Here is a 71,446-nt window from a genome sequence, read left to right as displayed (position 1 = left end):
CTCTAGTGGCAAAGAAGAGGACCCTGAACTTTTCTGGGTTTATCTTCTGAGGAAGATCTTCCTGGGGACAAGGAAGAGGAAGGAAGGGCCAAGCGAGGCATACCCCAAGGCCAATTCTAACTGTGAAGTTTTCCGTTTGCTAATGAAGAACTTCCTTTGACCTGTTCAGACCTGGGGATCTGTTGACTGCGACCCAGAGCCCCAACACGGAAATAGTCCCTACATAGTACAACAGGCTAAAACCCCCCGATATTCCACTGCTATCCAAACACCCTGCTGTGGCTTACCCACAGGGCAGCCTGCAGCTGGGTCCAAATTAGCATCATTTAGCGAAGCTCAATAGAAAATGTTTGATCTGGGCATCTGGGTGGCTCAGTTGGTTGAGCGACTGCCTTCGGCTCAGGTCATGATCCTGGCCTTCCGTGATCGAGTCCCGCATCGGGCTCCCAGCTCCTTGGGGAGTCTGCTTCTCTCTCTCACCTTCTCCTCTCTCATGCTCTCTCTCACTCATTCTCTCTCAATGAATAAAATCTTAAAAAAAAAAAAAAAGAAAATATTTGATCTAACAGCAAAAGTAATGCCTAGAATCTGCCAAGAACCACACATAGTTAGGATCTTGACTATTTGTTTCAAAGTTTGTTTCTGTAATAGCTAAGCTATATTGCTGAGTGGTGATAAAATAAATCCATTTGCATTTTCTTTTTCTTTTTCTCTTTTTTTTTTTTTTAAAGATTTTTATTTATTCATTTGACAGAAAGAAATCACAAGTAGATGGAGAGGCAGGCAGAGAGAGAGAGAGAGAGGGAAGCAGGCTCCCTGCTGAGCAGAGAGCCCGATGCGGGACTCGATCCCAAGACCCTGAGATCATGACCTGAGCCGAAGGCAGCGGCTTAACCCACTGAGCCACCCAGGCGCCCTCCATTTGCATTTTCTATACAAAGTTTATATCTTAGAATTTTATGGGAAAAAAGAGTCTGCTTCTTTTTGCAAATGCTATTCCGCCTCTTGTCATTTAAAACCTCTTTGACTAAATAGTATTTTAATGACTTTTTAATGATGAAGAGACACCATAGTCTAAACAATCTTAAAATTTGAGATCTCTAATTTCCCTTAATGCTGCCATAATATTTATATAATCATATTTTCTATACTGAATCTATACATGTGTTCTTTTCAGGGGTATCCCAAGGTGAGGAAATAGGAATTTTGTAACAAATTCAAAGTGTTTTATAATTAGCGTTCTTATCATTTAGAAAGTCTTTGTTAATTTTGTGGGGGAGATTAAAAAAAAAACTCTGCAAGTTTTCATTTTTAATTCATAAATTGTTTTCATAAGAAGGAAAAAATATTCTTAAATTTAGAAAATCTAGGCTTTGGGGGCTGTGAACACAGCCTTCAACAGGACCCTGGTGTCAGTCCCCTTCAAGGTCACCCAGCTGGAGAAGAACATTTGCGGGGGTAAACTCAAGTCTAAGTGCTCTCCATAATCTTTCACAGTTTCTATAAGATGCATAGCTTCTTTTGAAGGGCTAGCCGCCCTCAAACAGCTGTTTCTTATTGGTAATAGTCAACTATTTCCATACATGCATCCATTCCAATGTGAAATCAACGATCATGTCATGGCCAGAGGTCCAGGTCTCAGCGAAATAAAAATCTTCAGATGGTAAATGGGGCTGGTTAATGTTAAGAAAGGCAAAAGGTGCCAGGGATTTATGGGAAACAGGAGGTTTGAGCTCTACTTACAAAATATATAATCCTTTGACAGTTAAAACCAAGGAGAGCTGCTGTGGCTCCCCATGCCCCATGAGAAACCAGAACAGTCAAGGTTGCAGCAGGAAGGTCAGTTCACTAGTCTCTGCTGTGTGTGACCTCCAGGGTCATGTGCATGAGGCTCTCCCACACTCCAGAGTCACCACGTCTACACCGTCAAGGGGATGGCGAGCCTATGATTACCACTTGTAGACTGTCTATGTCCAGCTGGACAAGATGAACCTTATCACCTACCAGTGGTAGTGGCTGCATGTCTGAAAACCAACGTTCCTAGATGAATTAACATGCAATACAGCACAGACCCTACCGCTGGTCTATATACCAATGCCTTTCCCTCTCTGCTTTGAGAGTATTGAGAGAAGTTTACCAAACAGTCGGAGAAAGAGGGGATGGGGTGGGGGATGGGAAGAGAGAGACACACACAGACATACAGGCACAGAGAGATGGAGATGGCCCTGAAGTAGGCTTCCAGATAAAATACAGGATACCTTGGTAATTTTTAATTTTAGATAATACTTGGAATATTGCCATATTTGGGGCATACTTAGAGCAAAAACTTATCCCTTGTTTATCTGAAATTCAAATTTAACAAGGCATCTTTCATATGGATTTGCTAAACTCAACATCTCTACTGAAAAGGTTTTGGTTTTGTTGACCTGAAAAGGAAAAATTTAGGATAAGCTAGAATAGATATATTTTTTCAAATACTTTTTTTTCCTGCCACTTTTGGTCTGATGTGCAAATTAAAGGGGTAGCCAGGGAGGGTCCATGAGGGTCTTTGGCCAGGATGAGGGGGAGTCAGCCAGGATGTGAGTCACCCTGAATATGTTTGTGCACACCTGAAACTCTCTCTCCTCATCGGAATGGGAACTTTTCCATGGCAAGTACATATTATGGCCTAAAACCCTTTTGACCAGGGATTGTGCAGAGACCAGGAATGCGGGCGTGAAGAAAACACTTACTTTCTTGCTCATGGCTCACCCGCTGGTAACTTAGGCTCCCCGCGGCTGGCATCACCGGGAACTTCGTGGTGCCCCTGGGACTGGCTCTGTGCTCAGAGGGAAGGGACAGATGAGGACCATTCCAGACTGGTACATGGCAGCTTTATTACACAAGAGAATTTCTTTATTCTACACAAGAGAATTTACGTCTGAGGCTTCTCCTGGGCACCACAAGATGAGATCTCCACACCAATCCAGCAGGGTCTTAAAAGGTTATAGAGGGGCCTTAACTGGGTTTAGTCACCTCCACTGTCCAGAAGCTCTCCTCAACCCACTGCTTTCTCAAGTCTGCATCCTTAGAACTAGCAATTACTTCACAGTTGTGTGCCATCTTTTTTTATATGAAAAAATGCCTGAGAATAGCAAAATTAAATTTTCTCGGGAAGCTAAGTGAAAAAGGAGGCATATATATCTGCATGCTTTCTGTGCTAATGGGAAGTCTGCCGGAAGTGAATATGACAGAAGAGTAATGCAACAATTTCTGTGCACAGGGTTCTCTCTTCTTCTTCTTTTTTTGGAGAGAATTTTATTTTATTTTTTAAGATTTATCTTTTTTGCCCACTTATTTTTATTTAAATTCAATTGGCCAACACATACTACATCATTAGTTTGTGATGTACTATCCAATGATTCATGGGGTGCCTTTAACACCGTGTGCGTGTGCGTGTGCGTGTGCGTGTGTGTGTGTGTGTGTGTGTGTGTGTGTGTGTAGGATTCTGAACACTCAAATTTCCAGGAGGCGGCAGTCCTGAGAAGATGCAATGGCAGAGGCCTGCCACAGGAGGGCGCGCGGGCCTCTCTAATGGTTTTCAGGAGGCGGTTGCCGGTGAGGCAGAAAGCCTCGTGCGGTAAGGACAGTCCTAGTCGCTGGAAGGACCCTACTGAAATAAAAAGTTCCCTAAGTCCTCCTTTGTGCATTAGCTGGCCCCATGAGGGAAGGCGACCTGCTGGAACGAGGCTAGAACTGAGAAAAACAGTCTTAGGTCTGACCTGTGTGTGGCTCAGAGTCAGGCCACCCTCCTGCTCTTACTGGGTTGAGGGGGCCTTTTCCCTTGGCCCTTAGGCATCTCTGGGAACCCAGTGGAAAGGCCCAGTCCCCCAGCAGGGGCAAGTGCCCACCGCAAGCTCGGACGCGGGAAGCTCGGGAGCTATGGGAAGGACAGTACGTACAGGCGAGAGTGGCCACCTGCCTGAGCAGAGATCTCGCAGTGCTGGGCTGAGCCACCCGCACAGAGCGAGCAGGAAGAGCTCTGGAGACAGACGGCAGGCGGGGAGGAGCGTGGACAGCCACCCTTGGGTGTGGGGAGAAGGAGGAGTTCTCCACGGGCAGACTGGGTACCGTGGGGGCCCCCCCGAGGTGCGCAGGGTTGCCCTCTGTGACCGCCGGCTATGGGGAGGGGCTTCAGCTGCGAAAGGAAGGGGCTGGTGGTGGGGAGGGAGGAGGCAGCGATCGGGGCTGGAACCTCCTGTGTTAGTGGCGTGGGGGGAAGGAGACTGTCAGGTCCTCCGAGGTGGGCACAGCTCTCCAGCCACGTGGGACACTTGTCGCACAAGAGCACTGCTGGCCAGTTGGTGGGAACCAGAGGAGCTACGACCACTAACAGAGAACCACAGCAGTGGCCAATTCATCAAAAAGAAAGAAAAGACCCCAAATGACACCCTCTACCACACCCACAAAATGACTGTTTGGTCCCCCCCCCCCCCTCTTTCTTTCCTCCCTGTTGGCGTCTTGGTCCTGGAGAATGATCGACGTGGGGGAGGGGATGGGCTGGGAAACAAGTCACCCCTCTCCACTCCCAGGTGTACCTGACTCCAGGTCCCTTGTCCTGGGTCGATTTCATAGACTCTGGTTATTTTCTCTTATTAAGGCGAGCATGGCCAGTTTATGATGCCAGACTCATCGGAGAATCTCAGCCCTCCTCCTAAGCCGTGTGAGGCCACTGTCCTGCTCCACAGCCTTAGAGGGTGGAGCGAGCATGTTCTGCTTTCCTCCTCCTCCCCTTCTCCTCCTTCTGCTTCTCCTGCCTCCTCTAGTCTTCAGTCCAGCAGAGAGCTGGGGTGAGGAGGTGGGAAGGGGAAGGAAGTGTCCCTGAGTTGTAGCATCTGCCTGGTTCTGTGAGGTAAATGTCCCACCGTGGCTACTTCAAGCTGCCAGTGCGGTGTGGCTGGACGTGGCGTTGGGAAGCGGTTGTGAGCCCGTGCGAGGTGGCTGAATGAAGGATAAAGGCTAGTCCACCTGAGGGGGGCGGGGGCAGATACTGTCCTCTCTCTGCTGCTCTGGCTGCCATCAGTGGGCCCTGATGTCCTCTGTGGGCTAGGTTTTTAGGGGCCCCCGGGATCCCCACTGTTCAGTCCCTGCACACGGAAGACCTGACTCTTCCACTCCTCTTCAGTTCGTGCCACCAGGGCCTCTTGCTGGTGATCTCCCAGGGCAAACTGGGCAGCCCTCCCGTGGGGGACATCTGCAAGATGGTGCAAGCTGACCTGCGTTCCAGAGTGTCTGCCTGACGCACAGAGAAACCACAGACCCCGACACAACACATCAGTGGAATGCATGTGGTTTCATTCCTGTGTCCCCACGCTGAGCTCTGTATGAAGCGGTTCTCACTCTCATACCACTTCTGACATCAAATGTGTGGGTTTTCTCCTCCATGCAAGTCTCCAGTTCTCTGTGGACGCTAAGTAGGTATCCTATGAGTCCATTTAATTCTGACCCTAACTACCTGTCCTCCTTCTGCTGTGTGAGGGCACAGGGAGACGACAGCCATCTGTGAGCCAGGAAGCCAGCTCTCACCAGGCACCAAATCTGCCAGCACCTGGAGCTTCGACTTTCCAGCCTCCAGTGTTGTGAGAAATTAATTTCTGACCTATGCAGAGAATCTATAAGTGTACATTATTCAACATGGGTATTTTAGGGAAAGTTGGATTCCCTTGGGAAAGAGGAGAGGTCTTTAGCAATACAGCAGAATTCGTAGGAAGATAGGAACAGCTGTTGGAATCCCTGGTGCTCACGTAGGGAACCTGGACAGGTTCTAGGGCAGTGGTATTAGATGCTGACCATTCCCTAAGGCTATGGATTTGTGTGGTGATGTTGGGGGGCGGGCTAGGCAGGGGCCATGCACTGGTAGGAGATGGGTTGCTAGATTTAGCAAAACCCCCCAGAGGCAATTATACACACATGTATACATGCATGTGCATGTGTGTGTGTGTGTGGGGGGGGGGGGTAGCTATGGGCTGAAGATTTGTGATCGCCCAAAATTCATTGCCTCCACAGTGATAGCATTTGGAGATGAGTCCTTTGGGAAGGAGTTAGGTTTAGGTCAGGTCCTGAGAATGGAACACTCATGATGGATTAGTGTCTTTTAAGTGTTATACTTGGGGATGAGATCTCTCTGTCTCTCCAGAGCACACACTAAGGAAAGGCCGCGTATGCACAGAGAAAGAAGGTGGATTTATACAGATCAGGAAGAGAGTTCTCACTAGGAACTGAATCTGCTGGTACCTTGACCTTGGACTTGCCAGCCTCTAGAACTGTGAGAAATAAATGTCTGTTATTTAAGCCACCCATAATATATATATATATATATATATATATATAAGCCACCCATAATATATATATATATATATATATATATATATAATATATAACCTAACTGGGATATAGATATAGATATATATATATATATATCTATATATATATATATATCTATATCTATATCCCAGTTAGGTTATTTTTTAGTATAAATATGTCTTATGCAATATTTGGAAAATCTTCTGAAAGAAACATTCTGTCAGAAAGCAATGATATGGGGCACTTGGGTGGCTCAGTCCGTTAAGCATCTGCCTTCAAGTCAGGTCATGATCCTGGGGTTCTGGGATAGAGCCCTGTGTCAGGCTCCCAGCTCTGCGGAGCCTCTGCTTCTCCCTCTTCCTCTGCCCCTCCCCTGCTGTGCTCTCTTTCACTCAAATAAATAAATAAATAAAATCTTAAAAAAACAAGAAAACAATGATTAGAGGATGCATACTATAAAAAATCAATGATGGTATAGGTAAGTCTCAAAATTCCTATGTATTCCCATTCATATTAGAGTATAAAAATTAAAACATGTGTGAATTATTGGACACTAAATAAATGGATTAAAAATGTCCCCAGGTTTGGGACACCCTAGTCTGTTCGGCAGTGGATCATTGGTTTTCTGGGTTAGATTTTAGACCTGAGTATCACTAGATGAATTCATGATTGAGGAAGAAAAGAAAGGAACAGCCTTAATTTTTTTTTAGAATGATGATGATAATTTTTTTTTTCTTTCTCTTCGGTCTTTTCCAGAGTAGTAGCCCTGTTCTAGCAGCTTGGGGGAGAATGCTTGGGAATGTGAACTGTTTGATGGTGCTTGCATATTGTGTTTTATAAAGAAGGACATGGAGGGTCCTTTAGAAATGGTTCTCTGAGAGCTAGCCTGCCCCAAGGAGACAGAGCTGGCACTCCTGACGACTGTGGGTTCTCCAGCATCTAAGAAATAAACGGCAGACATTTGAGCTGGGAGTGAGCTCTGATCAGGAAAGGTTCCTTCCAACACTAAGCAAACCGGGTTCACCAACAGAGAGTACTAAATAAATCAGGAGTAGTTGTTCAGAGGAGCGTTTGGACAGTTTGAAAAGAATAAGCTAGGGATCTGGGTTTCTCACCAGTGGACAGTCTGCCTGGGAGCCTGAAGGGCTGCGATGGGGGCTTGGATCATCCCTCTGTGCTTGTTCCAAAGAGAGATGAATGGAGGCCTGTGAGAAGCCATCTGAACCCTAATGGAATGGCCAGACAAGGATTCTACATTAAGTTTTGCTGATCTTAATGAGCCTTTCAAATTATATACTGATATCTACTTCAAAGGCTTGGAGGTGGTGTTCTGTGAGGAGAAGATGAGGAAGAGCATTTGTGTATTAGTGAAATTTGCAGAGCTCATCTAAAGGCAAAGTCCAATGCCTTGTTTATGATGTGGAGCTTTCAGTAACGACATGGGTTGCTGGGTCCATAGCAAGGCTAAGTTGGGTGCTGTGGGACAGCCCTGGGCTCCAGCTCTAGTAATCATTGGTGTTAGCATTTATCAACAGCCTGGTGTAGGTGCAGAGTCTTAGGACGCCTGTCCTACCTGTCCTACCCTCAGACCATTGGCATTGCTTCCAGGGAGGGACTGGGGGCCATCTGCAATGGCAAAGGGACTGGTCTATCGAAAAAGGAGCCATCGCTGATGACCGGGCAGACATCAGTCACAGATGTGCCACTTAGACCTGCTCAAGATAGGGAAGAATAATGGTTGGAAAATTCCTCACTGAGAAGATTCCAAGATGTAGAATGGGGGGAGGGGGAGGGGCAGGAAACAGGCCTTTTTGGTGGTGGATATGATGGAGCTCCTGGCTGCTAGTAACTGAAATGAGACTGATAAATTTAATCAAAGAGTAATTTCCTGGGAGCTCACAGAGTTCATGAGAGTCCAGAAGATCACATTTGGGGATGAGCAGAATCAAGAACATTCTGGGTGGTTAAGAAGCTAACTTTGGAAATCCAATGACTATAGGAAGTAAATACTATCCTTCCATAAAACCCGAGCGCATAGAAGACTAAAAACCTAGGAAAATACTAGAATAGAAAAACAAATCCACCTTTTGATAAATGGAAGTGACAAGAAAGCTTGTCTGTTTCAATTTGGATTCTGGGCAGAATAATTTTTTTTCTACCTTCCCAACTAGGTTTGGGGTCTGTATTTATACTATCTTATGGTCCCCAGAACTCCCGTGCCATGCCATTAGCCTAAATGTGGTCTCCAATGATAATGCACCCAAGAAAATAAACACCTTTTGGTACAGCAAGCTTGAAACCAGGACTTACAGACATCTTGGATGAGTGGGTTGATGTGTTCATTAGGGTGAGTGTGCGGCTCCCTTACACTGTTGGAAGGAACCAGAATGGGAAGGCAAGAGTATCTGATAAGGGTCAGGGGACCTCGACCTGTGCTCTTCTCATGGCCTCACAAATATCAGGACAGGGACAGAGCTAAATCCGTGGGTTACTTTGCCAACGAGTGTTTGCTAATCAGTCAGTCTTTGGAGGTTATATTAGATTTGGCCAACTGGCTGATTGGTAAAAATTTCCCATTGGCTATGAGCTTTTCTTTTTTTAAAATTTTTAAAAAATTTTAAAAAAAGATTTTATTTATTTATTCGACAGAAAGAGAGATAGATAGAGAGAGAGATCACAAGTAGGAAGAGGCAGGCAGAGAGACAGGGGGAAGCAGGCTCCCTGCTGAGCAGAGAGCCCGATGTGGGACTCGATCCCAGGACCCCAAGATCATGACTGGAGCCGAAGGCAGAGGCTTAACCCACTGAGCCACCCAGGCGCCCTGACTATGAGCTTTTCAATGACAGGGACCACGGGTGCTTAATATATAGTAAGATAATGTTTTAAAATATTAATGGATATTAATATTGTGTTTCTCCCATCCACAGTTTTTATATACAATTGTCTCTCCATTTAGTTAGAGGTTAGGATTAAGATTATGGGGATGCAAAGAGGAGGAAATATCAGAGTTTGACTTTTGACTTGCAAAATAGGCTCTTGATGCTCATATCCCCATAGCTTTGAGCGAAAGGAATTAAATTATAGAAGCTCAAGAGCTAAGATTCTAGCAAACACAGTAAATGGGAAAGTGGATACGTGAAAACCAGTTTTCCTAGAGTTGATACAGCAAGTGAGAGACGGTGGGAAGGCCTTTGATCTGAGAGCTGGTGGAGGCCTTAAGGAGGGGAGGAAGAGGAAAAGTCTGGGCAAGTTTGGAAGAATCACAGAGCAAAGGATCCCAGTGTCCACATTTGAAGCCAAATAAAGAGATCTGCTCCCAGTATGGTGTCTGAGGCAGAGTAGTGTGCTGAGTAAGCTATTGGGGAATATGGGCCCAAGGGTACCTTACAGGGTGCCATACACACCACATGGTATAGGAAATGAGACCAGGAGTTCTCCATCCTGTAGAAATGCTGCAGATTGCGAAGGTGGGTGATGGCCCCAAAGCACTAGGGTCAAGTCCATGAGGGACACAGTGAACTCAAGAAGCCCAGCGAAAACTAGTAACACACGATGGGGTAGGATGAGTATCAAGTACTGGGCAGCCCAGCCCAGTGGAGGGTTGTAGTAATGCTTTACTTCACTTACCCTCATTGCTGGGGTGATGGTCACAGGCCTCTACAGATCTTACCTTTGACCTCAGAGAATAAGGGAAGGCAGCAGGTGGAGGGGAGGCTGATTTTACAGAATTTAATCCTATGAATCCCAGGATTTACCTGGAATTGCCAATATTGTTTTCTACTGTCATGTAGAAATTAGCTCTCAAGAGCTGTCAGAGATAGAGAAATAAAGAAAATTTTAAAAAATTGCACCTATAGATCTGTGTTCTTGAAATTCACATTCAATAATCCCAGTGCTTTGCACTGATCCAGATGTAATAGTCATGTTCTGAAAACCTTTGTTGACCAGGAGATTGAATGAATGACAACACAGGTCTTCTGATCACTGGGGAGAGCATACTAGGAAGCCATGCTGTCAGCCCTCTGGCCTACGGGGTCCTTCCTGTCATCATCTGGCAGGACTTGGAGACTCAGCCCTGGGATGGTTTACGTAGAATGAGAATGTTGTTCAACTAGATGCTCAAACCCTAATACTTTATTGTCAGAACAGAAGGGTACACTTTGAAGTTTATGTGGAATTTATATTGATGCTTCTCATTAGCCTGCTAGAAATTTATTTTGTTTATGAGGAATTCCTCTTTATATACAGAACAGGAGCATGGGTGCTATAAGCCAGAAAGAAAAGAAGAAGATAAATCACACTTATTACTCTCTCTTGCGCTTGGTGGGGCACCAAAGCCTCAATACAAACTTCTAAGTCGGTAGTATTATTACCACTGCTCTCCCCTCCCCCGCTTAATGACTAAATTGTAGCTGTGGTTAGTATACTCGACACTCAGTAGACCTTCAAATGTTGGTTGAAGGAATTAATAAGTGAAAATTGAGTCACATGCTCAAGGTGAAACAGTGGTAAGTTGTACATCCTGGATACAACTCTGAAACCTACATATTTCCATCACAGGGTGACATGCATTCTAGGACTATAATTCATTCCTTATGCAATATCTGGAAAATCTTCTGAAAGAAACATTCGCTCAAAAAGCAATGCTATGGGGCACCTGGGTGGCTCAGTCAGTCAAGCATTGGTCCTCAGGTCAGGTCATGATCCTGGGGTCCTGGGATCAAGCCTAGTGTTGGGCTCTTTGCTCAGCAGAGAGTCTGCTTCTCCCTGTCCCTCTGCCTCTCCCTTCACTTGTGCTCTATCTCCTTCAGTCTCTCTCTCAAATAAATAAATAAAATCTTTAAAAAAACACCTCTCTTTCCCTTTAGTCTTGCTTCTCTTGGGGACCTCAGAGTACATGGGTATAAGCGGCTTTCCTCAAAGCAGGAGTAAAAGAAAGTGTGTCAACCTCAGAGAGACTTTGATGTGGAGCAGATGGAAGGTGGGGGACCACACGTCCTGCAACCTCTATTGTCTCAGTAAGCAGATAGCCAGGTTACATGCTACGGATGAGAACTGGGGATTTGGTGGGGATGGAGACACTCCAGGGCTCAGAATGGAGACTTGGGTGGTGTTCTATGGGAAATGTGGACAAAATTGAAGTTGAGTAAGAAAGATTTGCTGAGCACAGAAAGAGATCCCCGAGTAGATATGTCACACATTTCTGAGGGTGGAAGTTTTTATCCCCAAGGTTCCACAGGTAGTAAGTGTTATTTGAGATCTGTGTCAACTCCTGTAATTCTCTGTGCATTTTTAGAGCTGGCTCTCCACATTTATCTCTCAGTTGATTATCTTCTAGAATGCTCACTTCTTGAAAGCAGAGATTGTTTCTTCATCTTCGCGTGTTCCAAAGTCCTTAACACAATGTGCAGCTCTGAGCAGCCTCTCTAAGGACCAGGATCCGAGTTGGAGGTTGAGGGCTAGGAGACGTCAACATATACAAGCAGGGGTTGAGTCAGCAGATAAGCTTGCCCAGAGGAGCAGCCCTGGAGAGAGAACAGAGGCTGGGAGAGGAGCTGAATTCACTCCTTCATGGAAGTGTCCTCTACGAGGGTGAGCTCTTGTAAGGACCAAATTGCCCCCCAGTCATCAGGATTCTTCTTCTGACTCTGGATCAGTGTGTGGGAGGGGGTTCTCTTCTTTCTGCTTCTCCTTGAGTTCACCTCCATGGCGGCTGATTGACTCCCAAGCTTTCTTGCCCTTGCTCTCTCTGACTCAGCATCCTACAGCCAGCCTGGTGTACAAGGTTATTGAAAATGATAACTCATGATAGCTCAGTGCTGATGAAAGAGAAATCTGGGGCCTTCACAGTGTCAGAGAACCACAGGAGAGTGTCCCTGGATGTGGAAACAAGGGTGTACCCATGTGTGGCTGTGTGTGTGTGTGTGTAGGACATATGTAACTTCTTGAGAGCATATGGATATGCCCATGCAGGTGTGTGCATTTTCGTGTCTTGGTGTGTGAATGAGAGTACACGGGAGCCTGAGTCTTGTACAACAGACTTGCTGTCCTAGAAATCTATCTGCTGGATCAGACGAAAGGAGAATTTTCCATACTTTGCAGCCACAGAACATTGATTTGGGTCTCCTGAAGGGAGTTATGAAAAATTCCTACCATGCATTGCTGCACCACCACAAAACTTGGCATTTCAGAAGCAATAAATAAATAAATAAATAAAATCCTTGAAGCATCTCCATTTTTAAAAAACTTCATGACTGCTTTAAGAGCTAAATAAAATAATACGTGTAATATTTATTAATTGTCATGAAGTAATCGTTGAGATTAGGATCACTCTCATTCATACACACACAGGCACACAAATAAATTGCTTATTTTTCTCTCAGGTAAAAGGGTTGCAGTGATTGGCAGTATATGGCATTTCTCTCATAGCTCCATGAAGTGGGGAAGGCTCCAGAGTTACAGCTCTTTGAGATGGGTGTCTGTCAGTTCTGATCACCTCCTAGTCACCTGGTTGGCAAAGGAGCGTTCTTGCCATAAATAGGATGAGCCTTGAACACACGACAGCTGACACAGGACAGATGAGACTGACAGCAGTGTATTAGTCACACGTACTCATAGCCACGGGGAGGAGAACACCGCACCCCACAGGGGGCCACTTGGGAAAGCTTGGGAGCAGAGAACCAGCAGGGGCTCGCAGGATGAGTGCTTTGCAGTGATGCGAGGATGAGGGGATTGTTGGTTCCTGCAGGAGGATGTGATTGGCTTGTTTGAATAATTCCACAGGCTGGCAGGGAGGCAAAACCCATTAGATGAAGAAGCAGGTAAGGCGCAGCTGGTCTAATCAATAGGGGAACTCGCCAGAAGGGGAGACTTTCCCCCTGTGTGGGGGGCACATCAGGCTAGAGTAGTAGAACTCCTGGCTAAGCCTCGGGGGTCCTGCAAAGTTCAAAGGTGTTAAGGCAGCACAAGGAATCTCATAATAATTGGGGGATACCCTACAGTATAATTATCCCCATTTTACATGGGAGAAACAGAGACCGAAGAGGGCCAGGTGACAGAGCTAAATTTTATGTTGAGTTGGATACCAAGAGACTTTTTCTTTTCTTCCTCTATATTGCTCATTATCTTATTTGAACCCTACTGCCACCCTGTCAGGGAACATCTACACAATGAAGAGATTGAGGGTCAGAGAGAGAGGAAATGCTCCAAGTCTCACAGCTAGAGGGGAGTAGAGCCAAGGTCAAACTCAGAGGATTGAGTCTAGGTCAAACTCAGAACAGAGCCAAGGTCAAACTTGGGGTTGAGTCTAGGTCAGACTCAGAACAGAGCCAAGGTCAAACTCAGGGGGTTGAGTCTCAGGTGCCTCACTTGCTGGCAGAGCAGGCTCAAGGGCTGGCCCTGAGAGTGGTCACAGTCTGCAGGCTCCCACATCTCTGCACGGCATTGGGTAGGATATAGCCCCCATAGTGCAGATGGAAACATCAGCAGGGTTCTGCAGCTCTGAGAAGTCCATATAATAGGACAAGAAACTAGACTGAATTCTTCAGATAAGTTTGTTTTTGTTGTTATTGCTATATGAAGAAATAAGGACTGGGACCATTGTGTTGACCATGTGCCTATCCAGAGGCAATTGTCAAAGTATTTAATAACTGCTAGAAAGACTGTTCAGTCTGGTTGGGCCAGGCATTGACTCTTTAGTTGTAGGATGGTGGGAAGTTCTGGGGGATCCTGAAGAAGGGCTGACAGGAAGGATACTCAGGGAGGTTCAGGGCAGCACTATTTACCAACTGTTGTAAGTATTTCAATATTTCTATCAGTCTTGTCCACACCTTCTGACCTGCAATCCTGCTGTTGGGTGTATATATATATATATAATCATCTCAAATTCTTCCCAGGTCCATAAGGGGGCACATGCAAGGATGTCCGGTTCAGTGCTGTGGTGGTGGTGGCTCAGAATGTAGGGCATTCTGGGCACCCATCAGTGAGGGAGGGATGATGTTCACAATTAAAAAAAAAAAAAGAAAAGGAACAGATCAGATGCACTCAGAGCAACAAACAGGGATGGAGGTCAAAACCACCACAGTGTGGAATGAAACACTCCAGAAGATGAAGATAAAGGACACATTTCCATTTGCATAAATTAAAAATGCATGCACTCAAAACAACCTTCTACAAGGACATGTGGAAACAGAAGGTTATCAATAAGCACATTAGAATGGCTGCCTATGGAGGGTGGGCTGGCAATGCAAGTGTGGAATGGGGAATAAAGGAATAAATAAACAGAAACAGGAGAGAGGTTTTGTGTGTGCTGCTGCTGCCAATATGCCATACCCAAGGATGGTGAGTGATTTAATCCTCTGCCACCAAGAGGAAAAAAAAGAAAAAGGCAAGAAACATGAAGTCAGTACAGCTACCCAACTCTCATGGGTATTTACAGCTACATTTAAAGAGGAAGAAGAAGAGTGGGGTGCATTGGAGAGAGTGGTCTCCCAGCAGACAGGAGGGCACTAATTTTCCATCTTGCTTTTCCAGAAAGATCTTTTGGTTGCTTCTCACTGTTGTGTCTTGATATGGGAGAATCTCCTCTTTTTCACTGTAGTAAGAAGTTGTGATTTTTTTCCAAAGAAATTTTAATAGAACATTCCTTCTGTCACTGAGACTGAATAAGCCACTTGCATGGCCATCCATAAAAGAACTCAGTCATCTGATCTCCCCTAGTGACATGGGAGGCTTGGACATGTAGGCTTTATCCTGGGGCTCAGTGTATTGAGTAGGATGATCAGAGTCCTGGTTTGTCTGGACTGAGGAGGTTCCAGAGATACTGGACTTCTGCTTTTTTTTTTTTTTTTTTTTTTTTTGCAAGTAAGACAATTCTAGGAAAACCAGGAAGAGTTGGTCACCATCCAGCTAACCATTGGGGATATTTTTACTGAAGAAATAGAAGAGAAAAGATCACAGGGTTGTGCCTGGCTGTCTCTACTATGGAGAAACTTTTCACTCTTCTAGTTGGAAATAAAGGCTAGACCCTAAGTTCTATCACGGGTATGCAGGATTATTAAAATAGGTGCAGAACTCCCCAAGAGGAGAAAAACCATGAGGTTGGCCCATTCAGTATTTGGTCCCTCTGAGTTTGTTTTCCTGTACTCTCCCTGAAGTCTGAAGACCTTAGTTCATCCATCTATCCATCCACCTACCCACCCAACTACCTATCCGTCCGTCCATCCATCCATCTATCCATCCAGCCATTCATCCGTCATCTTTTTTTTTTTTTTATTATTATTCTTAGAGTAGTCACTGAGCATCTGTAATGCACCAGGCTCTGAAAATACTGAGATGAATAATGCCACATAGTGCTTGCCTTCAAGGAGCCCACAGTTAATAGAAAAGACTCAGTCTACACAGGTGACCATATTGTAAGAGCATAACTGTAACTAGAGGTCTATACGAAGTATGATGGAGCCCAGTAGAAGGAATAACTAAATGTGATTTCTGAAAGCTTCAAAGAATAGGTGATAATGATATTGCAGGTAGGGCTGGCATTTGCCAGGTAGGGAAGGGGGCCTTGTAGAAACATGGTGCAGGCAGGGCCAAGGTTCAGAAAGCACACAATAAACACAATGGAAAAAGGGACCTAATGTGTCAGACTGCAAGGTAAGAGGGGACGGTGTGTGTCAGTGTGGGGGAGGGTGTGTGGAATGAATGAGGCGGGGAGAAAAGTGGGAAGAGCTGGAAATATGAGTGAAGAGGTAAGTTTCAGCCAGATTGTGAGCCCTCTGGGAGTCCATCCCTTGGAGTATTTTCATGGCCTGACCTCTCAGACACAGCCCTTACTACGCTGAAGTAGATTATTATGAGTACTGAGACATGGAACGTAGTATGTGCTTGCCCAAAGTATTCTTGACTATGACACAGGTGTTCTATGGAATTCATCTTGGGAAATGCTCAAGAGTCCTCAGAGGACATCTCCAAGACCTGAGGAGAGGATTCCTTTGTGCCTGGAGACTTAAGACATATTCTGTTACAGAGGCTTTTTTTTTTTTTTTAATTGAATAATTTATAAATGTTGTCCTTTTATCTGGGTAGCTGTAAGGCTTTTAGAACTGGCAAACACCTTGGGGATCATCTTGTCCAAACCCAAATAGAAAGCCAGAGAGGAGATATCTCTGAGCTTATCAGAGAGAATTCAAGTCTTTGGACTTGAAGATCACAAGTATTTAAGGCACTTTCTTTATTTTTGCTTTATGTCTTTTTAAAAAATTTATTTATTTATTTATTTAAGAGCCAGAGCGTGCACACCTGTGCATCATGGGGGAGGGGCAGAGGGAGAGGGGGAGAGAGAATCTCAAGACTCTGCAATGAGCACAGAGCCTAACCAGGGGCTCAATCATGACCTTGAGATCATGACCTGAGCTGAAATCAAGAGTCCTAAGTTCATCCGAATGAGCCACCCAGACACCCCCAAGGTACTTTGAATATAAAAATAATATAACAGGGCATTTAAAGTAAACATACACATAATTTTGTGAAAGAACAGAGATCATCGTAGCAATAATCTGGAATAAAAGAATTCTAGCTAAGTAATCAGATTCGATCTTGACCTGCCTGGCATCCAAGCAGAGACTGAGGTGATGGTTCATATGTTTTCTCTTTACCTGATGGAAGAAATAAAATATTTCAGTTCCCATTGGGAGCACACAGAGCCGAGCAGCCCTATGATGGAGGCTATGGTAAATCACTTCACAAACATGCAGACCCTGTTGAAGGTCCTAGAAATTCAGCCTTCAAGGAGCTCACTGTCTTTTTGAAGATAAACAGTGAAAATCCAGTATGTAGGTGCTACGTAAGTAAGAAGCAAAAGGCATGAGGGAGAATGAGAGAGAGGTTCAGAGCCCTGGGCAGGAGAGGGGGTTTTCCAGAGGGTAGTGATTAAGAACAGAATGGTGTCCTAAGGGAAAGGGAGTTGGTTGAGCAAAGAAAGGCTTCTGGTTGGGAAGGATAGTCCAAGCAGAGGGAGACCACTGTAAGTGCAGGGAGACATGAAAAAGTCTGGCACTTCAGGAACTGCAAATGTTCCAAGGGCTCCCATTGGCTGGTGTGACATTCAGGCGGCTGTTTAATGAGAAGCCAGTAAGAGGAACAAATGTTAGCCACCATTACTAATACTCCCTCACTCACCACCCTTCTGTCAGAGATGAGAACACCTTCATTTTCACACGAAGACCTTTTTCCATTTAAAAAACAAAGTAATACCTCCCCTTCCTCTAGCAATGACACACAGCTGGATTTAGGGTCAGGGACAGGTTTGGGAGGGGAGAGGAGCAGGAGAACTTGGAACTGTGGGTAAGTGAGCAAGAGAGGAAGAACTTACCAAAGGAGTGTCCAGAGCAAGGGGAATATGGAAGGCTGGAAGACAGGCTTTCCTGGGCCCACATTTGCTTGGCCTATCTCCACTGACTCTAGGGGTCCTCTGCAAACATGGAGGGGTGGGTACTACTGTCAGCTGACGATCAACCCCTTATAGGTTAATGCATGGCTTGCACAGATGCTTTTCTATGTACACAGTTAATAAAAAGGGGACAGGCCATATGCTGTGGCATAAAGACATTCTGATGGGGTAGGAAGGCGGCAGTTAAATCGACCAGAGCAGGCACTGCGGCAATGAAGACTGAGTTTAAAGGAAGAGGCCCTAGGAACAGGGGGTGAGAACATGGCCGTATGTGTGTGTGTGTGTGTGTGTGTGTGTGTGTGTGTATGAATCCATTTACTTTGCCTGGCTCAACCTTGGTACACTGTCAGGGATGAACTTTTGGGGAAACAGACATGCACTTTATGACCCACACAATGCTTTCCTGTGTATTAATTCCATTTGCTTCATAGGATTGCCCTCTGAGGGAGGAACTTTTCTTACCGAAGAAGAAACGTTGAACCACTAGGTGACTTGCTCACAGGGCTTCCCCTGAGTCCAGCATGATGAGAAGCCCAGTCTGTTTCTTAAGTCTGTGCCCCTTCTATACCCTGTCCCCTATGCGCTCAGTGGAGGCCTGTCCATTCTGTCCCAGCTTTCACAGATGCTGCGTGGAGGTCCTTTCTGACCTCTACTGTGGGTGCCTCCCTCCAGTTCGCAGGTGCCGTCCAGACCTGTGAGAAGGCCCTGGTTCCCTGGCTTTTCTGCACTGCAGATAGGCTCTGCAGCGCATGGAGATTCTGAACATCTCTTATTCTCAAGTAAACAATGCTCTACTTTTCAGATAACTTAGTGATTTAAAATGATTAAATAGCTAACTGCTGGGAGAGATTCGGAAGCATTTTTCTCAGGTGTTGACAAAATATAAGCATATTTTTAGAATAATCTTAGATCTTAGGCTAAAGATGCTGATTGTATATGCAAATTACCTTCTTCAGAGGCTTGCGAACAGCAGTGTAGACAAAAGCTTTGGCTTCTCCTCAGGACAGGCTTGGGGGAGCCAAAGAACAATGGAATTAGGGACAGGGGCCTCCAAACATCTGTTCCCCAGCCACCTGCCTCCCCACCTTGCCTTCCATGAGCCGAATGAAAGTGCTGGTGTCTGAGGGAACACTGAGTTGGGCTTACGCCTCTCCTGTGCCCTTCCTGCTTGCCACTACTTTCTCCTCCAGCCAAAACTCTCTGTAAGGTGCAGGTTTCACCCTTAGTCTACAAGATACCCTGAACATTGCTCCCCTTTCTCTGATTCCTACTGTGGGTTTTGATCAAACAAAAACAATGAGAAACTCCAGGCACCCCCGGGTACTTGGATAAGGTCAGAAAAAGTGTCTTTCATCTTTCCATGCATCTCTTCGCCCCTGCCCCCTTCTTAATGCCGGCTCAGGGCCTGGAACTTAACTCTGTGTGGTCTCGCTAGGTGCTTGTCTGAGGCCAGCGGTCAGCAGGAGCTGGCTTGGGGGCAGTTGCCCCATTGCGTGATGTGGGGGCGGGAACACCGGGCGCCTATAGCTTGGAGCAGCTGGCTCGGAGGAATTATTGCAAGTCTGCACAACTTAAAAATCTGCAGTTTGGGGGCGGGAGGGGGAGCGCGGGGGTGGGTCCCCGAGCGTCCCATTTCTCCTCCCGGCGGTTCACTGAGTTCTTGCTCACTGCAGAGGGGCCGACCATGCCTTCCGGACCGCAGGCCGTCCTCGCTGAGGCCCCGTTCGTTCCTCAACCTCGGGCTGAAGGCATCTCTCTGTGACCTCCTCTTCCATCCTTCAGGAAGGAGAACCGGCTCGTCGCCGTTTCGCTCAGTGCATGTGACTTGCTAGGTAAGTCGAGGAACAGAGCAAGAAGCAGTCTTGCTCTGCGCAGTGCCCGAGTATTCGGGCAGCGGGGCTGGTGGTAAACAGGCTGGACCGGGGCGACTGTTTGTTCCTTCGCACTTTGTTTTAAAACAAGTTGGGGCCTCGATACTTCCTAGGAGAATCCTGGCAAATTTGCACAGTGTCGCTTGGGGCCGCGACTTTCGGGAGGCTGTTGCCGGTGCCGCGGAGGGCCGCGGAGGAGACGGTCTGCCTCCCGCCGGATCGCGGGCTCCAGCCCGAAGGGCGCGCAGGTGGGAGGCAGCGGGCGCGCTCCTGCTCCCGCCGGGACAGGGCACGCGGCTCCGGGGGTGACTCTGCACTCGGGTCTCGGCGGGGGCACGCGCCCCTCCAGGGCGCCAGTCTGTCCTTCCGTGTGTCCGTAGGTCGCACGGCCCGAGCCCGGTAACCTGCAGCAGACCTCGGCGGAGCGCCTGGCTCTCGGCCCGGGGAGCGCAGGCGGGGGCCAGAAGCTAGGCGGCGGGCGAAGCGGGACCAATGGGGCGGTGGCCGAGCAGCCGGCCCCGCCCCGTCCCGCTCCGCCCCGCCCTATCCGCGGCTCCCGGGAGCCGCGCTCCGGCCGGCCGGGACCGACGGACAGACCCAGGCGGGCCACCCGGCTCTCCTCGCCGCCGCCGCGGCGGGCGCCGGGCCGCGCGGCGAGGCCTGATTCTTGCGGCGCGGGCGGGCGGCGTCGCCAAGCGGAGCGAGCCTGAGGCACCGGGACTCCTGCAGGTACCTGCTCGTGTCCCCTCCTCCGCGCGCACTCCGGCGACTTCTCCGTGCGACCCCGCAACTTTGGCCACATTTTGCTGCCCCTGCAGCCCCGTGGCTCGGGTCACGAGTGCACGGCCGCGCAGGTCTAGGACCGCAGGGGACTTGGCGTTCTGCTGAGCGCCTGCCTCGCGGCGCCCCCTCATCCTCCGGTTCCCGGAGCCCGCCGTCGCGGGAGTCCTCCAGACCCGCCTGTTGCGCGAGCTGCGGCCGGCGGCGCGGTGGCCGGGCCCCTCGGAAGGCCGCAGCCGGGGTCGCTAGGATCCGCTGTTGGGCGTGGGGGGGGGGTAGTCGCGGGGTGGGGGACTCACTGGAGGCGGGAGAGCCGGGGAGCCGGGGAGCCGGGGAGAGGCGGCACTTCGCGGAGGGCATCCCTGGGGCGTTTCCTTAGCCGCGAAGCCTTTCCTTCTCTTCCTCGAGAGGAGGCGCTTTCCTGGCGAATGTAAGTGCTTCCCCTGCCGCCTGCTCCGCCTTCTTCCCCGTCATTCTTCCCCTCCCCTTTGCCCTGCAGCGGGGCCGGGCGCCCCGCGACCGTCGCAGGGCACAGCGCACCCCCGGCCCGGGGGCTGGTGCCGCGCTGTGCCCACGGGCCGGCTGCGCGCTCCGGCTGCGAGCGGCTTGGGGCTTGCAGGGCCGCCCGCCGGCTCCCCGCCTTTGCCTGGGGGTTGGGGTGGGGGTGTCGGGAACGTCCCCTTCCCGCGCCCCTCTGAGGGGGTGGCTGCCGGACCACCCGAGGTGAATGGGCTGGTGAGCGAGCCAGACCTTGCCACGGCGGCCGCGGCCCGCCAGGCTGGGCTCCTTTCGCATTGCAGGGCTCCGGCTCCCCCCAACCCCGCCTTCCCCGCTCTGTCTCTCCCCGTCTCTTTTGGGAAAGGAGCACCTTTGGCGTCCTTGGTGTGTCACCCGCATCTCGGCTCGGGAGACGGAGCCGGTGGTCTAACTCCGGCAGCCCGCAGCAGCGGTGATGGGCGGCAAAGATTCCCCTCCAGCCGCCGGGATAACCCCGGGGCTCTGGTTCGATGTCTGAGCGTGAGCGGGTGAAGCGGGGTCGTGCCTGGGCACAGAGAGCGGACTTGCCAATCGTCCCGCTCTTGGATTTCTTTCTTTCTTTTCTTTCTTTTTTTTTTTTCTTTTACTTTGTCTTTCCCTCTGAAGAGCAGGGCAGGTGAGGAAAACCGGATCAGAAACCTTCCCCTCCATCTTCCTTGTATTTAAGTGATTTGCATAACCATTTGCTTAGTACTGTATACATTGCACACCCCCCCCCCCCCCCTTAGACTACTTGCAAATACCTGCCTAGGTAAACAGGAAGCCAGCATTTTTCCTGAGCACCTGCCCCCACACAGTTCAGGCTGAAGGAGGGTGGCGTTGATAGTGTGGTTGAACTTGGTGTAACATTTCGGTTTCACTCCTCACTTGGGTTGTAGAGTCCGTGGGGCCGTTGATTGAATCAGTTTGCGTTTACAGCCGGCTTTCCCGGGCTAGGCCCCGGCTCTGTCCTGGGGATACACAGTACAAAATGAAGTTTCTACTCCGTCTAGTCCGGCCCTTCTTTTTCCTTTTTTCACCAGATTCCTTCCTTGTGTTCTAACATTAAATCTGTCTTTTCACAACTAGGGATTGTCAATATTGGGGTAGGGAGGAGAAGATGAGGTGCTTACAAACTCTGAATCCAAAGCATGTTGTGAAAATTCTAAGAAGATCTGTGGAATCTGTTTTAATTCACTTTTGTGTCTGAGCCATTTTTTGCCTGGAAAATCAGCCTGAATAAGCCCATTCATCAATGCAGCAAAGCTAAGCTTTTATGGGTCAAGTGTATAAAAGCAATTGGGGTGTGTGTGTGCAAGCCGTCTTTGCTTTGTTGAGACATATTACAGTATTAAAAATCCGATGCTCGGATGCTTGGGCTTGCCAGCAAAGCACCAGCTAAGTATTTTTCCTTCTTCCTTATTAGTATTGTCATTGTCATTCTTATTTTTAAGAAAGATGGGGAACAGTGGGGACTCCAGACACTTCCTCTGTCTTAAGTGAATTTCGCCCTTCATGTCAATCCTTTGCGGACTCTATGTCCTTCTGTTCTACCCAAGCAAGATCTCAATCTACCCTGTGTCTGGCATTTGGGGTTGGAATGTGCGCAGCTTTGAGAGAGCAGACAGGAACTACAGGGTTTTCCTCCTCCTCCTCTTTTGTTTTTTTTTTTTTAAATAGAGATCATTTATTGGCTGAATACCATATGCCAGCCACTCTGCTGGGCACTTTTCCAGACATTATCTCATTTAATGTTCAGAACCACCCCATGAGGAAATGAGGCTTTCCTTCTTCATCACAGTGTTTCTAGGGGAGCCAGCAGTAGATGGAACCCCTCTAGGTACATTCTGAGTCCCATGGGAGACCAAAAGGGTGGGGCTGGGCTTTGGGGTCCCACTGGCGGGCAAGGGCCACTATGCAGGGTAGCTGGAGGCAGAGCCGAAGGTGGGTATCATTACTGGCCTGGCTTATCAGGTTTCAGGAAGGCAGATTCTCCGGAGTGCCCCTTGTGTGACATACCCACAAGGACCTGGGTTCCGGCCCTGACTTCAATCTCTTCATGGATCCTTGACCTAAGTCACTTTTCTTCTCTGAGTCGTAGTCTGTTCAGTGACAAGAATCTGGATGTCTCCTATGTGTTCTTACCCTATACTAGGCACTGTGCTAAAAGCTCTGGATGTCATGACTCATTTCATCCTGATGATGACCTTTGGAGGTGCGGGGTCTATTACCACCCTATTTTATCTTTAAAAATTTATTTATTTATTTGTTTTTATTGAGGTATTCTTGACATACAATATTATATTAGTTCCAGAATATACAATATACAGCGATTCGACAATAACATACATTACACAGTGCTCGCCAGGATAAGTGTAGCAATCATCAGCCTATTTAGATGAGAAAAAAAGAGAACAACTGGATGACTTATGCAAAATCATACAATTAGGACTATATGGAGCCAGGATCTATGCCTGGCAGTCCAGCTACACAGCTACTATGGGATTCTGCCCTCCTTGGTTATCTGGACAGCCCCAACACTAACCTATGCTTTGTAGAACTCAGGTGGGGTTTGTTGATTAGTGAGCGGTAGACGTGGCTTGCCATTACCAAGGGGCTTTTTAGTCTCCATCTCATCCTTAGAAGGAACCTTGACAATGGCACTGGAGAAGTGTTCTTTTTGCTTTTGCCAAAAATGTCGTCTTTCCAATGTAATTGGGAAAAAAGAAGACAGACCATAAAGATCACGGGCTAGGTAAACATGGCTGTCTCTGGAGAAAGTGCTTGTTATCAATGAGGAATCCAGAACAGTGGGAGATCAGTTTGTACTGAGTCAAATTCATCAAAAATGCCAAGAAGTAACTAGCCTGCAAGAATTTGTTGTGTGGGTGTGATGTGCCCAGTACTGAGACACCAAGGGCAGGCGGACTGTAAGAACGTGTGTTCTCTGAGCCTGAGCGCACAGTGGACCTGGACACTCGAGATGAACAGGCACTAGACAGGTCAACACAAGACGCTAAATATTTGCATCCTGATAACAGTCACAAACTGTCGTATTTGTAGAGCCTGCTACAGTTTGCAGAAACTCTCACAGGGTTACCTCGTTTCAGTTTAGTAACGGAGGGTAATATGCCTGGGGCGGGCTGGGGTTTTGCAAGCCCCTATTGCAGATGAGGAAAGCAAGGCAAAGTGAGCCTCTTGGACTTGGCCAGAGCCAGGGGTCTTCCGACTCCAAAGCCATCATCTGTCATCCTCACAAGGAACGTGGAAGATGTGGAAGGTCCTGGGAGGAGGCAGCGTTTGAACTTCATTTTGAAGCTGGCTTTTGGTCCCTGCTCTTGGCTAGTCAGGAGGAGCAGGGAAGGAGAAGAAAATCTTTGCTGCTGTTGTCTTATTTTTGCATTCAGGGGTCTGGTATGTGAGACGTGGAGAGAAACCCCAATTATGATGAATTCCATAAAAATGTTGAGAAGGGGCAATCAAATGTAGAATGTGGTTTAGAAAAATTTCCATCCCTGGCTTCCTTTATCATTTTTCTTTCTCTTTTATCATTTCTTTGTGGGCAGGAGGGTCTTGCTGTCTTTGGAACCCTGCAGAGGCTTGCCCCACGGTTTGCTTGGAGTAGATACCCTTTAAAATGATCTTTAATTGCACAAGTGTTGAATGATAATGGCCCAACATCTGCTTTTAGCTAATAATGTTACAGATAAGCAGTTAATGTTGACAGCAGCTGGCTTCGGTGTGCTTGCTGAGGTCCCCCGTGAATGAAAGCCTCCTGCTCATCAGCCCGAGAAGATCAACTGAGCTCATCTGAGCCGCCAGCAGATGCTTATCAATGTTGACTTAATGATTAACTTATGCAGTCATATATACCCTCTTTAAGTTACAAATACAACCCTCTTTCCATTTATAAAAATACATATATCTTCTTTACATTTACATTACAAATACATTTACAAGGATTCATTCTGTAAGGACTAGAGTACTTACCTGGCATTACGGACTGTTAGATGCTGGGTATTCCGCGGTAAAGGAAACAGGCACGGAGGGAGTGGGCAGCTACTGGGGAGACAGACATTAAACAAAGACGTGCAAACATTTAAGTAGGGCCAGGTGCTTCAAAGAACTTCCTGGGGGGGGAGAGGCACAAGGCTGGGGAGGGCACTAGGTTAGATGGGGGACCCAGGAAGACCTTTCTGAGAAAGGGACTTTCCATTCTGAGGGATGCACGGATGTTTATCCAGTGGAAAGTGGGAGAAGGAGGATCTTAGGACGCGGAAGGAGTGTGAGGGTTTGAAGGCAAGGATGCGCGCGGAGACTTGGAGGAACTTCTGGAGATCTGGGGTTGGGGGCTGGGAGGGGGCCAGAGAGGAGGGCCAGGGCAGATCATGCTGCACCCTTCACACCAGCTTAAGGACCTTAGAGTTTATTTTGGGGGCTGTGGGAAGGAGCTTGTGGATTTGTAGGGGGTGGGGAGTATTAGGAGCCAATTTACATTTCTGCAGGATGGCCCCCGAAGACAGGGAAAAACAGATTGGAGAGGCTCAGGCATGGCAATTTGGAGCCTTCTTACCTGGGGGATTAGAGAGTTGGGGCCAGATGGGACCGAGTGGAAACCAATGGGAGCTGAGGAAGTAGAGGCCACACTTGTACAGAACCCTTTCGGTTCTGAAAGGGATCAGAGAGGGTGTGGGGATCCGCCCGTGTGTGTGGAGCCCACACAGAGCTGAGGTCAGGGAGCTGAGTCCAGTCAACCTGTCTACATCTCTGTGCTTGGAGTCCTACGGCGCTAGAGCTTCTAGAACAGAAGACATTGGAATCTTGACTCTGGTTTTGTCTCTAACTGGTGGGGAAATTTGAGTTTATCTCTTGTTCTTCTCTGTTTTTGTTTTTGGTCTTATTTTCCTCACAGCCTGTTGACTGTATGATTTAAAAAAAAAAACAGGTAATCTGTCTATGAATATTTTTTCTTTATAGTATCATTCACGTGTGTTAATTTGGATCATTTTTGTAAATTGAACTAGGAGAGTTATGAGTGGGTATGTGGAACATTTGTGGTGAGATTCTAAGCATTTGCTCTTGATGATTCCCAATACGCTGCTTTCGAATTGCCTTAAATGGAGAGACAGGAGTGATAAGCCTGGTGGTGTGGAGACGCAGAGCCCCGTGAAGCTATGTGGGGGTGAGGCCTGGTGGAGAGCCCTGGGCGCGGCTAAGCCAACTTTCTGCGTCTCAGTGGAGTCCTTCCTTACCTGCCCTTCCTTATCCCATGAAACTTCCTCTTTCTCCATAGATATGGTATAAAAAGATGCAAGAGAGCTGCCTCTGGTCTGTCACCGGGGGACCCACGTTCAGCAGAATATAATGGTCTTTGTTGTTGTCTCTGTCACTATCTCTTTCTCACTCAAATAAATGAATAAAATCTTCTTTTTAAAATATTTTATTTATTTGTGACAGAAAGAGATAGCGAGAGAAGAAACACGAGCCGGGGAAGCAGCAGGCAGAGGGAGAAGCAGGCTCCCTGAGCAGGGAGCCGGCTATGGGGCTTGATCCCAGGACGCTGGGATCATGACCTGAGCCGAAGACAGACGCTTAACGACTGAGCTACACAGGCACCCCTAAATAAATAAAATCTTAAAAAAAAAAAAGAAAAAAAAAAGAAAAAAAAAAGAAAAGTAATCTCTTTGCAGCTGTGTGGAATGAGAAGGTAGATAGGACCATAGGACTTAAAGTTACTCCAAAGATCATTTAAGAGATTTGCTATTTCCTGAAGACTTCTTTCAGGAATGCGGACTTCTATCCTGGCAAATAATTATTGTGGTGAGATAAAACATGCCAGTAGACTAAATGTGGCGCTTGAATATGTCCACATTTTTTTTTAAACTTTCATTCTTTTATGGACTAGTCTGGCTTTCTCGATACAAGCCAAGGTGAATCCCAGAGTATTTCCTAGCATTTACTTTAAGGTAAAGAATTTCATTGGCCAGAGGGATGAGAAAACTTGGCAGCTAAAGACTCGTGGTTGGTAGGTTTGGATTGAGAGGAGGAGCCTGGGTTCTGGCAAAAAGTTAGGTCAGCACTCTTGTCTTAGTGGTCAGGAAATCAGACCTCCTGGGCAGGGCTTTTCCCGTGGGTTTTTAAGATCCCGGTTTTCTAAGCATGGTTCCTTCATGAAGCTGCTGACATCAAACCTCCTTCTCCCCTCCTTGTCTTGGTGATTAGACACCCCCCTGGTCATGATTTAGCTCTGAGACTATTTCAGGGTTGAACCTTCTCTGTCTCCTGGCCAAAAGTATAAATGAAAAGTGTCATTAAATGGCAGTGTCCTTCTGTCTGTCTGTCTATCTATCTATCTTCTTTAAAAAAAGGATTTACTTATTTATTTTAGAGAGAAAGAAAGCATGAGCAGAAAGAGGGAGAGAATTGCCTTAAATGGAGAGACAGGAGTCTCTCAGGAGAGGGAGAGAGACTATCCAGCAGACTTCCCGCTGAGTGTGGAGCCGGCACGGGGCTCTATCTCAGGATCCTGAGATCATGACCTGAGCTGAAATCAAAAGTCAGACGATCAACTGACTGGGCCACCCAGGTGCCCCCCTATCTACCATCCTTGTCAAAGAGTAAAAAGGTATCTATGTCTCTTATCATCTCCTTAAATCACATTTCTATAGGGTAGGCTCTCTGCATATGCAAAAATGGGAAGCTCATGGACGTTCATACTATGCCTGAGAACTTCACCTTTTATGCAGTTTCCCCAGACTTTTTGACCTAATTTGAAAGCAGATGTCACTGTGGTACATCTTGGTAGTGATACGCCCTGAGTTTTCTCCCAGCGCCCCCCAGACTTAAAATGCAGGCACTGGAGAGCATTTTGCCTTCTCATCTGGTGTCCTTTCAATGGGGCTTTGAAACACAGAGGACAGGATGCAGTTCTGTAATGTGGCCCTCAACTCTAATGGGTTTGCTTTTAGCTGTTTTCGACCAGCCACTCCTGTTAGCCACATCATTTAAAAGCACACAAACAAGCCCTGTTTAAGTCAGGGTCAGCAGCTCAGAAATAAATCCCACTGAGGCATTATTAGATACTGGGGTTAGGTTTTAGAATACACGCAAATGCAGAGGTATGTCATAGGAGTGGGAAGCTAGAAGGAACTTTGTGTAACTCCAGGATTGTGTGGTGTTGAAGGGAGATGGAGTTGTCTCTGGAAACAGGGCCTGGATCCCCATGCCACGCACACAGACATACACCCTCCAGGGGACAGAGGTGGTGCGGGCTGCTTTGCTGATTGCATAGACATAGACCAACCACAAAGATGTACCAATTGCATATAAAATTTCAGTTTGACAAGAGGCAAGGAGTTTGGCAGTTAAATGGTACTGATAGTTGCGTATTAGGAATACATTCGATACCACTGAACCGTACCCTTAAAAATGGCAAAGATGGTCAATTTTATGTCACGTGTATTTTATCACAATAACAAAATTAAAAAAAAAAGAATTTGAGATTCCTTTTAGTGGTCTCAGATTCTTTCCATGCTTAAAAATTATTGAGAACTCCCCCCCTCCAAAGCTCCTGTTAATGGGGGTTATATCTATCAATATGTTTTTTCGGATACCATCAGTTTACTATAAAAGAGAGACAGAAATTATTTACATGATGGAAGATTTCACAACTTCAGTTACAAAATGGGAACTTCATGTGAATAGCATTACAATAATAATGTGTTTCAGTCTATGTGCTTTCTGAGAATGTCACGGTCTCTAAACAGGAAGTAATCCTTGTTATCTAGAACTACTTTGGTGCCTCCATATTTTGGCAGAAGAAATTTATCCCCAACTTTCATGCTAACTGGCTGAATCCCTCCACACTTTCCTTTAGAGCCAGAACCAACAGCTACTATTGTCATATACCATGCTTTTCCCTGAGGCTTTTCTGGAAGCATAATGTGTCCTTTTGTTACAGTTTTGGCTGCACTTCTTTCAACCAAAACTCGGTCCAAGAGGGGAGGAAACTTCCTAAACTCCTGTCCTGCCTGTGACTCCAGCCAGGGCAGTACATACTCTCATCTACCAATATGTATATATTAGAAATTAAAATAGTTACATCTTAAGGGCACCTGCCTTGTTCCATTGGCAGAGCACATGACTCTTGATCTCAGGGTTGTAAATCTTAATCTTGACCATATTGGGTGTAAAGATTACTTAAAAAAAAAAAAATCTTAAAATAGTTACATTTTGAAGTGTTAATTATTAATTCATTTAAAGTCACAGTAATATTCTCATTGCATGTTAACATAGATGGCCTATTTTTATGAAAAATAACTATCTTCAAAACAAAAACAATGCATTAGCAGGGAGCCTGCTTCCTTCTCTCTCTCTCTCTCTGCCTGCCTCTCTGCCTACTTGTGATCTCTGTCTATCAAAAAAAAAAAAATGCAAGGGTGGCATTGTTTTATGTTTTTAGAAATGTATTTATTGTCTGGTTTAATAGAAGGCAGTGGGATTCTTAGACTTGCCTCTTTCTTTAGTCTATGATCTCACACGTCATATGCTCCCTGGAAAACTCCACCGGACACTTGTGAGAGAAGGAAAGTAAACAGGAAAATATCTTAGTTGATTAGGAAAACAGTTTTGATCTTCTGGGCACTTTAAAGGGTCTTAAGAGTCCCAGAGGTCTCCTGACCACATTTTGAGAACTGTAAAATAAATCTGCAGCCATGTTAATTTTTTGTTATAATCTATGTTTAGCTCTTTTCATCAAATGTTATCTGAACTTGAACTTCAGCATTTCAATGTATTGTTTTATCTGTGATTTCAAATGAAAGAACTATGTAGCTTCTGGGAAAAAAAAATACCATATTTTTTCCCCCTGAGTTTTTGTAACAAACAAGCAACAAAAAAATTTTGTTTGTACCATCCTGTTGTTAACTTTTTCAGAAGCTACCAGATTGGTCTAGTGTGTAACTATTTAGAATTTCCCTTGCTAAACTAACTTGAGTAGGAAACGCAAGACATGGAAAATCTTGAGTGTGAGAATCAGGTAAAGAAAGCCATGCTTTCCTCCAGGGTACACAAAGTTTGCTTTTTCAAGCGTGCATTCCTGTTTACTGTGGAGTGTGTCCCAAGGTGGTGCCCAGAGCTCTCTCCTGGGGCTTGATCTTGAACTTCACTCTTGGGAAGATACTTCAGGCTTCAGAGACTCTCCTTGTTCTCCCTCCAGCTCTACCCCACCCCCTTCTCCCTCCTTTGGAAAACTTGGAAACTCCAAGAGGAGGGTGCACTTAGGAAATGACTTGGAAAAAGCGAGGTGAGAGATTTCATGTTAATAAGTCAATTGAAAGCTTTTTGGCTGGCTTTGTCTTGGGGGGAATCTCATTATTTTATAATTTTTTTTTTCATGTTGATGAAGTATGGAATTAGTCACAGCAGATAGTTCTGGGAAAAGTGTTAAAAAAAAAAAAAATTCCTCCCAGGGTGGCTTCTAGGAGCTGGATGAGGATGATTGTGAAACATAAAACCTTTTTCTCCTACCTTCCAAATAACAGATTAGGAGCTGTATGAACGATCGTATTTATTGCACTGCATCTTTTAAAATGTTAAATGAAACTTTTTTTTTTTTTTAATCCCATGAAATAGCTACTGGGGCAGCTTGCTAGAGCAGTAGACATTAGGTTTCTTGAGTTCCTTGCCAACATACTGAGGATTTATGATTTGGCAAAAGTACTCTTACTTCTAGTAGCAGTAAGTGCTTTTCTTCAATCCTTTGGAAAGGTCATAATGTGTTGGGTGCTCCCATTGGGTAGAGAGAAGCAATAGCTCATGAGGCATCTTCATCCCAGTGTCCTGGAGCCCCCCGGGGAGGCCCGTATGTGAGGGCAGCTCCCAAGTGGCCTTCTTTGAGGTGGCTCCATTTTGAGCGGGAAAATCTTTGTCTTGTACCCTTAAGTAGATCATTCATTTAGTCATACTTCCACCCAAATCCCCCACTTGTCGGCCGTGTGTCAGACACTGATATCACTGTGTATCCGTGAGGTTGCTAAGGAACTGGGAACAGGGGTGCCTGGGTGGCTCAGTCGGCTGAGCGCCAGGTCACGAGCTCTGGGTCTTGAGATGGAGCCCTGCATTGGGCTTAAGCTGGGTGTAGAGTCTGCTTAAGGTTCTCTCTCTCCCTCTTCCTCTGACCCTCCTCCCTGCTCCCCCCCACCCAAAAAAAGAAATTGAGTGGAAGCACCAAGGAGACATGCCTACTTTTTTGTTCCTATTTGCATCAGTTTTGTGTGTGTCTGTACCTGTGTGTGTGTGTGTGTGTATGTGCTCACGTGTGGTACGTCAAAGGGATGTGTCCTGAGAGAGGTGATCTTTGAGCTGATTTCTTGAAGACAAAAGTCGAATTAACTGGAAAAGAAAGGAACAGAAGGAACAGCTTCAAGGAGGTTTGGGAAGGAGAGTGCACTGTGGTTTGGGGATGGGGCTGAGGCAGAGGGTTTTGGAGTGGACTGGTGGATGTCGAGGCTAGAGAGGTGGGCAGGATGTGCTTGCTGCCTCCCCTGTGTGCCGAACCGTTCTGAACCCCACGCTAAAGAGCCGGATCGTGATGGTGCCTGCCTGTCTGGGGTGATCTGCAACTAGAGAAGTTCCTCCAGTCATTATTATTTTCCGCTGAGCATTAAGGACATAAAGATTAAGAAAAAATAGGTCCTGCCTTTGTGGGACTCATAGCGTGGTGGTGGAGGCTTCCAGGAAATTGTTCTACTGCAGTTCAGCAGGTTAGACACTCGATGGAGGCAATGGAGGCAGGCAGTGGTCGTTGAGGGCCTGGGTTTGGGGCAGGGAGAGTCCTGGGGTCAAGACTTGGTTCTGAAGACTACGATAAGGAATCTGAGTCTCCAAGGGCATTCGGAGCAGACAAATGAGTGAGAAGTCAAAGATGCTTTGGGAGAATCTCAGGTAATTCTTTACAGTTCTAGAGTTTCAGTTGGTTGTGGAAAGTGAGGCTAGTGGATGAGGAATGGCGTTAGCTAACATTTAATTGAGCATTTACTTATACTAAGCACAGAGAGCTTTATTTTTGTAATGTCATTTTTAAACTTCATGACTGCTCTAATGTGGCATGTGATAGTATCCACGGTTTACAAATGGAAAAAAACAAAACAAAACAAAACAAAACAAAACACCCGAACTCGAAGAACTTAAGTAATTGCCCAAGGCCTCACAGCTAGGGGGTGGTGAAGCTGGGACTCACGCCAGCACTCTGGGGCCAGAGTTTATCCTGAAGGCAAAGGCAGCTTTCAGAGGACCTGGAGACTGCGCATTATGGAAGGTAGCTTGAACTTGGGGTGGGGAATGACTCTGAAGGTGGGGGATGGAGATGGGTCTAAGGCAGGGAAGACAATGAGAGGTGTTTTTTAATAAACCATGGAAAAATACCAAGCACCTGCATTAAATCAGGCAGGGAGGATAAGGGAAGGAAAGAAATCTGAGAAAGGTTTGGGACTAGAGGATGAAAGGAAAATGCGGACACATTTATTTTAAGGTCCCAGTGGGACATTCAAGTGGACATGTCCAGTAGGCTGTTGTAAGAGTCTGAAGTGGAGAGGGGACATCAGGGCTGGAGATACACACCCAGCCTCCGAGCGCAATGAAATTCCCAGGACGAGGAGCAGAAGGACAGGAGAAACCCAAGGGGTTGCAGTGACAGGCATTGGAGATTATCTCCCGCATACAGATTTTTGTGATTTGGCTCACAAGAGCAAAATATTAAAACCAGTGATTGTCAACATTTAGAAAATTGGGAAAGTTCACATAAAAATAAGATCTGTGGGGGTGCCTGGGTGGCTCAGTGGGTTAAAGCCTCTGCCTTCAGCTCAGGTCATGATCTCAGGGTCCTGGGATCGAGCCCCACATCGGGCTCTCCGTTCAGCGGGGAGCCTGCTTCCTCCTCTCTCTCTGCCTGCCTCTCTGCCTACTTGTGATCTGTCAAATAAATAAATAAAATCTTTAAAAATAAAAAAAAGATCTGTGGGTGTTCTTGACAAGTTGGGCAATCCGATCCCCTGATATACCCAAATAAGGGCCAGCAGTCCCCTTTTGGCAGGGCTGGTGCTCTCCAGCTTGTCATAGCAGCCAGACGTCCCCTATTTTTCATTTCAGTCACCTGCATGGCCCCCAAAAGGTATTTTATTTTGTGACACCCCCCCCCCCCCGGCCCCCAGATTTAAGATTTGGGAAGACAAAGCAGAGTTTTGCAGGAAACCAGGAGTGAGAAAGTAGTCAGAGAGGTGACATCAGTGACCCTCAGGGGCTGAGAGGAGGGCAGTGACAAATGCCTTGGGCAGGTTAAGTCACATGCAGATGAGAAGCGTGCTTTGGGTTTGGTCATCTAGAGGTGCCCTTAGCAAAAATGCTTATTCGGGTGTTAGGGCAAGAATTGCACAAGAAGAAGGAAGGGCGAGTCTAAAAAGTGATTTTAAGAAGCTGTGCTGCAGAGAGAGTTGGGGTTGGGAGAGTTTGTTTTGTTACTTTTTAATATAAGACTGACTTGATCGGACCTGTATAAGGATCCATGAGATACAAAATAGTACTTTCTTTGTCCCCGACTCACATTTCGTAACTACAAGGAATCCAGTCTTAGGTTTGGTTTTTCTTATTAAAACAGGGTGCTCCAGGGGCCAGAATGGAGTGAGGTTTCTTGCATGTGTGTGAGGCAGCCCTGCCGAGTTCAGATCTCCCCAGCATTAGGTGCCTTCTTGCTGGTTTGAACAACAGAGCCTGCAAATGGGCGACGGTACATTTCAACAGCAGCAGGTCGAGTGGAGCAGGGCCCCTGTGGCGACTTACTCCCCGCATTTACTCCTGGGTTGTGCACTGCCTGTTTCCTTATATCGCTCAGCAGGTGGGATCTGTGTGATGATCTCATATGCTAGCGTCACCTCTATTTCAAGCTCCAAGACTGGGCCTTTTTCTGGTTGGATGCCACGTACCAATTTTTCCATTTACTTTTTTGTATTTGTCTTATGACAGGATTTGGTCTAATAACTTACTGTGTGTGTGTGTGTGTGTGAGAGAGAGAGAGAGAGAGAGAGAGAATTTGTCTGTCTTGTCTTTTTTAACTTTATTTTTTCAGTATTCTAAGTTTCATGGTTTATGCACCACACCCAGTGCTCCAGGCAATACGTGCCCTCCATAATACCCACTAGCAGGCTCACCCAACCCTCCACCCCCCACCCTTTCAAAACCCTCAGTTTGTTTCTCAGGGTCCACAGTCTCTCATGATTCACCTCCCCTTCCAATTTCCCCCAACTTCCTTCTCCTCTCTAAGTCCCCATGTCCTCCATGCTTTTTGTGAGACCATATGATAATTGACTCTCTCTGCTTGACTTATTTCACTCAGCATAATCTCTTCCAGTCCCGTCCATGTTGCTACAAAAGTTGGGTATTCGTCCTTTCTGATGGAGGCATAATACTCCGTAGTGTATATGGACCACGTCCTCCTTATCCATTTGTCCTTTGAAGGGCATCCTGGTTCTTTCCACAGTTTGGCAACTGTGGCCATTGCTGCTATGAGCATTGGGGTGCACGTGGCCCTTCTTTTCACTACATCTGTATCTTTGGGGGAAATATCCAGTAGTGCAATTGCAGGGTCATAGGGTATCTCTGTTGTCTGTCTTGTCTTTGATGAAAACTCTTTATTAAGAAAAAAAAAAAAAAGCAGCAGCTGATAAATAAGCTAGCTTTCTACTGGGATGACCACAATTTCACAGACATATTTACTGTGATTTTTCTTTTTTCCCAGAAATACAGTGGGCAGGGAGAGACTTTAAAATTCAACCTGGAATGGAAGCAGCTAGCAGCCAAGCTATATAACAAAAGTCACCTAGCTAATTAATGCAACAACTAACTTTTAAGAACCTACTGGGTGTCAGACAAGGTTGTAGGCACTTGGGATACGGATATGGTGGAGCTGTCGTCTGAGCGGGGAAATAATAAATATGATAAAGAAATAAAGTACATGTCTTGAAGTATATTTTAGGGAGTGATAAATGCTTAGGAGAAAAATAGAGCAAGGAGTGGGGGGATGGGAGTTTCACTAGGGGGCATTTTAGATAGGGTAGCCAAGAAAGGCTTCATTTGGAAGATATCAATTGAGTCCCGGCCTGAAGAGAGAGGGGGAAGCAAGCCATGCAATCCCTTATGGATAGGGCATTCCAGGCACTGGGATCAGCCAGTGCAAAGGCCCTGAGGCAGGAATGATGAAGGAATAACAGGGACACCAGTATGCTGGTTGGGAATGAAAGAAAGAGGGGAAGGAGATGAAAACAGACAAATAACATGGGGGAAGGGGAGTTTTGCTTTGAGGAAGATGGAAGACATTGAAGAGTGAAAAAGAATGAGTGACATGGTATGAGTTACATTTTAACAGGATCTCTAGCTAATGAATTCTTTTCTTTTCTTTTCTTTTCAAAGATTTATTTATTTATTTATTTGGCAGAGACAGAGAGAGAACATAAGCAGGGGGAGCGGGAAAGGGAGAGGCAGGCTTCCTGCGGAGCAGGGAGCCTGATGTGGGCCTGGATCCCAGGATCCTGGGATCATGACCTGAGCTGAAGACAGCTGCTTAACTACTAAGCCACCCAGCCACCCTAGCTAATGGACCCTTAACCCTTTTTGTGTCATGGACTCCTTTGGTAGTCTGGGGGAGCCTATGGACCACTTTTCAGAACAGGGTCCTTAAATTAAAAAAACAAAAATGAAACAAACAAACAAAAATAACCCCAAGAGTCACAAAATATAAAGGAATCCAACTGTATGGAAATACAGTGTTATCAAAATATTTTAAACCTACTTATGATTTAGTGATGAATGTGCTTCTATATCAACTCCTTAAGGATAATCTAGCAGTAGGTCTATAACTATCATGATTTCAAGGAAGTAATGAATTTATGTGATTATTTTCTGAGACCTGGAACAAGTGTGCTATGATATGAGATTACCTGGAATTTCTGAAGGGGTGAAGTCACTGGTCCTGCTGTTTACTGCCCTGGGCCACTGCCTGCATTTTTAATGGGAGGAATAACTAAATTTTAGTTAGAGATTAGCAAAAATTAAGATTTTTACCCCCGTATTTGAGTTCAAGGACCTCCTGAATTCTCTCTACTGAGCCCTGCTTTCCTTTCCTTTTTTTTTTTCCAGTTATGTTATGTTAGTCACCGAACAGTACATCATTAGTTTTTGATGTAGTATTCCATGATTCATTGTTTGCATATGACACCCAGCGAGCCCTGCTTTCCTGTGCTGTTCGGGGGAGGTGAAGAGAGAAGTGGGGTAAATTCTTGAGATTTTGCCTACGTCTCTGGCCTTGCCTCTGTCTGCTCTTCATAGACACTGCTGGGATTCACTGTCATCCTAGGTCAGCAGTGCCTGGTGGATTGTTGTACCCAAAACCAGCCTCTAATTTTCCAGATGTTCTGGAAACGGCCATAACTCTGAGAGGTTTCGTTTTGTTTTTTAAAGATTATTTATTTATTTATTTGACAGAGATCACAAGTAGGCAGAGAGGCAGGCAGAGAGAGAGAGAGAGAGGGGGAAGCAGGCTCCCTGCTGAGCAGAGAACCTGATGTAGGACTTGATCCCAGGACCCTGGGATCATGACCTGAGCTGAAAGCAGAGGCTTTAACCCACTGAGCCACCCAGTCACCCCACTGAGAGTTTTTTTTTTTTTTTTTTAACATCTGCCTGATTGTTTCCTTGTGGTTAAGTAGTTCAGGAGACCTGAGACCTGAGTCACAGTCCTTGTTTCAGTAGATTCTTGGTATGGCCACCTGCAATCTGTTCTCCTTTCCTAAGTCTGTCACTCACTCACCCTGGTTATCCCTGGCTCACAGAGGTGTGGACTAGTACAGGTAGGATTCTTTATATTCTACATGAATATCTCTAGGTCACAGGGCTCCATTAGCCAGACTCAACTATTTTCTGATCTCTGTGCATACTACAAGCTTTCTCGCCCCTGTGGCTTTGTGTGGGTTCCTTCCTCTCCTGGGAGAACGACCTTCTTACTCTTACTGTTTTCTTTACTTGTCCATGTCTGACCCAACCTTCAAGCCTCAGCTTAAATGCCACCTGTTCCTGGAGTCGTGCCTCCTTCTTGATCCCAGAGGTATCCCTTACCTCCTGTGAATTTCCACAGCACCTCGGTACCTCTCCTCAGGGTACCTGACATCTTCTGGCTCATACTGCAATTATTTATTTACCTGTGTACCCTCCTCTACCATTTCTAACCAACTGTAAGCTCTGAGGGTAGGAGCCACGTTATCTTCTGTTCTCTGTAGTTGCCGAGACAGTGCCTGCCCCAGAGCAGACGTGCATGAGCAGCAGAAGCGTATGATTCTACAGATGCCAAAGGAGACCATCGCGGAAGATCCTACCTCACCCAAATCTGTATGTTCACTTAGTGTCTAGCCTGTTCCCCCTTCCCCTCCCCAGGTACTGACCAAATCTGCTTTTGATCTTTTATTTTTTCCAAAAAGAAACGACTATTTACTTATTATTTTTTTTTGATTTGTTACTTATTTATTTTTAAAAAATTTTATTTATTTATTTGAGAGAGAGAGCACAAGCAGGGGAGCATCAGGCAAAGGGAGAAGCAGACTCCTTGCTGAGCAGGGAGCCCAACATGGGGCTCGATCCCAGGACCCTGGGATCATGATCTGAGCCGAAGGCAGACACTTAACGGACTGAGCCCCCCAGGCACCCCGAAACGACTATTTACATAAGTGTTTCATCATACTTGCAAAGAAAGTCACACAGCATTGAGAGGTACAGAGTATAAAGCAAAAGTCACTGAATTCTAGCAGCCAGGGTGAAATGCATTTAACACTGTAGTGTATATTCTTAGAGATTATTTTTTTTCCTTTGTAAAGTTAGACCTCTTTTATAAAGATCAGATCATGCCATATGTTGTACTATAATTATTTTGTCTTTGTACTTAACATATTGTGGTGACCATTCATGAATCCATAGGTAGTGGAGTATTGTGGTTCAGAGGATGGCTTTAGAGCATTATTGTATCAATTCAAGTGAGTCTCTCACTTAGTAGCTGTTGACCCTGGAGAGCTAGTTAATTTCTCTATTTACCAGCTCCTCCATCTGTAAAATGAATCCAGTAAAAATACTACTTGTTCAAGTGCTGTGAGCGTTAACGTGGGTTCAGACGTGCAAACACCCAGACGTACTGAAACACCCGATTGAGTATGCGGGAGCTCTTTCTATGATTATTTCAGTGTTTTTAATGGCCACAGAATATCCCATTACCTGGCTACCCCCTGATTTGATGATTTCCCTGTTGATGGACATTTAGGTTGCCTTTGACTTTTCACTTTTATGAATAAGTACTGGTGCCCTGAATATCCTTGGATACCCATCCCTGCACACTTGTCTAATTTATTCCCTCAGCAGACAGTCTCAGATGGGAGACTGTGACTTTGTAATGCACATTGCTACAGTGTCCTCCCGAAGGTTTCCTTTTGCCGGTTTCCATCACTATTACCATGGCATGATAGGATTTTTCCCCCCTCCTCTCTAAAACGGCTTGCTCGCCGTTGCTCTTTTAATCACTGTGTTAGTGCAGACGCTTGATGCATTAGCTATGGAAAACACAGGGACAGATGAGACTGAGCCCGGGGTCCAGCCCCCTGGGTGGGATGATTTGCCTGCCTGTGTCCTCGCTGCAGTCTGAACCCCTGATTTCGCCTAGTTCTGCTTCAGGGGGTTCCTGAAAAGGGGAGGGAGCCAGGGGAGTTCCTATCTGGGGCTGGTGGAACAGTGGGCCCCACTCAGGGTGTCCCAGAGCCCTGTTACCAAGTGTGGATGACCACACTGGGGTCAGTGGCTGCGATGTTTCGCTCCCTCTTATGTGGGGCCCACCCTTCCACAGGGCTTTTCCTCGCTTTCCTTTCTGAAGAGGTGACTAGGTGACTCAGCAGCAGCTCGCTGTCTCCCTCTGTTCCCCAGGGAGGGTTGTCTAGGAACACAGAATGGTATCTAGTTACCCATGCATCAAGCCTTAGGGATTTCTGGAGAGGGTATTGCATTTACTCATTCTGGATGGCCAAGTGAAATATAATTTATATTAACTTTTGAAATATAATTTAGAGGCTTTGCTTTGGAAGGCACTTACTGGTTTCCTCCCTGAAGACCAGAACTTCTATAAATTCATTTTTAATCCCTGAATGTATTAGGTCCTGAGAAGTGTTCATTTTCTTCTGGGGACAGAGCAAAGATTTTTAAAAAGTCATTGTTAATTCAAGGGTTTCTCATGTTAAGATTTGATAATTTGGAAAAAGGAAGTCATTCAGAGATATTCTTAGTAGTCTGCTGTCTGAATCAACTGGGAAGTGATGTAGTCTTCTGGTTGCTTTGGATTATAGGATTTAAATGTAAGGACAATTTTTCGGGCATCCTAAATCAATTTCAACAGTCTGATTGTGAGATTTTAATTTTATTTAAGCAAAACCTCAGACTACAACTCTCATTAGTAAATCAAGATAGAATTAGGGTTGAATTTCACCTTTTATTAGTATTCTTATTATTGCATTACTCTTAGATTTTATTGAAAATTAGTTTATGATTGATAAATAGGGGCAAGACTAAACTGGCCTGTCATCTTTGCATTTTTCCTGGGACATCAATGGGTTTCCACAAGAGTGGAGCTTGGTCAGGGGTGGGTATGATCAGCAAGAAGACTCCCACCTACAGAGAGCTGTAGTAAGACATCTTTCAAGCTGTCTTAGTGTGCTGTCCTGTGCATAATCCTGGCATCAAAAATGTTAGCAAATATCAGACAGATTCTCAGAGAAAATCACTAACCTTTACTCTAGACTCCAATTGCGTGAAGCATGCTTCAAGTCTGAACAAAAGGTTAACTTGCCTTTTATCTTTTCTTACTTGCAAAGTTTTGCTTGTCTGATATCAGAAATGCCATGACTGAGTCCTAGAAGAACAAATGTCCGGGGGAGCATCCCTGGCCCGGGTCACAGACGTGTGACACAGATGAGTGCCACCTGCCATTCTGAGCTTTCTGAACTTCCAGCTTCCAAACGCGCATCGAAGATCTTTCTACTCTAATCCAGAGCAGAGGTTCCCAACTGGGGATGGTTTTGCTCTCTGGGGCACATTTGGCAATTTTTGTTGTCACGACCTTAGGGGACAGGGAGGAGATACGCTCCTAGTGTCTTGTAGGTCAAGGCCAGGGAAGCCGCTAACCATCCTATGGGGCATCGGACTGCCCCCTGCAGGAGGATTGTCTGGCCTCAAAACATCAGTAGTGCCAAGGCTGGGGAAGCTCTTCTGGAGAAGTTGTCAAAGGCAGGGTATCTCCAGGGAAGCCGACTGCCTGTCAGGATGATGCTTAAAGGTGCCATTTACCTGGTGACCTTATCCCAGGTCAGGCTCAGGCTCTCTGGCAGCCTGCCAACTTCAGAAACTCACTTCCAGGTGTCCCACAGTTGATCAGACTCTAGCAGGTTGACTCTTACAGAAACTTACAGAAAATGGAGTCACTAAACCTCTTCCTACCTTATTACGTTCCACTAAGAGGTATATCTAGTGGATGGAGTGGACATGCTCGTGTGCTGTCTGTCGGCGATGTGCCCGGAAGCTGAAGTCACCATCAGGTGCCTTGGAGAGTCAGAATCAAAACAAGGAGAGGTTTTTGGGCATCTAATGATACCTGGAACTCTAAGTGTAGACACTTAAAAATCCACTTGGGATGTCTCCATCAGGGTTGGACAATCCTGCCTCTTCAGGATGAGACCTTTGGAAAGTGCTGGGAGGGGTCTTGGGCAACCAACTTAGATCTTTTACACTTTCCTCCTCTGCTTCCCTTGCTGACCAACTGCCTTTCATTATCCATATTGATTCTTTTAATTAATTTACTCTTTAGTCTCATTGCCTTGGGGGAGAGGAATTGGTTCAATAAAAATGTGTCAAGCACAATTGTGTAACAGGGATAATGACTATGAAGACTGATTATAACACTGTCCCTAACTGGAGGCTTCTCAGTCTAGTGGGTAGACGGAGGTGACAACATTTCAGAACAATGTGAGAAGGGCAGTAGCAGGTACACTCAGGATTCTGGGCAAGTACATCAGACCCAGATCTATGCAGCAGTGTCCCTCAGAGTGTCTGTTTTGATCTCTCAGACACTGATTTTATGGTTTAATTTTTGGAGAGCCACCTTAGTCCTGTGAATCTGAGTCTTAAGAGACGGGCATTAGGAGTTATTATTACCCCTGGGTACTGTCTGCTTGTCCATTTGATTTTCCTCGTTCTGTTCCAAGATTGGATGTCAACTCTCTGGATGATGAAAGAGTCCAATAGGTCACTTAATCTTCACCGTTCCCTCTCAATAACGGAGCCAGTCTTTTTGTGCATTTTTGAATGCTGTTGTCAGCCCACCAGGAAATACAGCCAAGCTGGAGGGTCCACCAGAAGGATGCTGTAGATGGCCTCCTTTTTTATAGTGAAGAGATTTTCCTACAGAGGCCAGCAATACTTGAGCGAACGTGATGTGTTTTGCCACGATCCTGCTGAATTACTCAGCAAAGTCAGAAGCCTGCTTAGGTACTAAATCACAGATGGTCCCGTCTTCTTCTGAACCATTCCACCCTGATGGCGTGCTGGGAACGTAGAGAATGGAACCATGTGGCGGGATGGTTAAGCAGGAAGAGGAGACCGTGTTGGATTTTTCTTTCTCAAGTCTTCTGGTTTGGGACCCATTCTGCTCACTGCTCCCCGCCCTTCACTTTCCCTGACAACTAACTTTTTTCATCAGTTACTCGTATAGTCATATCAAAGTTGATTTTCTGTGCTGAGGGGGCATCAGGCAGGCTTACCTCAGTTCGAATCCTGGCTCTGGCATCGACTGGGTTCAGGACATTGGACAAATCACTTCCCTGAGCCTCGATGTCCCACCTATAAAATGGGGATCACAACAGTTAACACTCTCAGTAGCTGAGGGCAGAGGTAATGTGTGTGAAACTCCTGGAAGGTTCCTGGCATGTTGTAGGGACTCAGGGAATGCTGGTTATCATTTTACATGGAAAAGTCACGCTTAGAATGGGAATGCCCTAGAAGGGGTGTGCATTGACGTAAATTCACACCAAGAGCTACTGAGTGGTATTATATCTTTTCCAAAAATCTAGTTTTTTGGATGGGAGTCATAATGATGGAAAATGAGGCAGAACCCTGGCATTCTGATTTTGTGGGGAGACAGAGAGAAAAGGCAGGCTGGGAGGTTTGAATTCATCAGATATTGATGGAGGGCCTACTAAGTACCAGTTTTTGTAAAAAAAAAAAGACACACTTGGCCCCCCTCACAGTCTGTCCCTGGGCCAGTCCTTCTGTGATGAGCCAGTGCCCAGCAGTGGTTGGGGTTTCTTAGAAGCCCCAACCACTGCTGGGCACTTAGAAGTGCCAGATAGCTTAAGTACTTTGCTAATTTTTTTCTTCAGTAATTAATATAGTCATGTCAAAGCTGTTTGCAGCTAATTATCCCCCAGCAAGATTAATCATACCTTCCTTTAACATGTGCTACATTTGGGAAGGTATCTGACAGGCAGAAGAAGACTGTACGTGTGTGCTGTACCCTTGAGAAAAGGCACAGCAGCATTTCAGTGGGACACAGATATTTGAGACTGACCCAATGTTGTGTTGCTGGGATGCTGTGCAGAAGGAAGAGTAGGAGGAGGACTTTAACTCCTGAGTTGATTTTATTTATTCCTGCTGAGATTGCTGTACCTCTTCTGCTAAAGAGTCCCAGCTCAGAAATTCACTTTGGGTAAAGCTGCACTCCCCCCCCCCCCCCCCCCCGGATCTTTTCTTGTTATCTTTATTAGAGGTGAAAATGCACTGAAGGATTTCTCTGGCCATTATTGGGATCAGGGTGTTCCTGCTCGGCCCCCTCTCCCTTGCCCCCTTGATGTTGGTAGGATACCGTGCTTTGTTTATGACATTTGGTCCTGTGCCTGGGAGCTCCTAGGGTAGAGAGGAGGGGGCAAGCACTGTATCTTGTGTGTGATCCCAAAGCCTAGATAATTCCAGGCAGATCTTAAGCTATAGTGAATGTTTGTTTAATGACTGACGTAGCCGAAGACACTTCTTTCATTTTCTTTCTGAAGCTCAGAATCAATCTTTCCTTCCTCCTCTCCACTCAGCCCGGGCTCCCTTTAAGACCTACAATTGATTGGAAAACATGAAAATCAGTGGATGGATGCTTAGATACTAACATAAATCTATGGGAAGGCATCAGCATGAAGCAAGGCTTACCTTTTTGGGAACTGGAACTTTTTTTGCTTTCTTTAATTTATTCAGAGAGAGAAATGTAAATTTGTCCTTTTGTTTTGGTACAAGCTTAAACTCCCTAGACACACTACGCACACATCCATAGACACACGTTTAACCAGAGGACTCTGATCCAGCATGCATAGTCACTTCTGATCTGTGAAATATAACAATGGACAAAGAAAGCAAAATCGAATCTGGCCAGGCTTTGAAACCTATTGATTTCAAATTAGAGCAGCGGTGTTAATTCTATTAGGGCAGTCACACTGAGAACTTGGTCTCTGAAATGGATTAAAATGTATTCATTTAGAAGCCTATAAGTATATCCTTGATAAATTAGCCAGGAAAATAATGCTCCTAGAAGAAACTGTGTGGGAAGTGAATAACCACAGTCCTAATTCTAGTGCCTCATTTTAGCTTTGGATGTTTTGTTGGCTTTGGGGTCAGTGGAGATGTCCCAAGTGTCCACTATAGTCAAAACCTGAGGGTCCTTAAGCCTGAGAATGACTGCAAGTCTGGTCCTGGGGCAGCGATGTCTCCCGATTCCTGTGTCTAGTGAGAGGGATGCTTCCATGGAGGCGGGTGGAGGGGAAGAACACTCCGTCCCTGAAAGGAGATGGGGCTCTAAGAGATGGGTCTAATCGGTGAAGTGCCCAGATCACTGAGTCTGAGTTAGAATGTCTTGGGTGTGTTTCTTCCTTGGGGCTAAAACTTGACGTCTGGCTTCTTCTGCAGGTGAGAATGATTTCCCAGTGATTGCATTGGCCCCTTCAACCAGAAAACAGGATTCTTCTCTTCTTGTGGCCACTAAATGCCTCTGTGTACCACACACACCCGTGAGGGAAGAAGGGCGGAGCTTCTTGGATGATGATGGATGTTCTGCTGGACAGGATGAGGGCAGAGAGTGTACCATCGACACCACAAGGGTAAGAGCCGGCACCGATCTTTCCTCTGGCTCCATCACTAACCGGAGAGGGGAGAGTGAGCCGCACAGAGCAGTGACAGAGAGGAAGGTCACACACCAGGGAGACTCTTCTGACTAACATTCGCTGGCATTTGGGGCAGATGAGTAAAGGAGGGAGGTGAGAAAGCCAGCCTGGAAGGATTAGGTTGGGTTCTTTTGGGGGAGGCACCAAGCCCGATTTGGAAGACTCAGTATCCCTCATTGCTCACTCCGCCTTCTGAGATTCCTGGCTCAAACTTGAGGAAGCAACAGCTGCCTTTATTGTGTTAAGATTACGTTTGAGTCCATTTAAGTCAGTCTGGCTTAAAATGGGCTGTGGATTGGTAAGTCTGGCTCAGGTCATAGAAGGGCCGGGGGTTCCTGGAAGTACATGGTCTGGAGACACATATTGTTTGAGCCAAATAATGTTGAACACAGGTTGGATCAATTCCAATTATACTTGAGATGCCTCATAGAAAAATCAGGGTTTCTGGGTCTCCTGGCCCACTGTATACATGGTGCTGGCTCTCTGTTCCCACAAAGGACTCTGGGGCTGAACGAGCTTTGCCTCTGGAGAATTCACTGCAGTCCCAACCAAATTTGTTTAACTTATTTGTTTGGCCGCTGGAGGCATTTCATTTCCCCTTGTCTGGTCTAGATCTTTCTGCTAGCTCTTTGACAAAAACAGTGATAGCCTTTTAATTCTTCCGGATCAAAGCGAGTATCTTTCACTGGATTATGGACAGAAATTAGCATACGGGTCTGAGACTGCGGAAGTGTCCATGCCTGTTTCCTTCCATGGAACAGCTTAGGGTGTAGGGACACTACCTGTGGGGGGCGGGGGGGAGAACTGTGAAAGAATTATAATTTCTTGTGGCGGGTGCTAACACAATTGTGCACTGGGGGCTGTTGGGAGAAGGTGAGGGGTCTGAGGAACTGGGGGGGGGGCACCTGTTAATTTGGCCCAGGTGCGTTCAGATTCTCCAGAAGTCCCCTGGACCCCAGTATGAGCATGTGTTTGTGGGTTCCCTCACAAAGGTGACTCCTGAGAGGGTATTACCTACAGAGTAAAGACTCCACTCTTTTGGTGGAAAATCTTCCATCTGTGATTCTTTGTGTTTTTTTTTTTTTTTTTTTTTTTTTTTTTACCAAGGGGACAGATTTCTGGCCACTCATTTCTGGCCTCAGTAAAAATCCCCCAGCCTTCTGAGGGGCCTCCACTTGGAGAGGAGTAGCCACATAAAGAGAGGCCCAGAAGGAATGAGTGCAGTCCTAATCCGACTGTCCCAGGTGGTGAGAGCTGCCTCTTTTCCAGAAGGCTCTTTGAAGTTTGATGTACTCTCCAGGCTGGCGCTGGGCATGACCTTCTAGATGGCTTATAAGTAGCCGTTCATTTCCTGGAATTGCACTATTTTAGCTGCTCCAATGACCCTGGTTCAGGAAGGTCTGCACTAAGGAATGCCAGCATCTCGGTTTCTCAACCACACATGGTGAGCCCTGCAGTGTCACTGACATTTCCCCATGCTCTCTGCTCTTCTCTGCCCAGCACTGATTACCAATCTTCTGTTCCTTACGTGTTACGCCGGTGCGTGGGGAGCTGGCTGGAAGAGAAGGTCAGGGAAGGCGCCCGGTGGGAACACCTCCATCCACAGGTGTGGACTGACTTTAGGTTTTGAATCTGTTTCCATCTGCTTGTTTTTATTTGGAATATTCTCACAAGCCATGGGCAGAAATAGAATTTAGCACAAACCTACCCTTTTTAAAAACATGAGTGATTGTTTTTTTAAATTTATTAGGATGAAATGCAGCTCTCAGGATAGTCCAAAAAGGTGACAATGCCCTATTTTTTTTTTTAATTTGATGGAAAGATTAATGTAGATTTTGGACAAGTAGGAGGGCAGAAGGAATCAAAGCCTTTGACTACATTTGTGGAATCGATTGAAAAAAGTGATTCTGCCCAATCAAAATACTGACTTGTATTTGTTATGCTCTTGTTACATTTCTGAACAAGCAAGAGCATCCGCAAAGCCACTCATGCACATGTGTCTATGTATATTTGTCTGGCTTAAGAAGACCCAGTTCTGAGAGTATTTCTTAAGTGAGTTTGAGAACGGAAAACAAAAAGAGAGGGAAGTGGACTAAGAAGAGGTGAGTAAGAGGTTAATGGCTTCAAAAAGCCTTTTAAAGGGTACCACTTGGAGAGAGGATCAATGCCAGTTTTCTTTTAAGCTTCCAGTGAATACCTTGGATTTTTGACATCTTTTTCTTTCTTTTAAAAAAGAAAATACCAAGTAAACACCAAGGGACCCAAGGTGGCCAAATACAGTCTATAGTGGTCCCACGATGCGTAATTTGGGGTGATAATGGGCAAGGGGAGTAGCACAGGGAGCTGACATTCTTGAGAAAAAGAATGAAAATAGCATTGGAGTTTTCAGCTTTGTGGCCAGATGCCTTTTGTACTCCCAGATGTGCCTGATTTGAGATCCCATGTGTCCTCGTCATAATTATACCAAATCCCCTATTAAAGAGTATAGTGCTCTTTAATGAGGATGATGAAAAACTAGGTAAATTCAAAGATCAGCCAGTCCCTCCTCCCTCCCACTTAAAAAAAAATTAAATACTCATATTTGATGCATAGTGGAAAGAGTCTACTGCATAAAATCTGGATAATGTTGGGTAGACTCTGTGCCTTAGGTGTCCCTATTTGCAAGGTAGGGTAGAAGATCTCACTTAGGATAGTTAGGGAATTAAAGGATATTATTCATTCATTCAGTGATGCCTCCTCATCGCCCCCTAGTGCCCAGGTACTACATGGACTGCTGGGAATTCAGAGTCTCTTTTCAAGTGCTTACTACCATGCATGACCTGAAAAGGTGCTTCGTAAATTTTTCTTGAAACGTTTTTGATGGAGAATTTTAACATGGACAAAAATAGGGAGAATAATACATTAAACTCCTGTATGCATCATCCAACTGCAACAGTGATTAATTCAGTGATCAATGCCCGCTCCAGCGTTCCTGCAGTTTTGAAATCCATCCTACAGAAGTAACCCTAACACCTGAGAGGGGTAGCTGAGCAGGCACCGGGACGGTCACTGACCGACAGGATGTCTCTGAACAGTGATGTAGTGTAGTAGTTTGTCTGCTCTTGGTCCCTGTGGTGAAGAACCCCATTCAGTCCCTCTTCTTATGACTCTTAAAGGACTGCCCCTCAGAGCTTCCCGGGATCTCTGGGGGCGTGGCGGCCTCCCTCCCGGGACAGCGGGACGCCCATGTAGTGCTCACCTCACCACACTCTCATTGACATTGTTCTAGGACATAGTATAACGAGACAGTACCACAAGTGAACAGGTAATGCCAGTGCATAGGAACATTCTGGTAGGAGTGGTTAACGAAGCCGACGCCTCATTTCTGCATTTTGTCATTAGCTATTATCCTCTAATGTTTCAGTGTATCCTTACAGAAATAAAGCAGCATATAAAAAAAAATATGGCCATATCTTGTATGAGCAAGAGACACCTCCCCCTCCTTCCCCCAACCCCCCACCTCCTGGCTCTCTTATCAACCTCCCTCCCCAGGGATTATTTTGAAATGAACCCCAAATGTGGCATACTTTTATATTTTAGTATACATTTTCAAAAGGTACATGGAGGCTTAAGTGGGTAGAAGAAGAATAAATGAAACAAGATGGGATTGGGAGGGAGACAAACCATAAGTGACTCTTAATCTCACAAAACAAACTGAGGGTTGCCGGGGGGAGGGGGTTTGGGAGAAGGGGGTGGGATTATGGACATTGGGGAGGGTATGTGATTTGGTGAGTGCTGTGAAGTGTGTAAACCTAGTGATTCACAGACCTGTACCCCTGGGGATAAAAATATATGTTTATAAAAAATAAAAAATTAAAAAAAAAAAAAGGTAATGGTTCTTTTAAAAGAGTATACTTCCAATACCATCAACGCATTGAAATCTTAACAATAATTCTTTTGTATTATCAAGTATCTTGGTGATACTCAAACTCTCCTGTTTTTCATATGTATTTTTTTAAGCATTTGGCTAGTTAAAATCAGGATTCATACAAAGCCCACACATTGGATCTCTCTGATACATCGCTTATCTGGTCTGTGCTGTCTGTCCCGCACAGTTTCCCACAGTCTGGATTTTGCTGTGTCACTGCACATGTTCCTCTGAAATCTCTATCTGATTTCAAATGGCAGATCTAGATTCTCAAAAACATTCAGGCCTGATTGTTGGTTGTTGTTGAAATACTGCAGAATTGCGTATATACTTCCATCAAGAGGCATGCTCTGTCTTGTGTCTTTCCGTTACTTCTGACTCAGGTATTGTTATTCTGACGTAGCTGTTAGTTAAGTACCGCATCAGCTTTTTATCTGGGTTTTAGCAGCCTAGATCCATTATTGCGTGATGACTTGCATTCCTTCTTCATTAGCTGGGATCCTTTCTTACATAACAGTTTTACTGAGATACATTTCACTTATGATAAAATTTACCTTTCTAAAATGCAGAAGTCAGTAGTTCTTACTATTTTTTAAGGCTGTACAGCCAACTAATTGCAGAACATTCTTATGACCCCTGAAAGAAACACATACCTACTGTTGGTTATACCCCATTCTTTCTTCCTCCCAGCCCCGAACAACCACTTTCTAATGGGGTTCGCCTATTCTGAATGTTCCATATAAATGGAATCATAGAATATGAGGTCTTTCTTGGTTTGTCTTCTTTCATTAGAATAATGTTTTCCAAGTTCACCCATGTTATAGTACCTGGTACTTCATTCCTTTCTATGGCCAGATAAGATTCCTTCGAATGGACACACCATTTTGTTTATCCCTCCCTCTATTAATGGACATGGACATTTGGGTTGTTTTCCCTCTTTGACTTTTATGAACAATGCTGCTTTGAACATTACTGTGCATGTTTTGTTTGAAAATATGCTTTCAATTCTCTTGGAAATATACTTAGAAGTGGAATGGTTGGTTCATATGCTAACTCTATGTTTAACTTGTTCAGAAATGGACCAAATTATTTTCCAACATGGTTGCATCGTTTTAACTTACCCCTGGTAATGCATGATGGTTCCAGTTGCTGCATATCCCCACAAACACTTGCACTATAGTACAATGCTTGTATTATTATTCCTTTTTGATTTTAGCCATCCTACTAGTGTGGTGTTATCTCATCTTTTTGATTGTCATTTTCTCTGATGACAAATGATGTTCCCTCTCTTCATGGGCTTTTTGGCCATTTTTTTTATCTTCAGGGAAATGTCTGTTGAAACCCGTTACCCATTTTTAAGTAGGTTATTTGTCTTTTTATGGTTGAGTTGTAAGAGTTCTTTATTTTGGATACTAGATCATTCTCAGATAAATGATTTGCAAATGTTTTCCCCCATCATGTGGGTCACCTTTTCATTTTCTTGATACTTGTCCTTTGACCTGATAATGTCCTTTGAAGCACAACATTTTTAATTTTCATGAAGTCAGTTTACCTATTCTTCCTTTTATTGTATTATGATTTTGGTGTGTATCTAAGAAGTCATTTTAATCCAAGGTCACCAAAATTTATGCCTGTGTTTCCTTATGCATGTTTCCTAGTTTTGGCACCTATACTTAGATCTCTATTCATAGATAAATTAACCTTTGTGTATGCTATGAGGTGGACATCCAGTTTTACTCTTTGACCTGTCGCTATCCAAGAGTTCCAATACCCTTTATTGAAAAGATTGTTCTTTCCCTATTGAATTGTCTTGGTGTCCTTGTTGAAAATCAGTTGATAGTAGATACGGACTTATTTCTGGATTCTTAATTTTTTCCCTTGATCTACCGGAGATGATTTTCTTTTCTCCCCCCTTACGTTCCAGAATAATGAACTGACACTCTAATACCCTCCAAAGGTGACCAATATATTAATTTCTTTCTTTCTTAAAAAATATTATTATGAACTCAGGGATTTTAACATATCAATATAGGTCAATCTATCGGGAGATTTTTTTTTTTTCCTTTTGATGCACAAATTTACCCTCTTTGGCCAGTGAGAGTGTCCTCAACTTGGCCCAGAGTCCTTTTGACTCTGCCCCTGTCCTTGTTGATAGCTTCCTGGCTTTCTAATAGAACAAGACAGTACAGGCTTATCTTGGGTATTTCTTTTTTTAAATTTAAATTTAATTAACCAACATATAGGACATCATTAGTTTCAGATGTAGAGCTCAGAAATTCATCAGTTGCATATGCTGAATGCTCATTACGTCATGAGTCCATCACCCAGTTACCCCAGCCACTTCTCCACCTCCCCTCCAGCAAGCCTCAGGTTATTCCAAGAGTCTCTCGTGGTTTGTCTTCCTCTCTGATTTATTCCCATTCAGTTTTCCCTCCCTTCCCCAATGATCCTTTGCATTATTTCTTATATTTCACAAGAGAGTGAAACTATATAATTGTCTTTCTCTGACTGACTTATTTTTCTCAGTATAATACCCTCCAGTTCCAACCATGTCAGTGTAAATGTTAAGATTCCATCCTTTATGATAGCTGGTTAATATTCCATTGTACACACACACACACACACACACACACACACACACACCACATCTATACCACATCTTCTTTTCCATTCATCTGTTGATGGACATCTGAGTTCTTTCCAGAGTTTGACTATTATGGACATTGCTGCTATGAACATTGGGGTGAAGATACCCCTTCAGATCACTACATTTGTATCTTTGGGGTAAATACCTAGTGGTGAAATTGCTGGGTCATAGGGTAGCTCTATTTTTAATGTCTTGAGGAACCTCCATACTGTTTTCCAGAGTGGCTGCACCAGCTCACATTTATCTTGGGCATTTCTTACCCCAGACCCAGGATTAGATATTTCTCCAAGGAGCCCTTGTTCTTTCAGTGAGAAATTGTATTTTGATGCTTCAGTCTGCACAAACTTGAGATGTTCATTGCTCTTGACTTGGTATCTTCAGTTGGGGTCCCAGGGAAATAGACTGAGACAGAGATTGATGTGCAGGAAGTTTGTTGGGAGGTGCCCTTGGGACCAAGGCCAGCAGGAAGTGAAGGAAGTAGGATTGGGCAAGGAGAAGAGTTGAACTGTGATGAGGATGGAACAGAAATCTTAGCTGATCCTATGGAAACTCTGGAGCCTACCTTGAGAAAAAGGTGCTGGGTCTTTATAGCCCCCTCATACATATGTCACTGGATGTGAACTGGCCTGGGGAAGGAGTGTGACCTTGGGCAAGACTTTGAGTGAAGGTGATTCCCGAAGGGGGACTTAACTTAGAGCCCTTAGCTATTACCACTTCCAGCAGGTGTGAGAATAAGTGGCTCAGTTCTAAAGGGGAGATATAAGTGACGCTTCATAACATCCACTGGAGTTGGTCATTTTGTTGTACGTTTTTTCAGTGGAAATAAAATCGTCCCTTAGAAAAAGTTAAATTATCAGTTCATAATGCTACTTCCAATTCAAATTTAGGATCGTGGGGCTCTTATTTAATTTCTTTGATTTTTATATTTGTATTTTATTTTGCACTCAGAATCTTGGGGGCTTTTCATGACATTAACATAATCATTTATTTGCTTTACCTTATTTTTGTGTGTGCATAAGTTTCAGAGTCATGATTCCGATATGAATACTAAAAATATTTTTAAGATGCTTAGAGTTTGTCAGAGGGTGTGTACCATTATGGACGTACAATTTATTAAAATTAAATCAAACTTCAAAAATCTGGAAAGAATTTATGTCCTTGAGGTTAATGACCAATTTGATACACAGTAAGGTTAAATTTTTAGGGATTGTCTTTTTCTTTTTTATTTAATTTTGATTCATAATTATGTAAAACATTTACACATTTCCCAAGTCCGGCTTCCAACATTGTCACCTATACCCTGTTCCCTCTCTCCCCAAACAGGGAAGCACTTTGTTTATTTTCAGTTTGTCTTTCTGCTGTTTTTCTCTGTGTAAGTGTGTGTGTACATATGTGTATGTACATATACATATGCATGTATATGTACAAACACACACATTTTCCCTCTACTTAAGTAACATATCCTAGAAATCACTCCATTGCATATATAGAGAGAGACAGACCACAATTTCTTTGGCCAATCTTTTATTGATGGCTATTTGGAATGTTTCCAGCTTATGCAAGTGTTTTCAGTTTTTGTCTTTCTTTGGGAGAGATTTCTAGATGAGAGATTGCTGGGGTAGAGGATAAATGCCTATGTAGTTTTGTTACATCTGGTCAAATTGCCCTCCAAAAGCCTTTTCCTTCATTTTGCATTCTTCCACCACCCCTGCTTCCCCACAGACTCATTAATAGAGTGTGCAATCCAATTTTTGGATTACAGATCACATGAACACGCCTAAAGAAAGTGCTTTAATGTATTTAAAGTTATTTATGTATTTATAAATACACATATAAATGTGTATATGTTTACATATATACGTAAATGCATACGTTTACATATATAAATGAATTACAAATGTATAATTCATATAAATCATAAATATATGTAGACATGTATAAATATACCTTTGATCTTGTAAATGTTTTCTGGATAGCAGTAAATGAACAGGAATCTTGGAGAAAAGGTTGCTCGGTGTCTGCCTGTCTTTATGTTACTTTGGATGTGTGAGGCACCATGCTGTAGAAAGCTCTGGAATCGGGAGAATTTCCACCTACGCTCTAACCATTAATATCTGCACAAAGCCCACTCATCTCCTCTGATCCTGCCTCCTCATTGGCAAATGCCAGGGTGGTCGCGAGGGTCAAATGACAGAGGGAATGTTTGCAATTGGAAAGGGACTGTCTGCCTGCCAGGGAACCTAGCTACCGAACGTGAAGGTGCGAGATCCTTCTTCCTGGCCCCCTGTTGGCTGCTGTAGGCCGGACCCAGGCAAGGAAACCAAACCTACTTCTCTGGCCACCATGCCTTGGAAAACCTCAGCTTGCACTCTGAGCTCAAGCATTTGGTATAATCCAGACACTTTGCTTTTTCTCTCCGCTGAAGCCCCACAACAAGAAGCTCTTATTTTACGATGTGTATTGCTTTTATGATGAGACTGTGTGGCATGAATGGGCTTCATAATGGGCTCTCTTTCACCAGCACAGAGTGATTAAAAAGCAGGGAGGACAGAATGGGAAGGCTGACATGAAGGGTGATAACAGTGTTCTTTAGAAAAGTGACTGCAGATTGATCGGGAAACGGATTACACACTCATTGATTATGACACCGGCTTCTGTAGGTGTGTCATGAAGGCAGACACTGCTGTTCTATCACTGTAGCTTTCCAGAATAACCAAGAAGGTGAAAAATAAGCCACCAGAAGAAAATGTCCATTAACGTCTTAATGCCAGCTTAGCTGAAACTAGCTCCTTGGAACGTTTTAACTATGTAAACGTGCCACGAGCACAAGCTTGCTTTCCGAGATCTGAAGTTCCATAAATATTTGGACCAAGCCATGAGATCTGATTTAGGCCCATCAAAGAAGATATCTAGCTAAAAATAGAAAGCAGAAGCAGAAAAAAAAAAAGAAAACAAGCATTCTGAAGAGGTCAGCAAGTCTGTTAACTGGTATGTCAAGTTATGCGATGGTCTCTGGTTTCATGGGAACATGCTCATGGGAACGCGTTCCGTTAGTGTCTCGAGAGCAAGTGCCCCATGCCTGCTTTATGACTGGAGGCTCCATCCTGGGGCAGATGGCAGGGGGCTGGACGTTGAGGCTGTGTCCTCTGGGGCCTTCCTCAGAGGAGGCATCTCTTGTCTCACTGAGAACCTTGGCTTTTCGTAAGCATAAGGGGCAGAAAATCCCTTCCTGACTTTTTTGCCTTCTGTAATGGTTTCCTCATATCAGCCACGTGTGCAGAGTGGAAAACGCATCTTCTTTTCACTTTTCTACCCTGTCCTTTCCCCCCCAAGTACTGTTGATTCAACGTTATGAACTTTTCTTGATTTCTGTCACTTCCTCGTTACACACACCACCGCTGTTATGAGTTGGGGGCCTCTCCCTTCTCTTGCACCTCTGACTCCTTGAACCTTTTCCCCCCAGCCAACTCCCACCCTGCTGTCAGTGGGGTCATTCTAGGTCACAGTCACAAAGACAACTGTGTCCAGTCACTGATTAAGACCATTTAGCGATCTTGCCTACAGATAAAGTCCAGACTCTAGACTGCTCTAAAGATTCTTACCCATCTGGCTTCTCCCCCCCACTCCCCGCCCCCGCCACAAACTGCCTGGTGCCCACTGTTGGGAATGCCCGCTTGAACCTTTAACTTCTGAGCCAGATCTAACCAATGACAAGGGTGATTGCTCTTTTCAGTAATGCCAAAGATGCTTGACTCATTTCTCTTATAGCACTTCCCACATTGGATTTTTGGATTATAATAAGGGAGGAAGTGGAGGAGAAGATATATGTAGTAGAAGTGTCATGGGTCTGGGGCTGATCCAACTCAGGTTTAAATCCTGGCTCTACCATTTACCTATCCTGTAAGCTTTGATTCAACCTCTCTGAGTACCCATTTTTCTGTACATCTTCTGTAAAGTGTTGGAAGGATAAAATGACAACATGTCTACAAAGCATCTAATAATATCCTAAGTGGGAACTTAGTATCTGACAAACTCCTTTCTTTCATCTGTACCATTTGCTCTGAGGGAGCACCATTGTATTAGGTGATGGCCAAAATCCATTACTTTCTCTCTGAGAAAGATCTGGTGAATCCCAGTTAGTGTCACAACCAGAAACAGGAAGCAGGTGCTGGACCAGTGGAGACTTGGTATCAGCAGAGCAACTGCGAGTGTGTGGAGGACAGTCTAGGAGGAGAGGGAGCAGGTGGAAGAGAAGCGTGTTGGTGTCAGGAAACTGATAGTGCAATTAACTTATAGAGGTTTTCCCAAGTCACTTTCTTCTCTGTGGATGTACCTGAAACCAGCATCCCGTTAAGTGTAACTATATCTTTAAGATGTAGGGTACTTAAGGACAGGGAGATGATTATATCCTCCTGATTGTCACCACCCAAACATAGGGGTAGGACATTCTCTTAAAAGAGTGAAACATGGGAGCACCAGGGGAAAGATACATCTTTTATAAGAGCTGAGCCGAGCCCCTGGTCAAGTGTGGGTTGGGGGTGAGGGTCAGAGCAGAAGGGGGAGCTATTTGGGAGGGTGCATGACTGAACCCTGGGCTCAGGGTGAGCTCCAAGCCAGGCAGTGACCAGCCCATCACATCTGAACCGAGCATTCCCAAAGGCAAGAGGCTTGTGGTTGGGACTGGAGGTGCCTGTATAGTGTAAGTGGCCCACGCAGTTTTTCCTCTGGAGAGGGAGGGGTGAAAGGTAACTTTTGTGTGCTTAGAATATAAAGAAATAAGAATTAAAATTCATGAAAAAGATATGGCAGTCTTCCCCCCACCCAAGAAAATGGATCTGTGAACTCCAGCTTTTGCAAAAACAACCTGTTTTGTGTTGATTTTCTTCCAGTTCAAATGTGTAAATACTGTATATTCCTTTTTATTCCAATTCCAGCTTTGTTCTTCATGTAGCCCATCATCCCGGAAAGGGCAGATTAAAAATGAGCTTGGCAAGGCACCACGGGACAGTGCTAATGCCATCTTCTGCTCCTTCCAGGTGCAGCGTGAACTTCCTCATCTCCCTTCCCATCCAGCTCCCCGCCTCCTGGGTCCACCATGGTGTTTGGTGAGTTTTTCCATCGCCCTGGACCAGACGAGGAACTTGTCAACTTGAACGTGGGGGGGTTTAAGCAGTCCGTCGACCAAAGCACCCTCCTGCGGTTTCCTCACACTAGACTTGGAAAGCTGCTCACCTGCCACTCGGAAGAGGCCATTCTGGAGCTGTGTGATGACTACAGCGTGGCCAATAAGGAGTACTATTTCGATCGGAACCCCTCCTTGTTCAGATACGTCTTGAATTTTTATTACACGGGGAAGCTGCACGTCATGGAGGAGCTGTGTGTGTTCTCCTTCTGCCAGGAGATCGAGTACTGGGGCATCAACGAGCTTTTCATCGATTCCTGCTGCAGTCATCGCTACCAGGAGCGCAAGGAGGAAAACCACGACAAGGACTGGGACCAGAAGAGCAATGACGTGAGTACCGACACCTCCTTTGAAGAGTCGTCTCTGTTCGAGAAGGAGCTGGAGAAGTTTGACAAGCTGCGATTTGGTCAGCTCCGGAAGAAGATCTGGATTCGAATGGAAAACCCAGCCTACTGCCTGTCCGCCAAGCTCATTGCCATCTCCTCCTTGAGCGTGGTGCTGGCCTCCATTGTGGCCATGTGTGTCCACAGCATGTCAGAGTTCCAGAACGAGGACGGGGAGGTAGACGACCCCGTGCTGGAAGGCGTGGAGATCGCGTGCATCGCTTGGTTCACCGGCGAGCTCGCCATCCGGCTGGTGGCCACTCCCTGTCAAAAGAAGTTCTGGAAGAACCCTCTGAACATAATTGACTTCGTCTCCATTATCCCTTTCTATGCCACGTTGGCTGTGGACACCAAGGAGGAGGAGAGTGAGGACATCGAGAACATGGGCAAGGTTGTCCAGATCCTCAGGCTAATGAGGATTTTCCGAATTCTCAAGCTTGCCCGGCACTCGGTGGGACTTCGATCTCTCGGTGCCACACTGAGACACAGCTACCACGAAGTTGGGCTGCTGCTTCTCTTTCTCTCTGTGGGCATTTCCATCTTTTCTGTGCTTATCTATTCTGTGGAGAAGGATGAGCACATGTCCAGCCTCACCAGCATTCCCATCTGCTGGTGGTGGGCCACCATCAGCATGACGACCGTGGGCTATGGAGACACCCACCCAGTCACCTTGGCAGGGAAGCTTATCGCCAGCACGTGCATCATCTGTGGCATCTTGGTGGTGGCCCTTCCTATCACCATCATCTTCAACAAGTTTTCCAAGTACTACCAGAAGCAGAAGGACATTGATGTGGACCAGTGCAGCGAGGACCCCCCAGAGAAGGGTCACGATCTCCCTTACTTTAACATTAGGGATATTTACGCGCAGCGGATGCACGCCTTCATTACCAGCCTATCTTCCGTGGGAATTGTGGTGAGCGACCCCGATTCCACGGATGCTTCGAGCATTGAAGACAACGAGGATATTTATAACGCCGCATCCTTGGAGAACTGCACAGCAAAATGAGCAGGGACATTTGTGCCTGTATCTTGCGTCCCTTCCTGATGTTAGGTTAACAACAGCTTTATAAACCTCAATGGGTTTGTTAAAATCATTTAATTCTCAGGGTATACCTTTCAGCCATAGTGGGACATTCATTGCTCCAAAATAATAGAATCTTCTTTATTTTTCTCAGTGAAGTGAATTAAATGCCTTGTGAGGAAATTTATTTTTTACAAGAGAGTTGTCATATGCTTTTGGAAAAAAGGTAAACGGTGTGGGGCGGGATTTGTTGCTACGGCTTACGTATCATTCTGTGTTTGCCATCTACTCACATTGAGCCAGCTGTAAATTACCGACAAGTAGAATCAAAGGCCCAGCTGACTGAAGACTACATGCATGTAAGAGCCACAAAATGAGACAATGCATGTGAATCCATGTTCATGTTCTAGACACGGAAATTAGGAGCCTAATAAACTTGCCTAATTCAGTACGGAGACTGTCTTGGCTGTTATGTTTTTATGTCAAGTAAGTACATGTCAGTATGTTCAAATGTTGGAAGGGAAATGCTCTTTTTTTGGAGTATCAAGTGTCCTTGCTGTTCGTTTCTGAATTTGGGGTAAACGTAAAAAACAGGCTAGCTCTTTTGTTCAGGAGACCCAATGGTCATAGGCAGGGAGAAGTTTCATGTCCTGTGTAAACTGATGAAACGTGTACACTTTCAGGACATACTCAAGTTAGCATATACGCACGAAGCATATGCCCTTACAGGTACCCTTCTAGTCTCTCGTTTGTATTTTATAATTTCTCCTTTTTTTTTTTTTTAAAGATTTTATTCATTTATTTGACACCCAGAGAGAGATCACAAGTAGGCAGAGAGGCAGGCAGAGAGAGAGAGGGGGAAGCAGGCTCCCTGCTGAGCAGAGAGCCAAAGCAGGGCTCGATCCCAGGACCCTGAGACCATGACCTGAGCCAAAGGCAGACGCTCAACCCAGTGAGCCACCCAGGCGCCCCTATAATTTCTCCTTCTGAGAAATAAACCTCATCACCTGAAAATTATGCAGAGCAGAGGACACATTCACAGGCAGGGACACGCTCCGTGAGTGGAAGAAAGGGGAAGTGGTGCACAAACACACAGATGTGATTCATTATGGCCAGAGGAGCGAAACTTTAATCACCGGAAAAAGCGACGCCAGCAGCTATAAAACAAGCTGCCATTTTAAAATCGCCTTTGAGACGGTAATGTCTGCCTCTTCCATAAAAGCCCCTCCCGATGAAGGAAGACATAGATACTCGTTTCCAGAGCGGTGACAGAGCAATTCCAGCCCAGGTGGAGAAAATTTACTAAAATCTTAATTTTGGAGATGTATGGTGACTCTGACTCCTGCTGTCAGACTGAGTTCTTTCCCTGAGATCTTTTTGAATGGAAAAGCCACATGGATATAGTATTCCACGTCCTATGTTTGCAGATGCATTTCATTGAAAGAAGGACGTCGCCTGTAGATTATCTGATGAAAAGAACTCTGACTCGTCTCTCAACATTTCTGTGCCTTCTGAGACGGATATAACTGACCAGGGTTTTATAGTCACTTTTAAATCTGGAGGTTTATTCATGCATGTGTGTCAGCCCCTGTCCATTTGAAAAAGCTTTCTTTTCCCCAAAACCCCTTTTTGATGGTGGTGTCAATGTACTTTTGAAGCGTAGCGATGGAAATCTTTTATCAACCATTTCCCAATTAGTAGCAAAGTAGCTGAAGGCCGCTTCCATGGTACTAGTAATAGTTACAGTCAGAGTAGTAGTACGAGCCGTGACATTGATCATGAGAACGGTAAGAAGAGCAACAGCAATGATAATAATCAGCTGCTGTGTAAGTGCACGACCTTTGCAGTCTCACCGGGGGCTTGCCAACATGGCTATGAGCAAGGGTTTATTCCTGTCTGCGCTTTAAGACAAGGAAACTGAGATTCGCAAGGAAAGTGCCGTGAATGATGACGGACTTGGGCTGAGAACCCCGGGATCCAGATCCCGGAACCCGTGCTTTGAACACAGCATCACACCGCCTCGCGCTCCGCTGCGCTGGGGAGCAGATTGAAGGACACATCGGGGCAGAGTTCATCAGGAGAGGCAACGAACAACACACTCTGTTGGACTTGGATTTTTCTAGTAGGTGTGTGGAACCGGGAAAATGCTGACCACGTAGGTACCTGTCCTCCCCTGGTCCGCAAAGCAGGCACGTTTGTTTACAAAGCTGAATTTTCTAGAGTGCCCTTGAAGCCAGAGCAGACTGTGAGGGGGCTTATTTGAGCTCGAGTGGCAGGTGCGGTAGGCAGTCCACAGTCGTAGTGGAGCTCAGGAGCCTCTGAGCTGGTGGGACTGAAGGAGCTAGAGTCAGTCCTACATCCTTTCACCCGTGCTCTTATGGTGGGAGCAGGACAGCAGTTGTGTTTTTGTCTCTAACCACACAGGTCCCTGTTGTTCATCCCGCGTGGTGACATGGCCGGCTTCTTATTGCCTGAGGGTTGAGTCCGCGGCTAAAGTCCCCCAGCACAGGGGGGCTGGCGGAGGAGTGCACAATGAGGGGCCGAGCAGGAAGCCAGCCAACCCGACCTACTGACCCTGCCTGTTGCTGTGTGATCAGTCCTGGGCATTGGGGTTCATGTGAGTGGGATCAGGCCACTTTGGGAGAATTTTGACTTTTAATTCTTTCAAATTCTTTGTCCCTACCCTGTGGCCTCTTTGTCCACGTCCTCACATTTGTGGTAGCGTCTTCAGCAGTGTTTGATGGCGGTCTGTCTGGAAGGCCAGTGACTCACCCCTGGACCTATCTCACCAGGCTTGACTTCCTCCCTCTCAAGTCTTCCTCCTCTGGAGATTGTCTCAGCTTGCTCGTGGTTCGACTTGCTGTTTCCCCAGTGCTTACTGGGATGTGTGCTCAGGGAACACACCGGGAATGAAAGACTGACACATGATCTTTGCTCTTAGGGAGACTTCAGGCTAACAGGAGATAAATTAGTCAGCTGATATGTATGTATATGTGTGTGTATGTGTGAGAGAGAAGGAGGGCTTCCTGGAGGTGGTGACATCTGAGCTATATGGGAACTTTAGTCTGAGATCCTGGCGAGTTTGGCTTAGTTTTAGGGAGAAAACCTTCACTGCCACTGGATGGGTCCCAGCTGCAGACACGGCTAATCTCTGCCTTTGGGGCTTCTCTTCCCTCTGCCAACTATCATCCTCTTTAGTTAAAGGATCTTCCATCTTTAGACATGATTATCCCATTTTTTTCCCTCTGTGGAGGTTTAACTATGCCCATATTAGTCACAGTTGCTTTTTATATGCCTGAAATCATCCCCATGTGTTGATTTTATATTTAGCTTAGAATTTGGGGGGCAATTGTTATTGTCCCCATCTAGAGAGTCATGGTGGGCCATTGTCTTGGGGTTTCTGTAATCTGAGACCCCTGTACTATTTTATGGAGTTGGTTAATATTATTGGAAAAGATTTTTTTTCTGACCTTCAGAAAAGGGATGATTTCCACCATATGAAATTGTCATTATTCCATCATCTTTTTTTTTTTTTTTTTTGGTCTGGAATCACAACAGCTTCAATATATGATTCAGCATAATATTAAGGGTTTGCCTTATGTTAACAAAAAGGTGTTTCTCAAGTCTTAGGCAAACTTGTGACTGATCCTATCTGTATGTCTACTATAAGGAAGAAAGTGGGCATCAGGGAGCCTGGATACTGGGTATTAGCACCAGAGCTAACTTAGCTGGGCAGGCAGCCTTTCTCTGAGCTCCTTTTCTTAGGCTGGATTTAAGAATAATCATTAGAATCCTTTCTATCTTGGACATTTATTTAATTGACTTTCTTCCTACAAATTGGTTAGTTCCCCTCCAACTTTGTTTGCATTATAAATTCACATAGCAAAAAAAAAAAGAAAAATAGATTTTAACCTGCCAATGAATTTTTCTTATTCTCTGTCAGTAGAGTGCTAACCAATGAGGTTTTATTGCTGTTGCGGACACAGGGTATTAGCTTGCCTTAAAATTTAGGTCATTAAAAACATTTGCAGAGTCATTTCTTTCCCTTTGTCTGGTGATGAGGAGCAAAGGGCCCTGGAATTTCTGGAGAGTGGTGGGAGCAAAAGTTTTCTTGACCATCAGTAGATCCATAAAATAGATTTTCTTGAAAGTCACTGGTTGGCTTAACCTTTGGTCATTTTTGGCATCTGCTAGTTTTTCCTTCTCGGGAGGAATGCCAAGGCATTTAGGAACACAGGGCAGAGGAGGGGTGAGCTGAGAAACAGAAGGCACAAAGGATACTAAGCACTGCTTAAAGCCATGAATGTGACAGCTCAGAGGGACCTGGGAGGTCATGAGGAAGAGGAGTGACCCAGCCCAGCCAAGGCCATGTAGCTAAAGGCATCCATACAGACGACGTCCAGATTGGAGCACACTACAGTGCATTCCACTTTCCCACTCTGCCTTCTTCCCTACCTACATCTTATTATGAAAAATTTCAAGCATGTATAAAAGTTACAAGAATAGCATCATGGAGCTGCATGTGCCTACCACCTGGCTTCAACATTATCAAACTCACTAGAAACCCATTTCCTCTCTTCCTCAACTCACTTCCTCCCCTCTCATTTGTTTTGAAGAAACTGCCAGTCATCACATCATCTAATCCATAAGTATGGCAGTAAGTATATTTAAAAAATAATCTTTTACTAAATACAAAGGCAATGCCGATAAACTAAAAAGTAACAATCTCTCTCTCTCTTTTTAAAGTAAGCCAGAGGCCCAACATGGAGCTCGAACTCACAACCCTAAGATCAAGAGTCAAGTGCTCTACTGACTGAGCCAGCCAGGTGCCCCCAGATTAATAATTTCTTAATAGTATCAAATGCCAGTCCTTGAAGGTATTGCATAACCGCTACTCTCCAGTTACTTGGCATTTCTGCACACTTGGTTCAGGTGAAAGAATTCTACGAATTATCTGTTGAAGCATCATAAGGAAGCAGGAGCTCAAGAAGTAAGTGAAAGGATTTCTGCCGAGACCCCTGAATGATCTGAGGCAGATTGGTATTTCCTCAGTTTTAAAAGATTTTATTTATTTATTTCTTTGAGAGTGAGGGAGAGAGAAAGAGATAGAGCATGTGAACAGGGGGAGAGACAGAGAGAGAGGGAGAGAGAGAATCTCAAGCAGCCCTCATACTGAGGGCAGAGCCTGAGGTGGGGCTTGATCTCAGGACCCTGAGATCACCACCTGAGCTGAAACCAAGAGTCCGACTCCAAAACTGAGTCACCCACGTGTCCCCTCCCTCAGTTTTTAAAGATCTCTGGAGGCTGAGAGCGCACACCTTACGGCTTATGTTTAACCCAAGTGTTGCCAACAGTGCTTAAAAGTTGATTTGTCCCCGTGTTACACTCGCCGAAGGTGGAGCTAGTGGCTAACTGCCCCTTGAACAAAGAATGTCTGTGTTCTTCAAGCTGAACAGTTTCCATTCTCAACTCTCTTTTCCTGCTCTGAAGAATTCCAAGTTTGACATCTTTATTCACTTTTCTTTCCCCCCCCAAAAAGTAAGAAAAAAATATTTATTAGGTGTTACCAAATTTAACTAACATCCAAATGAGGTAGGAGTTTTAGTAGAAGGTTTAAACAACTTTCTTGCATATTAGTTTCCTATGGCTGCTGTGATACTGTCACAGACTTGGTGACTTAAAACAACAGAAGTTTATTTCCTCGCAGTTCTGGAGGCAGAAGCTCGAACTGAGTTTTGAGGGCTAAGATAAGATGCTGTCAGCCTTCCTTCCGGAGGCTCTGGGGTTAGTGCCCACCCCAGGCTTCTTCCAACTGCTCACGGCTGCCTACGTTATTCCTGTCTGCCCCATGGTCACATCACCTTGTCTTCTGTGCTGCACTTCTCTCTGCCTCCCTTTAAGGACACTTGTGATCACATTTAGGATCCAGGATAATCTCCCCAGGTCAAGATCCCCAATTATATCAAATCCATAAAGTCCCTTTTGCCATATAAATTAACATTCACATGTTCCAGAGTTTAGGACCTGGATATCTTTTGGGGTCCATATTCATCTGTCTCCACTAGGGTCACACGGCTAAAAAGAAGCCTTAATTTTAATGGTGTGCTAATATGAATGCATCTTGTTGGTTGGGACAAAGGGAGAATCGATAAAAGCATGGGTTTTGGTGTCAGACAAACTTGAGTCCTAATCCTAGCTTTATCTGTGGTCATAGACAAACTCTTTAATCTCTCTTGCCCTCGGTCTTCTCATCTGTATTTGGGGTTGATATGGACTTTCTCACAGGGACAGTATAAGGACTAAACTGGCTCTCTCTAGGGGAGCCTGGGTGGCTCAGTTGGTTAAGAGTCTGACTCCTGATCTTAGCTCAGGTCATAATCTCAGGGTCCCGAATTTAAGCCCCTCTTTGGGCTCCAAGGTGGGCATGGAGCCTACTTTAAATATATAGTTATAAAATAAATATAAATATATATGGCTGTCTCTATAAAGTGTCTGATGTATGGTCTGCCCTACAGCAGGCACTCCCTAAATGCCCTTCCATATATCATTATAATGCAAGAATCCTTTTGACCTATCTCAGGAGGCAACCGTGTAGAATGAGGTATTTCTCTGCCTGACTACAGTATATTCATGAAATTAGGCAGAATTTGGTGACTGTCCAGACATTTACAGCTGTCAGGAGAAAGTAATTTATGAAGTAGTGTTGTGTGACAAGACATGAAGCTAATTTAAAATTAAGAACTATAAACCTAAAATAGAAGATTCACATTTAATGTTGGAGCAATGTTAGACAATCCATGTAAGCGGATTGTCAGGGTTTCCAGAAGAGAGACAATGTGGCTGAGATGTAACGAGTTTGAAGACGGGAAAGGGCCCAGGACCTGGAGTCAGAATACCTTCGTTTGCAATCCAGATCTGTTCATGGCTCTCTGCTTGGGGAAGCCATCTGACTTTTCTAAGCCTTGGGGGGCTCCATGTATGGAAAGGGGACAACAGGATCACGGTTACAAGGATGTAAAAATGCTCCACATCTGTTTTATAAACACTGCATAGTAAGGAGCTATCATGAGGCCCTCTTTCCTTGAGAGGAAAGACAAAGAGAGGAAGCAATGTCCCTTGTATTCTACGATGAATTTTACTGCATCATTAAAAAAAAAAAAAAAAAAGAAAAATCAATGAACAGAACATTTGGTTCCTGAAGCGTCGTGTCGCTTTATTTGAACACAGCTTTCTTTCTAAATGAATCCTGCCAAGCACCAACGTGAATATACATTTCGTGGAAAAGTTCCATGGGGGCTGCGAGGCCAGATGTACGAAGCATACACAGAGCCTCCTCTTCCAGTAGCAATTATCGGATGAAATTGTGCCTCGTCGGCAGCAGGCGAACCGGATATGTCCCCAGCGGAGTGAGGAGCACGTGCTCTGGTATTTATAAACTGGAAAAGATGTCTGTCAGCAGGAACAGCACATGCATTCATCCCTGCGTACTGGCGAGAAATAGCTGCGTCGGTTCTGAACGGCTGATGAGGGATTCAGAAATTCCGTCAGCGCATCTGTTGCCGAGAGAGGGATTCTCTTCCTAGATGGTGACGACTCCAGCACGTGCGTTTCTAATCATGTGCTGAGCAGAGGGTAGGGCTCTGGGCTGGACGCTTGGCTCGTCCTTCCCTGAGCCAACCCCAGCAGATTCCAGAAGTGAGGGCCGAGTCGGGGATGTCCAGTCCCGGTGTCACAGAGAAGGTGAATAGTGGGAGGTCAGCACTCATGGTCTCACTCTCAGGTCTCTGGTGGCCTGGCAAGAGATCACTGGCAGAGCCATCTCAGATGCATCTCACCCCAGCTGCGGACTGTTCTGCGTAGGTCAGCCCTTTTGAATCCTTTCTAGGCTTTCGGGGGTTGGGAGGAGTTGGCTTTGTTAGAGATGGAGGCAAGAATGATTCATGTTTGCTATACCCTCTGCTTCTTGGCTAGACCGATCACCTCACCAGCCCACGGAAGTGAGCCACTGGTCCTCTGTGGCACTGGCAGACAGGGACCAAGACCTTCTTCACTGGTCCCTCCCAGCTTCCAATGGACCTGGGTATGATCTGGTTCCTGATTCTCAGCCTTCACTTTTGTTCACCATCTGCCCTGGAGACTTGGCAAACGATTTCTCTGTGGTTCATCCCACAGTTTGCCCTCATACTCTCAGTCTGTGTGTCTTTTCATTTCAGATGATTTTGAATGTCTATCCCGGCCAGCCTGTTGGGACGAGTCCAAATTCCAACCAGCTGGTACAGCCCAAATTGCTGGAAGCCCAGAAGGGAGACATCTGGACATTTCAGGCTGTTGGAGGCCATGACTTCAGGGGACCCTTGTAGGCCTGATCAGACTTAATTTCAGATTTCAGAGCAAGAGTTATCAACCAGCACTGGGAGACCCCGTCAAACCTAAGACATTGCAAGATATACAACAGGACTTCCAAGGGACCTCTTGTGATCCCTGGTTCCTCCAGTGGGATTGCCCTCTCTTCTGATCAGCTGGCCCTGTGGCTTTCATGCCTGTCTATCAGGGATTTCGGGCTTGTATAGTTATTGGTGGCAGCTTCCCAGCAAGATAACAAGGATCCTCGAGTGCTTATTCTGGATGTTTGTCCTCAAGGACCTCGATTATTTATTATGGTTTTGCTAGATGTCCAATTTTATTTGTTCAACAAAAAGGTTATTAAGGCCTCCTCTCTGAGATGTATGTATATGGGTGATATCTGGATGAAAAGGACATAGCTCTCTTGTTCATGAGAAGTTCACAGGTGGTCCAATGGGCATCTGGGGCAGCGGTGCCCAAGACAGAGAAGCAGGATTTGGTTTTAGGGTGCAGAGCTTGGTTCAGGGGCTGGCTTCACCATTTCAGTCTCTGTGATCATGGTCACATTACTCAACTTCTCTGACACCTCTGCTTTATCAACTGTTCCAAGGAGGCTAATATAGCCAAAAAGTGTTGAGATAATGCACATTAAGGGCACACAGGAGGTGCTCAATAAAGATTACTTTCCTCCTCTTTCCATTCCCTAATATGGCACACGTGGCTGAGTTTTTATTACATAAGATGAACTGAAGCCTCGATAATGACTCAGTGAATCTGAATGGTGTGGACAGTAGGACAGTAAACCAGATGATGCTGATATCTAGTTTCCCTGCTCTCCACCTCACCCTTTGCCTGATAATAAACTCTTCACGGTTCATCAGCATTGCATTAAATGCCAGCGCTCCCTGAGATCACAAGCAGCCTCTTCCATCCCTGACTGATTCCTGGTACAGACCCTTCCATCATTCCCTCATGATCGTATGTACCATGACCAGGAGACACCTGAGCCTTGGGGGCTTCCATAAGCAGCCACAGACTTGATGACATTCGCGAATTCAGTATTGCCTGTCAAATAATAAGGAATTCTAAAAACAACATAAGCCCAAAATAACTCCCTCATGAATGCAGTGTTTGAGTGCTGACAGTCATCACTATGGTCCATTAAAGCTTTGGCAAGGATTTCTATCCTCACTGAGAGTCAGAGTTCTACAATAGAGCTGTCCCAGTGTGTCCTTTCTTTTTTTTTCTTTTCAAAGATTTTATGTATTTATTTGAGAGAGAGAGAGAGAGAGAGAGCATGAGCAGCAGGAAGGGGCAAAGGGAGAGGGAGAAGGAGAGAATCTCAAGCAGCTCTGTGCTGAGTGCAGAGCCTGAGGCAAGGCTCCATCTCACAACCCAGAGATCATGACCTAAGTTGAAATCAAGAGTCAGATGCTTAACTGGCTAAACCACCCCGGCACCTCTGTCCTTCATTTATGATGGTTAAATATTTCAGTTTATCTCAGGAAATGGTCTGAAATCAGTGGTTCTAATAAAGCTGGAGTTTTTAAAGTAATTTGGATGCATTGAAATATGCTGCTGTATTTGGAATGGCAGCTGTACAATAATATCACGCGTGTGCTTCGCATTGGTGCTTTATATGAAATCACCCATTCAATCTTTGCAACAACCCCCTGAAGTAGGGCACTGCCATCATCTTCATTTTACCATCGAGAGAACTGAAAAACAGGGATTATCATACTTGGCCAAACTCACACAGTTAGTAGTAGTCAGGGAGTTAGGATCTGAATCCAGGTACCTTGTTGGACCTCAGAAGTCATGTCCTCAATGGCTGTAATACACTGGCTCTGAAATATACCCTGCTTGTACAGTAATAAGTTAGTTTGCCATAAATCCACTGATGCTGGCAAAGGACACAGGACTCCTGGGCCAGAGACAAAGGGCCGTTCTTCAGTCATGGCAATGGCGATAACTAGAGTATCAGCATTTACACCTGTTCCCTAAGCCTGTCTCCATAGGGTGAAGCAAGGAGGGGCCTGAAGGTGACCCTCAGCTAAGGGAACACTAATCTTTTAAAATAGGATGTAAGCATATCTGCCCTTCACCCTAGAGGGCGACATTGCTTTGATTATACTGATAGTAAGCAATTTGCCCTTTATTCTGGATCCAAAGGCACTATCTGGAGACACTCTACCTTCCAAGGCTGTTTGCTTTACAAACATCCTTGAGAAAGTACATCAGAATGAAGACAACTCATGGGTTTCTGCCGTTCCGTCTCATCCTGTGAGCATGAACTGTCTCCCTATAGATCTCTGTACTCCCACGAATCTAAAATCTTAATGTGTGGTTATCATTCACAATCTTGAAATCATATCAGATATGGGGTTTACATAGTTTGGATTGCAAATATGAAGGGTTTCTTGGAAGGAAAAGTCACTGTGAGCTAGGGTGGGTATTGAAGTGTTTTTGGATTGGGGGAGATTTCACTAAGTCAGAAGATGGTGGAGAGCGAAGTAAAGGTGAACGTTTTATGTTGTGTCACAGCTGAGGCTAGGTGCTTCTTCTACCTTCTTCTAGCTTCTTCTAGCACTGCACTGGGTTCTGATCATGGTTCAGTTGTTTATGAGTCATGTGTGCTAGGAAAAGTCTCTGCTCATTGCTTATCAACTTTTCCTTTTCTTTTCTATAGGGAACGGATACTCATTACCTGCAGATGTAGAGATCAGAATTTTGGTCAATATCATAGTGAATAATGGAAAGGCATTTGCTTATCTACATACTTAATAGAGAGTGGAGAAATTGAGTTGGATTTTCTTTGTATTGATGAAAATTGGTGATATGACCACAATTTGTCCAGGTTCTTTGAATAATCTTTATTTTGAATATCTTTATTTTGATTCTCCTATTTTTATCACAAGACACAAGCATATCATCTCCTTTCTCCTAGCTCACTCTGACTTTTCTCTCCCTGACGGTGTCACTATTGCTCTCAGTTCATCCCTTATACCCATCATCCAAGGCAAAGTTTGGACTCTCTAACTCTGCTCACATGACCTCTTAGAGCTGGCCAGTCTGCCACTTCTGCTTCACCTTCCCTTTCCTACCTCTTATACTCTACTAACTCTACTGACCAGCCATACTAAAAGTGATGTTTAAACACACACACACACACACACACACACACACAGTACTGAATTTCCATGTCTTGGCTTATACTCCTCCCTCTCTTCGAAAAGCTTCCTTTCCCACCCTCTCACTAGCTCACTCCTGTTCCCACTTTATGAATCAACTCAAAATTATCTCCTCCTCCCCTACAAATAAAACAACTAAACTCCATGCTCTAAATGGATTTCTTCCTCCCCTCCAGCATCTATCATCCATCTCTGTCTTGCTCTATTACTGCCATTGTATTATAAAATGTGTAGGTAAGTGTGTCTTTCTTCATTAGACGATGGATTTTTAAAAAGTGGATAGTAGGTCCTCATTGGATATTTGTTCAATGAGTGAATGAATACAACTGATTCTATGAACAAAGGAATCTTTGGATATCTAGGTCAAGACCCTCATGGTGAGTACACAGCAGATCACAGCCTCATCGTCTTTCCTACATGTGGACTTGAATAAGAAGGCAGAGGGCAGGGCTGGCTCTGCCTGGACACCCTGTGTCCTCCAGTTCCTTCTTCCCTTCTCACCCAGCACAATTCCCATCTCTACCATTTACCCCTTTCTCATAGGGGATTAGTCAAAGCTAAAAATCAGGATTAGAGGAAATTGGGAAGAACTAATCCCATTTAGCCTAACCTTTTCTCCTTTTAAGAGCATTTTGGATTTCAGAGAGGCCTCTTAAAGATCCAGGAGATGATAGAGCTCTTTCACTGAAAGAATCCTGAATGGTGGGACTCCAGGTGGTGGGCCAGAGAACTTAGTGATCACACCACAGCTCCTTCTCCTCTGGTCTGTCCACAGGAATGAAAGTGGATTCTGCTGGCTGATACCCCAATTGGTTTTCAGGGTCACAATGAAGACAAATGATCGATAAATGCAAATCTAGAGTCAGTTTTGAGAAAATAAGCATTACCAAAGAAAGCTATAATAAGTTTATTTTCCCAGGGTGGGCTCAGTTTTCATGAATCTGAAGCCAAGGAGGACATGAGGTGTGACTGCCACCCTCTGGAGGCCTGAAGGGTGTGTGAGGGCTCTATGGGGTTCATCATTTATGTCTCTGAATTCTCAAGAGATGTGCACTTCAGTGAATTGGTGGTTCTGAGCTGGGAAATGGCTTTGAGATGGATGCCAGAGCAGTGGAAAGTCATTTTCCCCATGCTTGGGCTCCAGGAAGGAGACTTTGAACATGGGGACCTCTCTGGAGAAGTCAGGGAAACTGGTTACAATTGCTGTCACATTCCAGTGCTTTCCATTATTTGACATGTTACAGGGGCTCTCTGTGTACTCATATATACATTTTGCACGTTGGAGGAAAAAGTCAAAACTTGGCAGTGGGCAGGCACGTGTGGGTGTGGGTGTCTGGTAATCTTGGATTCAGATCACTTACTAGCTGAGTGACCTATGCAACTACTTCCATCTTCCGTTTCGCCATCGGTCATATGGGGATGATGAAATCCACCCAATTTAGTTATTGGGAGGGTTACACGAAATGAAGAGCACTTGATACAATACATAGTAAATAGCAGGTGCTCTGTAGATGGTGTCTGTTATTGGTATAGAAACAGGATGTATTTATTTATTTGTTGTTTACTTATTTAATGACGTTCCACCTTATCCCCAGACTCCCCTCCAAACTGGGGTAGACAACAGAGAGCGTGCTCCGACCCCAGCTACTGACTTTGATCAGAACTTTATGAAAGAGAGACGAAGGGAACAAGAAGGTAAGACTGAACTGGATGAAGAAAAGTTGGGAAATGTAAAATCAGTTGGAAAACATGCAGAGTTACAGACTTAAAAAAATATTATTTAATCATTTGTACTCTGACTTGTTAACAGAGGTTTTTTTTTTTTTTTTAAGATTTTATTTATTTGTCAGAGAGAGAGAGGGGGAGAGAGCGAGCACAGGCAGACAGAATGGCAGGCAGAGGCAGAGGGAGAAGCAGGATCCCCGCCAAGCAAGGAGCCTGATGTGGGACTCGATCCCAGCACGCTGGGATCATGACCTGAGCCGAAGGCAGCTGCTCAACCGACTGAGCCACCCAGGCGTCCTGTTAACAGAGGGTTTTAAAGTAGTTTACAAAGATACGTCAGAGCAGAATGAAAATAGCTGCGTTATATGCATTCATACCCTGACTGTGTCCCCAAAGGACTTTAGCTTATAAGTTTAAGCAAATGCCAGGAAATTAATAATAATGAGAAAGAACACAAATGAGTGAGCAGAAGAAAAATTGAATAGAGATGCTAAGATGTGGTTTCTGTGCTTAGCAAGTGGGCCCTGGAATCTGTCCTGAGCCTTTATCTCATAGGCATGAACTCTGGAGAGGGCAAGCTCGAGAACTTGAGCGTGGTTTTCTGTAGTCATCTGGCTTCCCCAGCTTTGCTTGCGATCTGCTCCTCTTCAGCTTATGCCCCCAACTCTCAATTTGGATTCCGCTGTGGTCCTGCTCCTGCCTTCTGGCACCAAACTCTGTTCTCCCTGCTCTCTTGGGACTTTGCCTCAGGGCCCCTCTAGCACTCTGTTC

The 71,446-nt window shown here is 45.3% G+C and overlaps 2 protein-coding genes across 3 annotated transcripts; one reads left to right on the top strand and one right to left on the bottom strand.

Moving 5' to 3' along the window:
* The first annotated feature begins 19,433 nt into the window (after positions 1-19,433).
* Positions 19,434-57,871, top strand: KCNS3 (potassium voltage-gated channel modifier subfamily S member 3). 2 transcript variants are annotated; one of them, XM_059132593.1, is made up of 3 exons: positions 19,434-19,620; positions 44,023-44,213; positions 55,867-57,871. In XM_059132593.1, exon 3 carries the CDS (start codon positions 55,926-55,928, stop codon positions 57,399-57,401), a length of 1,476 nt encoding a protein of 491 aa, XP_058988576.1. In that variant the 5' UTR covers positions 19,434-19,620; positions 44,023-44,213; positions 55,867-55,925; the 3' UTR covers positions 57,402-57,871. The 2 variants fall into 2 exon arrangements, with proteins under 2 accessions (XP_058988576.1, XP_058988575.1); XM_059132592.1 differs by lacking the exon at positions 19,434-19,620 and adding an exon at positions 20,244-20,388.
* On the bottom strand, positions 28,680-37,358 carry LOC131808458 (10 kDa heat shock protein, mitochondrial-like). The gene is made up of 2 exons (XM_059134387.1): positions 37,200-37,358; positions 28,680-28,985 (listed from the first exon to the last, which is right to left on the bottom strand). The coding sequence occupies exons 1-2, from the start codon at positions 37,356-37,358 to the stop codon at positions 28,680-28,682; spliced, it is 465 nt and encodes a 154-aa protein (XP_058990370.1).
* Positions 57,872-71,446: the final 13,575 nt, after the last annotated feature.

Source organism: Mustela lutreola, chromosome 9, assembly GCF_030435805.1.
Source record: "Mustela lutreola isolate mMusLut2 chromosome 9, mMusLut2.pri, whole genome shotgun sequence".
Lineage (NCBI taxonomy): Eukaryota > Metazoa > Chordata > Mammalia > Carnivora > Mustelidae > Mustela > Mustela lutreola.
Note: the sequence above shows the minus strand (reverse complement) of the source record. Positions and strands in the feature narration are given on the sequence as shown.

What these genes read in the sequence shown, in the direction of transcription:
- LOC131808458 (XM_059134387.1), bottom strand. Translation starts at nt 37,358, where the DNA reads ATGGTCTCCTTTGGCATCTGTAGAATCATACGCTTCTGCTGCTCATGC. An exon ending in TGGTAGAGGAGGGTACACAG is followed by an intron (nt 28,986 to 37,199) that starts GTAAATAAATAA and finishes CTGGAGTCACAG; the next exon opens with GCAGGACAGGAGTTTAGGAA.
- KCNS3 (XM_059132593.1), top strand. Translation starts at nt 55,926, where the DNA reads ATGGTGTTTGGTGAGTTTTTCCATCGCCCTGGACCAGACGAGGAACTT.